This window comes from Artemia sp. Qi Xiang Cuo, chromosome 7, assembly GCF_049724085.1.
Source record: "Artemia sp. Qi Xiang Cuo chromosome 7, ASM4972408v1, whole genome shotgun sequence".
NCBI classification, from domain to species: Eukaryota; Metazoa; Arthropoda; class Branchiopoda; order Anostraca; family Artemiidae; genus Artemia; species Artemia sp. Qi Xiang Cuo.
In genome coordinates, this window is record NC_142800.1 from 79,401,137 (window position 1) to 79,473,225 (window position 72,089).

The 72,089-nt window shown below is 36.3% G+C and overlaps 1 protein-coding gene across 1 annotated transcript; it reads right to left on the reverse strand.

Moving 5' to 3' along the window:
- Window positions 1–23,754: 23,754 nt before the first annotated feature.
- On the reverse strand, window positions 23,755–54,483 carry LOC148950734 (uncharacterized). Its single transcript, XM_089091929.1, has 3 exons — window positions 54,025–54,483; window positions 43,303–43,416; window positions 23,755–24,668 (listed from the first exon to the last, which is right to left on the reverse strand). Exons 1-3 carry the CDS (start codon window positions 54,481–54,483, stop codon window positions 23,835–23,837), a joined length of 1,407 nt encoding a protein of 468 aa, XP_088948055.1. The 3' UTR covers window positions 23,755–23,834.
- Between the last annotated feature and the right edge of the window lie 17,606 nt (window positions 54,484–72,089).

A 72,089-nucleotide genomic window follows, 5' to 3' on the forward strand; every position in this document is an offset into this window, starting at 1 on the left:
ATCACTTTTCCTAGGGGCTATGGGCGGTCACGTCATGCTCAGAGACGCAATTATTGGAACGCTTAACTAAGTGGAAGAAAATGACTATCTCAGAGCTTTTACCAGATTTCTTGGGGGGGGAGGGGTGTGGGTTGGGGAAAAGTTGCCCTCCAGTCTTTTTTGTGACTTAAAAGGGCGCTGAAAATTTTAGTTTCTGTTAGGATGAGCCCTCTCCCAGTCTTCCAGGACCATTAGCTTTATACGAGTACTCCTGGGAGAGAAACAAAAAGACCTAATAAAATTTGGCAAGTTTCTCAGGATCATAGCTTTTTATGAGTAAAATTTAACTTAATATATTTTATATATTTGAAATCAGCAAAAGAAGCCAATTCTTTTGATGTATTAATTATTTTTTAATTCGTGCTTTTAGAGTTTCGGTTACTTTGGGTTGAGTTAATCTTTACTTACATTTTCTTACGAAAATTTAAGCAAGAAAAACGCGTTTTAATATCAACAAAGCATTGAACAAAAAGTAAAAACAAAACAACACTTTAATTAAAAAATATTCCCAATATTTTCGCTCCACCTCCGGGAGCCTTTCTCAACGGGAAAAAAACTAAAAGAACGGAAAAACAAAAACTGAATTGTTTCTAAGAATAACACAATAAAGCCACGACAATTAAACACATGAAGAAGAAAAAAATAATAACAACTCACATTATAAACAAACTTCTAGCAGTGATGTTACAACATAAGAACATAACTAAAGCGAATGTCTATAGTGAAACTATGGGTAATTACTTACATTTTCTTACCATGAGCTTTTTGATTTAGGAGCTTCTGCTGATTTCATGTGCATCAACATGGTGTATATTTTTAAGGTAATCACTGACATTTTTTTCAAATTGAATGCCTCTCCTAGCAGCCATATATGCTACCCTTTCCATAAAATTTTAAACTTTCCTTATGGCAATTTTGCACGTTTGCTTGGAAATATCCCCTTAAATATACAAGAAAAACGGTTTGATTGAACAAAAGGGTAAAACTAAACAGGGAGAACTCTTTGCTAAGTACTGCTACCATTCATCGAACTTGTGATTAATAAGCTGCTCTACCAGAGGATTCACATCTTTTCCCAGTTCAACACGCCATTGAGCCTTATAATGCAATTCACTCTACCCCCCCTCCATTCTGCTTTAGCAAGTATAACAAGAATTTTTCTGAATTTAAGCTTTACATTTATACCAAGTTGTGAATTTGCACAGAAAAATTCTTGCTTCATCTTATAATCATTCTTGGATATTCCTTCTCACTTCTTTTCTAGTTCTTGTTTTAAGCAAGGTCATGGCTGTGTAAAAAGCTGCAACCTAGTAAAGTGTAGCCAAGTAAGAAAAATTTATCAACGAAAACTGATTTTGACAGAATGGTTATTATTTAAATTCAATTGTTCAGTTATGTGTAACTATAAATTCAAATTTTTTAGATTTTAGAATAAGAGCCTGAAACTCCTCGACCATGACAAATTTGAATAAAAAGTACTCCATTAAAACCATCGTCATCAAAAAGCTTCCTAATATTTAGATTTATAGGACCCTATTCTGAAAAACAAAGAAACTCGCTTTTTTTTGTATCTGTAGCAGCCATGTCTCTTTTTTTACACCAGGGCTAGCAGACTACAGGCACAGAGAAATGTTTAATGTCACATTCATTAGCTTGCGCTCATATCTACCTGTTTTTTTTTTACATTAAGTAAAATAACATTTTTTTCAACCGAAAGTAAGATGCAACATTAAAAATATTAAACGAACAGAAATTGTTTTATATATGCTGCCCCTTCCTTAAGTTTTCGTCCTTTATGCTAGTTTTAAAGTTTTCTAAAAAATACTTCCCATTCAAATTCAAGAGCCCTTGTGTTTGAGCAGTTTTTTTTAAAGAATTGCGACAAAAAACCAAACTTTACAGTAAAGAGTGAGGGTTAAGAAAAGGGCCGTATACAGATTAATTTCTGTTTGCTTTAAGGTTTAATGTCTTAATGTTGCTCCTTACTTCCAGTTGACTGTTTTGAAATCCCTTTAGGAAACCGCTTTCTCTCCCCCCCCACCCGCGAAAAATTTCACCTGAAAAACTAGTCAGAAATCTTTAGCCTCAATAGAAAATATTCTCTCTGTGGAAAATCCCCTGCAGAAAATTCACCCCCCCCCCCTAATAAAAATATGTGGGTCTAAATTTCCCCATAACAGGTACTTTATGCGAATAATCGGTGAATTCCCTAACTTACAGCCCTTTCCCCGGGGAGTGCGGGGGTTAGGTTATCTCCAAAGGCATAGTTACTGGACTTTTCAACTATGGTGAATCAAGTACCTATCTCAAAATTTTGAACTGTTTGCTTCTGAAAAAAAAAACAATCGATACAATCACCCTTGGGAAAACAAAAATAATAAAAAAAAATGAACACATCTGTAATCTTTCTTTTGGCAAAAAATACACGATTCTACGTTTTGGGGGTTTTACAAAAAAAAAGTTTGAACGCGTCAGAAATTTATTTATATTCATTTTTGTTACATTTTTATGAGTCAGACAATAATTTTTGCGAGGGGAGAGGGGGGTTCAAACTTCCTAACCCCAGCCATCGGATACGGCCTTGGTTCTATGATATTGAATCTAATGGTGTGATTTTCATTGAGATTGCTCGTTTTTTTGGGGTGTTTCTCCCCTTTTTCTTAAATTTGGCAAATTTTCTCGGGCTAATAGCTTTGGATTTGGCTCTAAAGCACTTTTTAAGAAATTCAAAGTATTTTTTTTAATCTGACCCTTCTTTTTTGTCTTTTTTGTACAGAATATCTGCTGGGTAATAGAAAAGCATGTACCCTTGAACAATGGCGAACAAGTTAGTAATCTTGTTAACGTGATCTGACATTTTGAATTTTTACTCTTCAAATAACCGATTCCTTCACAATTGACGAGCAACTAGACCTTTTCTTTGGAAGAAAACGGCCAATTGTTTCGAAATTATTTATTTCTCTTTTATCATCGACTCGTCAATTTGTGACGAATCGGTCTGTCTAAACATGGCACCAGGCCTGAAAAAATTTAAATTAGCATTAAGAAGTTTTTTCTTTGCGTTTTTTTCTTTCTTCAGTATTTTGTGATTAAGACGGCACCCGAACATTAAGGGGGATGGGATCCAGTTTTAAACTGCCTCATACAATCTCGCGATTGTATGGTCGCACGTATTCTGAAATATTTAAATCTTCTTTTTGCACAAAATAAACATAAAACATAAAATAAACTGAGGAGAATGTACTCTTGTGACGATTTTACATAACATACACTTTTCCATTTGCGTTGTTGCGAGTGTTGAAAGTGAAAAAAGCTGGAAAGTTCATTGAGGACGACTACTACGCAACGTGGAGAATTAGCGCTACCTAGGCAAACTTGATACAATTCTTTAATGGCTGTTAGATAGCATGTGTGATTTTTCATTTCGTACCCCTTGAAGAATACTTTCTAATCAGAATATTCTTCTATAAAAATTCTATTCTGTCAAATAGCCGTTAAAAAATGGCTTTTTTCCCTCTCTCTGAGCCCTTAGACTTTGGCCTGTGAACGAAAATGCCTTGTAATTCAATTCAATTCAATTTATTCGAATAAAAACATAACATAAACATCAATAACAATGAGGATCCTAGTAGAGAACTTGTTAAGGACCAAAGAAAGAAAAAAAAAAAAATAACACTGAAAAAAAAAGATAGAAGAATAAAACATGGGCAATTAAAGCAAATTGGTTAAAAATTGAAAGATTAAATTATATTATCAAGTTTTGTTACATTTTTATGCAGCTTGCAGAAACTTGTGGCTAGTTCAACACTGGAGGGTATTTTCTTTCATTGAATAATGGATTTGTAAATGGAAGATTGCTGGGCAGCACTAGAAACGCATTTAGGAATTATAAAGGCTCTATTGGATGAACGGAGACAGTGGGATTCCGAATTATTAATGTTATAATAGGTTAGTAGTTGAGGTGGAAGATTATTGTGGAAAGCCGAGTAAGCAAGCGATAAGTTTAGTTTTTGTATGAATTGATCAAGTGGAGCTATGCCAAAATTTGAATACAAATCACGGGTTGGATATAGACGGGGAAGCCGAAAAACTGCTTTAATGGCACGGTTTTGGGCAAATTTGAGTTTTTTAGTGAAATACCGGTTTGTATTTCCCCAAACTGATCCACAATAAGAAAGGTAAGGAAAAATAAAGGAATAATAGAGGGTAACTAGGATGTCAGGAGGAAGAAAATAATTCACACGGTTAACCATAGCTAATTGTCTCAAAATTATTGCTGTGATGTAAAAAATTTGATTAGAGAAGGACAAGCATGAGTCGATAAATACACCAAGAAACTTGGCAATCTCCACTTGTGGGAGGATTTCAGAGGAGTCCTGGAGACCAAGAACAGACTGAATTACGTCTTTGTTGTAGGGGCTCTGAATAATACTGTTGTACTTTTTTTGCTATTAATGGTCATGTTATTCGTAAGGCACCACGCCTGGACTCTGTTCAAAAGGACTTGGGCAGAGGTTATTGCCGATGGTAAATTGGTGCCAGTGATGAAGGAGTTGCTGTCATCATCAAATAGTACAGGATACACTGAAGGGCCCAGGTCCATAACAAGATCATTGATGTATAGAAGAAATAAAATAGGGCCTAGAACGGAGCCTTGCGGGACACCCCTCCGAACAGGTAAGGGCTGAGAGGATACTCCACCGAAGCTCACACTCTGTACCCTTCCAGATAGGTAAGAATCAATCCAAGATAGGGGAACACCACGAATACCGTAACTTTTTAATTTACTTATTAGAATACTATGATCGACCGTGTCAAAGGCCTTAGAAAAATCCAAAAATAAGCACAACACAGTTTTTTTAATGTCAAGTTGTGAGTGTATGTGGCATCAATTAGAGCATGAGAAGTGCAAAATTTTGCTCTAAAGCTATATGGGTGTAGAAAAATCAAGAAAAAATAGTGCTGACTGTCAAACAGAAAGGGAGACAGACGTCTGAAGATGACTCTCTCGAGCACTTTGGATATAACAGGGAGAATTGAGATTGAACGATAATTACCTATCTCAGTTGGATCGTCCTTTTTAAGAACTGGGATAACAATGGCTGACTTTAGTAAATCAGGGAAAACTCCGAGGGTTAAAGATAGGTTGGCAATATGCATGATGGGCTCGCAAACAAAAGGAGATATGGTCTTCAGGAGCTTATTACTTAATCCAAGACAGTCATGTGTAAAACTAATAGGGAGAGAACCGATGATTGAAGTACCTCATTGCTAACAGTTAGGCAGAAAAACCTGGATCCAGAATTGAAGCAGGGAAATGCAGCCTGTAAGGAGAAGCAGGAGTCAGTATGAGGAACATCAGAAAAATAATTATTAAATGTGTCAGGTGCATGTAAAGAGTCAACGAATCTGCCATTTGTGTGTTTAAGGCGAATAGATACTGATTTTGATTTTCTATTTTTCGAGAGTATAACGTTAATGGTGGACCAAATCTTTTTCAGGTTTCCTTTGCAATTGAGAATTGTTGTATAATAATAATTTTCTTCGCTTCACGGATCAGTTTAGTGTATAAGTTTTTATAATTTTTATAATTTGATAGGTCAATATCACTACTGGTCTTACAGGCTTACTTATATAATTTTTTTTACGATATGAGGAGACAATGAGGATATGTGACATCCAGGGGCATATAGGGATAGTTTTCCGATTATGTTTACGAATAGGAAAAGTTGAATGGATAATCTCACTTAGTCTTTGCGCAAAACCATTTGGCAGAATTTACCTCTTGACAATTTAAAACATCGGACCAGTCAGTGGTTCTTAGGCAATCGATAAAATGGGTTATATTTGCAGAGCTGTAGTTTCTAGTAGGTGTTGGGATATTAATTCTAGAGCGTAGAGGTAGTGGTTGTGAAGGTAGTGACAAGTAAATAGGAAGATGGTCTGACAGATCCGAAAATTTTAAATTTGAGGACAGGTGATTTCCCAGAGAAGTGGATACAAAAATGTTATCAATTAATGTTGAAGTTGATCTCACATGATCGTCTCTACTGGGGAAAAAAATTGTAGGTAGAAGACCACTCTTGGTTACCGATTCAAAAAAAGTGTCAGATTCAATATTTTTACCAACATTGAATAGGTTACAATTAAAGTCCCCAAGAACTATTGCCTTTTTATGGGGTAGATTAATAAAAATAGAGAAAACATCCAACAGATTACAAAAACATGAGGTCGGAAATGGAGGAGGTTTATAAAACAAGGAGAGTATATAGGAATTTTGGTCGATAACTATGTTAACAATTATTGAATAAATACATCTGAGATTTATTTGTGTAGAGAAAATAGATTCGCACTCTGATAGCCTGGTAAAATTTACATTCGAACGCATGTAAAGTGAGATACCCCCAGAACACTTTGTCAATCTCCTGGGCATATGGATTATTTGGTAACCAGGGAGTAAAAAATCACTAGTGTCATCATTATCAGGAAGCCATGTCTCTGTTAATCCTATTACGTCAAAAGGGCAGACACCATTGAATGAAATTAAATCTTTAAACTTGAGCCACTTATCCCGGATGCTTCTGATGTTGAAACAAAGAACATTAAGGTAATTATTATTTACTAGTTTTGGCTTCACATTCGTAGCAAAATCGAGAATATCAAGGTAATTACAACTAGCATGAGTTAAGGTACCATCGGGGCTGCTTATAGGGTTGGCATGCTGATTACTTTCTATATCGGAATAATTAAAAGCAATGTTATTATAAAGGGATAAATTAGTTAAAAACGAAAAGCCACACATAACTTAGTCGTCAGGCATTCTTGTTGGGTATCTTCTCGCTTGGGTTTTGCTTTGAACTTCATCCTCGCCCGAAGAGACTTCGTGAGGGGTCGTCAATTTCTGTGTTACTGTGTTGGTCGGCTTTTTCTTGTTTGTTTTTTTTTGTTTTGCTATGGCTTGGTGCTTCTACCATCGTTTCAAGTGCTGGTGATTCTTTCAAATTTCTGGGGGACTTGGTAACAGTTGGGATCGTAGAAAATGTTGAGTTAGAATGGCATTCCATGCCTTCTTTGAAGGATAAAAGTTGTACCGTAGCTTTTTGCCAGATTTCCTCTCCTAGGAATGTAGTAATGGCCTTTTTTTTAAGGATATTTTTTAGTTTAACTGGTTCACTGCCAACCTCGATAAGATGGGAAACTGCGAGGTATGTGGCTAACCTTTGCCATTCTTGATTGTGATGATGAATAACTTGTGGATGTGATAAAACTGGAAGTTGGGAAGAGGAAGGCTGCGATTTGGCCTCAAGTTGAGGAAATTGAGTGGACCGTTGGGTAAATGAGAAACCTTTATCTATTGGGGGTGGGACCTTTTTCCTCTGGTTCTTTGAAACTTCAGTTTGGCTATTTAAGGGTCGACTTGGAGTTGGTTGTCTAGGGATTGTAGCGGCTACGACGGAGTAGGGCAAGTTCAATCTCACAGAGGTTCGGAGGATCTCGGCTCTCTTCTGATAGGCCGGAAAAAGTTGCTTCTCAAGTGCCGTGTGCCCCTTATTATTACAATTTTTACAGTAGGCGTCTTTCTCGGTGCAATTTTTTGTAACGTGGCTAGGTTTACCACATTTTCGACATGATTGAAGTGACTGTTTACAATTATTTTTGCTATGACCATGAGCTAGGCAAATTGTACATTGTAGGAGCTTAGGCTTATAGAACTTATGGTGAAGGGCCATACCATACAGAAGAACTTCTCTTTGCAACTCATTTTTGCATACAATGAGCACTGAGCGACTGGGTACAAGATTACCATCATTTTTCAAGCTGAGTTTTGTGGCTGTTGTTGGTTGGACCGGATGACCTGAAGAATCAATTAGTTCAGTTGTAAATTCCTCTATTGGTATACCGGTGTCAACACCATAAACCACGTATTTATAGGACTTTTCTACTTTTTTAGAAGTGGCAAAGATTTTGGAATCCTCAACGATTAATTCCTTGGACCTTGAAAGGACTGAATCTGCGGTCTTGTGAGAGGTAAAATAAAGATCTATGAGACCGTCTTTTAGGAAAACTACTGCAAAAGTTAAGTTAGCTATTAAAAATATAGGCTTTCAAATATCCATTAACCGCTCTCTAGTAAAGGGTCGACCATTGGTTTTATTGATGGTCACAATATAATAGTTTTGCTGATCTAGAGATCAAGGAAGCGATTCAGTTGGTTGGGAATCATCAGGGAGTTATATAATCTTGGGTTGGGGTTCCTCAGGGAGTGATCTAATTGCATCATTTTTTCTTTTTCTGCCAGGAGTTTCACCGGTACTTTTAGCTTGAAGGATGTTTAGGGTTTGTATTCCCTTAAGATGTGTGGTTGATTTAGACATAGGATTTGGGGGGGGGGGGGGTTCTAGTTAATTTTCTTTTGGAACGCCGGAAAGGTGAGACAAAAATGTCTCTTTAAGGTGGTTGCTTTTTTTCAAACATTATCTATTTTGAACTAAAGATCTCGCCTCTTATTTCTTTCACTGTTCAGCACTATAATTCAAATCCTATAATCCAAGTATAAAGAACTAATGTCAGTAATATCACTCAGCAAACTCCAGGGACATACACGGTTAGTAAATGTTCAAGTTTGACACGGAAAATGTTAACTGGCAAATACCAAGAGCGAGAACACCAATTAGATGTTGACACAGAGGAAGCGAGTTCATAACTGAAGTCAAATTTGTCTTAAGACCTGCAGATAAAGTCCTCATGGAGCAGCTTTAGCCTCAGCTTTGGAATTAATCTTGAGTGGACTATTTAAAAAATCTGTATGATGGCAGATTAAGAGAACAAAACTTTGTGATATGACTAATAAAAACGATGACAGTTTATCCGATGACAAGAAAAAACAATGAAAGTTTAGCCGGTGACACGGAAAATATTGACAGTTTGTTTGCCGGCAGAAAAAGCAAATGAAACGTTGTCCTATTACAGTCTCGGTAATGACACAAAAATCTTTGGCAAAAAAAACGATAACCAAAATATTTTATGGCAAATTGTCTTATAACCCATAACGAGAAGAAATAAATATGTTCGTTTTAAGTTGATTGACTTGCCAAAGACAGGCTAGGTAAAAAAGGTTGGGTCTGTTCTGGTGCTGTGAGATGATTTGAGGTTCACTACTCTGTCCCTGTACCCAACAGGAAAATCTTATTTGAGTAGCCTTATAGTGGCAGGAGGGTAGATTTTCACGAATTTTCCAAACCAAAACTGTGAATTTTTCAAGGAAGTTTCCGAATCATAGTTTTTGTTTTCTGGGGGGTTTTAATGCTTATACTGGGGCGTGTGTAGAAAATTTACTGGTTTTGAGTTCTATTCACGACGATATACCCACTGTTAATTTAGAAGATATTGTTACGAATCTCCCACAGAGGACAAGTAGGGATTATACCCGTCGTTGGAATAACTGGGGTAAAATTTGTTAGAATTTTGTGGGTATGAAAATTTAATGATATTAAATGGTTGATTTGGAAATGATCAGAATCTGGGGGAGTTTACTTGTTTGTCGGGGCATTCTCCAAGCATGATTGATTACATTTTAACTAGTCTGTCTTTGATTTTGGTGTATTAATGGTCGTAGGGTCTAATCTCTTTCCTATCAGTGCAACTTTAGAGGTCGTGGAAGCAGTCTAAGCAATTAAGGAGCATAGTAGTAAAAGTAGATCTCATCCGAGGGATAGACCTTATAAAAGACTAAGAGTGGAGGAAGATGACCAGAATGATTTTGAAGATTTAATGACGGAATTCAGTAATCAAGATTTACTGGATAGAAGTCTAGAATAAGCCCTAGAAGGGAATATTGATTCAGCGCAAGAGATTTTGGGTAGGGCAGTTTACGGCACGGGCGAGAAATTATGCAAAAATAGAGGGAACCAGGCTATTAGGACATTCTATGATGAGGAGTTTAGAAATAAAACGGAGGAGCTTTGGGAGGTACTGAAGGTATTGAAATTAAATAAAGAAGGAGATGATTTGCAACGACTGTATGAGAAGTACTAGAGGGACAGAAAGGAATATAAGAATTTTATAAAGGTAAAAAAAGGAAGTTTGAGATTGAAAAAGCTGAAAGGCTAAGATTAGTCTTTAGAAAGAATGAATCAAAAGAATTTTGGAAGCTTGTTAAAAAATCAACTGGGAATACAAACGAAGGAAAAGCTGCTATCGAGGTAACAAGATGGCCGGACTATTTAGAAAATAAAGAATTAGAAGAAATCAGGAGCTACACATCCAATGGAGATTTAACGAGCGGGGACATGTTTGAGGAAGAAATTATAGAGAGACCGATGAAGGAAGAGGACTACGAATTGTTAAAATCTGTCTCCAAAGGTGAAATAGTTAAGACCATGAAAAAAATGAAGGGTAATGGTTTAGACGGAATCCCGATGCAACTATGGAAATGGGCAAAGTATTGGTCATCCAGATCATCGCTTTAACATTTTCGTCCATTACCAGCAACCCCCGATGGCCAGAGCAGTGGAATACATCTGTCACCAAACCGTTATATAAAATAGGGGATAGAAGGGATATCAGTAATTTCTAAATGATCAGTTTTGGCGATGGTGTAAGCAAGCTTTTCGCAAAAGTGTTAGGGAATAGATTAGATAAGTGGCTAGAAAAATCACAGAAAGTTATCGAAATACAAGCAGGATTTCGCGAAAATTATAGTACTATAGGTGAAATTTTTATTTTAACCAGTCTAATTAGGAAATATACCAGGAAAAAAGAAGACAAGTTGTTTGTGGCCTCTTTGGACTTGAAAGGTGCTTTTGATAGTGCAAATACGGAAATTCTTATGCATTGTTTGATTAATTTAGGATTACCGCGTCAGTTTGTGCGAATTTTATTGCAAATTTATTTGACAGTAAAGTGTGTTGTGTGGGCTTGTAAGGAAACATCGAGGGAAATATTTAGCAGGTTAGGGGTAAAACAAGGTTGTACTTTGTCACCGAAGTTATTTTCGTTGTATATTAATGACAGTGGAAGCTATTTAAGGGAAAGGAAAGCAAGTGAATTGCAATTATTTGATAAAGAAAAAATGCCTGCACTTTTGCACGCCGATGATATAGCTTTATTGGCAAATAGTAGAGAGAATCTGCAGCATGCATTAGAGAGTGTAGAAAATTATTTTAAGGAAAAGAGATTGGTTTTAAATCTAGAGAAGTCAGCAGCAATGGTTTTTGCATTGGAAGCAAAGACATCTGAAGAAAATTTTAGTTACGGGAGGGGAGTTATAAAGTAGTGAAAGAGTATGGTTACCTAGGCTGTAGACTTGTTTTAAATGGTAAGTGGACAAGAAACATTGCTGTAATGTCAAGTAAAGGCAAAAGTTTAACTGGCATATTTTCAAAGAGTTGTATTAAGGATATGGGAGCAAAGGATATCAATCTACAAATGCGTATTTTTGCTAGTAGATCAGAACCTACTGTACATTATGGGGCAGAGATATGAGGACATCAAAGGGGGGTGGAAATGGAGAGGATACAGCTACATAATTTTAAAAGAATAATAGAGTTAGAAAAAAAGTTTAATAGCATTGTTATAAAGGGTGATCTGGGTCTTTATAGCTTAAGAAATAAACGGTTAGTACACATGGTAGGTTATTGGGAAAAAATTATTGCTATGCCACATTATCGGCTTACAAAAAATTCTTTCACTGAAATGTTGTCGGATAAAAGAAAAGATTCTTGGCCTGTGCAAATTAAGAGTAACTAGACAATTGTGGGCTATCAGGCTGGTGGAACGACGGCATCGGACCAGGAGGCGGAAACAGGATTGTTCTACTAAGACTAAGAAAATTTAAGTCAAAATTTAGGAAATGTTGAGGGAAAAGTTGAATTAAATCAGAACATACTATGTGCATATAGATTGTCAAAAAGGCGTAACAGAAACATTTCGGAACAGCTTACCGCATAAAGCTTAAAATTCCAGGACATCATGAGGGGGATGTTCAGCGGGCCAGAAGCCGAAATGTGCACACTACTATTGCTATAAGTACTGTTGCTACTGCTGTTACTGCATTTGCATGCAGATTGTTAAAAAGGGCGTATTTCAAGAATGGATTAGGGGATTAAGTTAAGTCTTTCAGATGATAGTTAACAATAAGACCAATTCACCAAAAAGCAATATATATACAGCACTAAGGCTAATACCACAGCCGGTACTACTGCTACAACTACTCCAATTACCACTAACGCTAAGAGTAGTAAGATGAAAATTTCAGGAAGTGTTGAGGGAGAAGTTCAACTAAAAAATCAAACTAAGGATATAAAGGCTATCAAAAAGGCATATCGGCTTTATCATGGAGATGGCTAATTGCATTAAATTGAAACTTCCAGGGATTGATAAGGGGGATGTTCAACTGACCAAAAGGCAACACGTTAGTACCGCTGATGCTAATAGTACATGTGCTATTACTGTTAATGCCACTACTAGTTCTGCATCTATTATTACTAGTATTAGTAATACTACTACTGTGACAACCATTACAACTATGGCTAAATTTATGAAGTTGAAATTTTCCTGTAATATTAAGGGAGGAAGTTGAATTGAATGACCATACACCATTTGCATGAAGGTTGTTCAAAGGGTGTACCAAAAATATCTTAGAAACGACTGGTGTGAATTTGACATTTTACAGGCCTTGTTGTGGGGGATGTTGGACTTACCTAAAAGCTTTATTTGCATACTACTATTACTTCTACTACTACCACTGGTACAGCTACTGCTACTACCACTACTATTGCTATTGCTGCTAGTACTAATGTTGCTAAGGCTAAGGCTACGACTAATTCGACTACTACTACTACTACTACTGCTACTACTACTACTACTTCTGCTGCAATTACTACTGCTACTACTAATTCCCTGACACTACTGCTACTACTTCTACTACTACTACTACTATAACTACTACCACTACTACTACTACTACTACTACTAAAATTGTTGCTACTATTACAACTGCTACTACTATTTATTTTATCTTTAAGTAAACCAGATACATTTTTGTGGACCCCCAGTGACGAAATATGAATCCCACTTTTTCGTACCACCATCTTAGACCTCAACTGAATCTCTTGCAGACCCCTGGATCCAATTGGATCACGTGGGGAATTAGTGGTCTAAAAATTAATGGTTATACAATTAAGGGGCAAACAAAATGAACTATTTCTCCACTCACGCATGTATTGCCACCTACTACTAAGCTGCTTATCAATTGGCTATGCTAGAATCACGGTTATCTTTTATGCCCCGGACACACTATAGTCAAATTTATTGATGAAATTAAGACTAAGCACGACATAGGTATCAATTAGGTATAGCGTTAGTCATTTATGAACTAGAATGTTGTCCAACTTTCAAGCATAGAAAGTTGAGTCAAAGCTTAGGCATAATTTTTCGAATCTAGAAAAGATGAAATCTTTACCTAGTTTTTCCAAATTTTTCCAAGTTTTTCAAAGCAGTTTTACCATCTGTAATGCGGGTTTGACAGAAGACAAAAAGACGTCGTATTATTAGCTGAGAATTGGTGGGCAAGAAATAATAGTATTACAAGCTTTTCATGGAGATTTATTTCACTATTAAATCTCCGCATCTGAAATACGCATCTGACGTTAAAACCAAGAAAAATGTTTAGGTATTATTTAAACTGTATACATGTGGTCTGTAAATATGTGGTCTATTTAAACGACTGTGACAATACAGTGATATAGGGAATGTTTAAATAATTCTAAGTGTAAAAAAGTCCCAAAATATAACCTTTAAAAAATATTAAAAGATTTTATTTATTTACCCTTTGCTTACAAGGCAACTATAAATGAACATTCGGAAATTTTCTTGTATAGATTTAGTTTTTTTTTATCTAGTCTCTTAGTGACATGTCAATATTAATTGCTGATTCAATTGGGGCCTTCGAGGATCGTAAATTACTCAAGCATTTTTTGAAGGCACTTTTAGTTTTTCTTTTGTCTCTTTTATTTTTCATTCTGCAGAAATCAAATTAAAACGAACAGATATAAAATTTAAAAAGAAACAAGTTTTTAACAAAAGTAAAGACCATAGCTATGTCTTGAACATAGCAAAAAAACTAACAGAAATTATAATTAACAATGAAATAAAAGTTAAAATAACTATATATTAGTCTTAATAAAATATGAAACCAATAATGAACTTTTAATGTACCAAAAATAAGACTGATATTAAACTCAAACTCAAAACGAACAGAAATTACTGGATACATGCACTAGGAAGTCGTTCTCCTTGTACCCCAATTATAGCACGAGTATCATCCGCGCTTCTACAGAAAGCAAAAATAAAAATAGGATGTTTTGTCAAATAAAACTCAAGACCCTATCGAAAGAAAGGGTGTTACGCGGCTTCAGCCCCCTAGCCCTATGGTTCAATGCTACTTGCAAAAAGCTACGAAAACGCATATAGACAAATTTTGACTGCGATTTGTACAGTTTTTTTTTGTACCCTTCCCCCCAACAGATCATACCCCTTGTCTGAATACTCCAATATATTGTCTTATAAAAATTAAAGTATTCAATATACATATTGTTTTTAATGAAATACAGTTTAGACAGCTAAAAATCAATGATCAAAGTTTCGATATCCCTCCAGGGCTAACCTAAAATAGCCAATTACAGCCAATTAGATCAGAATAGAGAAAGCGCACATAAAAATGCATCAAAACAACCACTGCTCATTTTCATCAAATAATTAAGACAACCTTTTCAAATCAGGAGGAGCTTTTAAGAGGTTGAATATATGTATGACAATCCGACTCAAAACAAAGTCTGAGTAACTTTGTTAATTTTACTACCAATAGCCGTAGAAATTGAAGGAAAAATAAACCAGGCCGTCAAAATGTTAATCAAACAGTTCGTGGTAACGAACTGTAAGTAAGGAGCGACCCAGCTCAATGGTAATCGAAACTCTAAAAAACGAAATTTTGATACCAAGAGATACATCAAAAGAATCAGATTTTAATGCTGCATTCAAATATATAAGTTTCATCAAGTTTAGTCTTACCCTTCAAAAGTTACGAGCCTCAGAAAATTTGGCTGATTTTCGAAAAAAGGGGGAAAGACCCCCTAAAAGTTACAGAACCTTTATTGGTTATTGGGAAGTATACAGATGTTTTCAGGGACGATTTTTTCTGGTAGGTTTGGGGGTGGGGGGTGGGGGGTTATATGGGAGGATCTTTCCATGAAGGATGTTTTCATGAGGGAAGGGACATTGCTGTAAAGGGGCGCCGGATTTCCCATCATTATTAAAGAAAAAGATCAGAAATTATATAAAAAAAGTTTTTCAACTGAAAGTAAGGAGCAACATCAAAACTTAAAACGAACAGAAAATATTATGTATATGATTGAGTTCACCCCTTGTCAATAACTCGCTCTTTAAGCCAAAGATTTTTTTAGTACTTTCATAAGATCTATTTATTCTAATTAACGGCCTTTGTGATTAAGGAGTAATTTTTAAAAAATGGGAAAAAAATTCTAACCTTAGCGTAAAGAGAAAGGTATTGACTAGGGGGCGAACCCCCTAATATACGTATTAAAAATCTATGAATATAGAAGTTCGTTACGTAAGTTAATTCGTAAATTACGTATATTTATTACTAATAAAAACGTTCGTAAATAAAATTAAACAAGTTTCGAGAAAGCCATTTAACCAAATAAAAGTAAAATTAAAAAGCAAATTTTGTTTTAATTATTCATGTACTGTAAGCCAATATCAAAACCTGTATTAATTCAAAAACCTTCAGAAATTTAATAAAAAAAACAAGTTTTTTTTATTGAAAGTAAGGAACGAAGTTAAAACTTAAAACGAATAGAAATTATTCCGTATATGAAAGGGGCTGTCCCCTCCTCAAGACCTCGCTCTTTACGCTAAAGTTTGACTTTTTCACAACTCTATTTTTTAAACAATAAAAAACTTTAGCGTAAAGAGCGAGGCGTGGAGAAGGGGATATCCCCTTTCATATACGGAATAATTTATGTTCGTTTTAAGTTTTAACGTCGTTCCTTACTTTCAGTTAAAAAAACTTGTTTTTTTTATTTAATATTTATTCAGAACCCACCCAAATTAACGACTGACAGTTAATCTGGCCAGAATGGAGAAACGAATGACATAGCAAATTGACAACAATAAATTTGAGGTTAATTTTATATTAAAATATATAATTCCTAAGAAAAGGAAAAACAGCATTGAAAAATTACGAAAAGCGAAAAAGCGATTGTAAAACAAAAGAAAACGAAAAAAGCACCATTTTTTGTAAACATTTGTATTGTCAAATCTATTCGACTGTTTTATGTATTTTAAAAGATTATGTTTAGAATGAAGAAAGTATTCATAGAAATTTAGTGTATATCTACCTAATGGCACTAGATTGATATTAAATTAAAAAATAAACAAACTAGTTTTTCATGTGAAAATAAGAAGCAACATTGAAACTCAAAATGAACAGGAATTATTCCGTATACGAAGGGGGTTGTCCCTTCCTCAGTGCCTAGCTATTCACGACAAAGCTTTTTAGCACTTTCATAAAAACTTCTTAGTCTGATTAACCGAACCTTGTTTTTCAGGAGTCGTTCTTGAAGAACTTGTTTGTAAAAAGTGTGGTATAGAGGAGGGGGCAACCCCCCCATATATACGTAATAGTAATTTAAAACTGAGTCGGCAATAATAAAGTACGACAAGTAAAAGGAAGTTCGCATAGAACTTCTGGCAAATTCCCACAGTGCAAAATTTCCCCTGAAAAGGTCCCCCTCGGAAACCTCCCTTCCCAAGAAAATCTCACAGCAAACAATTTATCCTTACCCCAAGCGAACAATATATACATACTTCCAAATAATAAATACTATACGCAAACAATGGGATAATTCTCTAACTTACAGACTTTTTCCCAGGGGCTGTGGGGGGTTGTGTTATCTGAATAAATATAGTTGTTGGACCTTTCAACTATGCTAAAGAATATGGCTATCTCAAAGTTTTGATCCAACGACTTTGGCAAAAAAGGGGCGTGGGAGGGAGGTTTTTTAGGGTTTCGGTTACTATCGAGCCTCGTCGCTCCTTTCTTACAGATCGTTAAAACATATTGTTTGATTATAATCACATTAATTTCAAAACTTTCGATAATTTATTTATTCAATGTTATAATGATAAAAGAGAAATCGCTTACAATAAATATATTGCTTTCAGTAAAGCGCGAATGATGCTTGCGCTATAATTGGAGCACAAAAGGGGGGTGATTTGACCCGAAACAAATTGCATAAGAAATGATTCTGGGACTACCCGACTTAGAAAACTGCGTTGATTCAAAATATGGAAAGTTTACTTACCTAGCTGTTTCACAAATATGTTTTTTTCTAGGTTGAGGTTGATTTTTAGGGGGTGAAAATTGTGTTTCCATATATAGGCGTACAGAAATAAAATTGATGTCTAAAATAGGGTAAGAGATTACAGTGATTATGGAAATCACTTTTGTTTGAATTTAAAGTTAAAACTAAGTTTTTTTTAGGTTAAGCCAGCTTAAATTTGTCCTTCTATGTAAGGACATACCACAACAAAAATGATGTCTAGAATAGGGTATTAGATCACTGTGATTATGAGAATCCCCTTTATATGAATGTTAAACTAAAAATTAGGTTTTTTAAGGTTAAGGTTGATTTTAAAAAGGTGAAATTAGTGTCTCCATGTAATGACGTACAACAACAAAATTGATGTCTAGAATAAGGTATTAGATTACGGTGATTATGAAAATCACATTTATTTGGACGTAAAATTAAAAGTTGTTTTTTAGGTTGAGGTTGATTTTGAGGATGTGAAATTCGTGTTTCCATAGAAAAACGTACAAGAGCAAAATTGATGTCTAGAATATAGTGAAAGATCACGGTAATCATTTAAGCATTGAATTGTCAATATGAATTGTATCATTTGCACAGAAATAATACTGGAAGAGTCATGAATGGTTGTTTTGCTAGAGAAGGGTGCAGTCACGGCGAATGAAGCTAGTCGATTAAGGAAGCGTAGTGAAAATGTGTTGCAATTAATTAATCGATGCAATCTTTTGCTAAGGTCCAATATTAGACGAGCGAACAGCACAAATAAGTTAGAAAGTCGGTGATTGAACGTGACAACCATGACACTAGAAAGCTCCTTTGCTTTCTGGCTTAGAATAACCCTCTCGCAGAACACCCGAGCTAGCTAATAATTACTTCTGGAGGTATGCCTGATGAAAAAGTCATGGTCGAGACAAGCTAGATCCGTCGGACAAGATATCATGGATAACAAGACAGGGAAAATGTCCACACGTGCACATTCAAGAAAAAGTCTTTGGCCGTAATACTCACCAAATAAGGTGCACCAGTTATTAACGGACAGTCATTTGCCGTTGACCTATTATTGATGTTTCAGCGGCTGATGACAATTGCTGGAATTAGTGATGATGATTTGGAGTCATACTTTAAGCATTAATTGTGTTCGCCACTTCTATCATTTTTCGAAGCAAATGGACTTCCACGATTAGCCCATAAGCCTGCTCCCAGCGATGCGACGTGGCGTCTGGTTGCAGAGTAGCAGCTAAAAACTAAAGATTTCTTCGGATTTCAGTGACAAGCATATAGTTCTCGATGATGGGACACTGCTTCGGCGAATCCCTTGGGAAAACAAAACTCAACTTGTTATAATATCTGCCAGAAGTACATTGACCACGGTGCATGAGAATACGGGGTACAACGGACGTTGGTGGTCTTTGACGGATGCACCAAGCACCTTCAATGAAAGACATCACTAATTTGAGACGGAAAAGGACACGATTGTACCAGCAGATAAATTTTAGCAGGATTATGGTCTGTTCTACAAAGGAAGAAGTGTTCCTAAACAACTTCAAGAATATGCAAGAAATCATAGCCATGAACAGTGAGTACCTGACCAAAGCTGGGTGTCAGGCATACCAAGAAAAAGGTGACGCTGACCTTTTCATTGTTCTAACTGTAGTTCGTTCTGCTTCTTTTATAACTACTGTCCTGGTTGGAGAAGACCCAGATCTGCTTATATTCCTGTGTTATAACGCACAGACAGGTAGTCAAGTGATCTACTTTTACCCTGAGCCTCAAGCTGGAATCTCAAATAATAGATTTAGGGAAATAAATACAACGAAACTCAAACTTGGATCTCGTATATGCAGCACAATCCTGTTTGTCCACGCCTTCCTTGGGTGCGATTCAACTTCTCGTGTCTTTGGCATTGGAAAGTAAGCGGGACCACAGCTTCTGATAAAAACCACGAGTTTTAAGAATCCGCCAAAGTTTTTATGGACCCACTATCCACCAAGCACGACATTTCAGCAGCTGGGAAGAAAGCCTTGATGTTTCTGTATAAGTGTCCAGGCTCAGTTTTAATCCTTAATCAGTTGTGTCATCTCAAATTCATCGAAAAAGTTACAGCATCTGCTTTTTATGTTCAGTCTAAAGTTCTCCCTCTCACCCGTGATGCTTGTAGCTTCAAATTATTTGGAGTTTATTTGCAAGTTGAATAATGGAAAACCCTGGGATGCAAAAGAAAAGGCGTGAAATGCATCTGAGCCTATGGACCTCGCAAAGGAACAAGTTGTGCTAACTGTGTTACAACTGAGTTTCTCGGAGCTGAGGATCAGGAAAATAAGGAAGGTCAATGAATATAGACATTTCTTCTTTATTCATATTTATATATGATATAATTGAAAAAGGCGAAAATTTTTTAATCGGTAGTTAAGCCATTGAAATGGGCGATAGTTGCCATTCAAAATTTTAAGACCGGTTTCTCTCAGATTCAGTGTGATTTAACACTGACAGAATATTTAAATAAAAGTTTTAGTTTTACGTTCAAATAAAAATGATTTTCATAATCACCGTGATCTAGTGTGCTCCAGGCATCGTAACCTTTTTTTCATTATAGTCCTAAAAAGTGGGATTGTACCACATATTTTCTATAGCCCAGTGTTTCAGACATGGTCAGTCAGTCGGGTACCCAAAACAATTTACAGGTAATTTCTCAGGAAAACATATAGCAAACCGTCATTCATTTTTTGAAGCATACAGGCTTCACTACCAGACTTGACCACTGTCATCACTGTAGCTTCCAATTTTTCTAATCCTTGCTCGCAGACTTGTCTACCTACGCTTCCAAACTTTTTCAACTGTGACAAAAAACCCTTGGTTCTTAGCTATACTACTTTTAAAATTTTTACTGCACCCACCGTCTTTACTAATAATGCTACCTAGGTGGGTGAAGCTACCCACTTGATCAATCTTTTCGATACCCAACATCACCTTTTCGATTTCCCTTATTCCTAACCTTAGCAACTTAGTCTTTGTAACATTAATTTCAATCGTTTTCTTGCACCTTGAACTCGCAAAATTTATAATAGTTCATTCATTTTACTAACACTTTCATTTAAGATTCTTGAATCATCAGCATAATCTAATTCCAGGAAATTTTTGCTTCCAAATTTAAATCCGTGTTCTCCCATTGCCTTTGCTGTGCTTCAAAAAAGTTCATCAAAATGATCCATATAAATGCGGATAAAAGGCAATCCTGCTTATATTCGGATTTTGTTTCGAAACCAACTACTAACCTCATTTCCTACCTTAACCACAACAATGTTGTTCTCGTACACAGCATTAATCACTTTAATGTATTAGTTAGGCACATAAGTGTCAGGTTTGTGCATTTTATGGTAAAAGCATGAAATTTGGCAGACATGCGCAGAAAAATATGAAGTATTTGACTGGGGTCAGAAAAAAAAAAATCTGTTTTGCGTTTTTCCGCGCGGGAAAAAATAGCTGGCTTTTAAAGTGGGAAATGTTTCCAATCAGAGGATCGTTTCTGTAAAATTTGTCTCTCTTGATTCCAAAAATGTGCTTAGTTTTTTTTCCCGAAACCTGGTTACTGAGTTATAATCACTTTGATCACTACGCTTCATGTACTTCTGAGTAATTTCTGCTTTCTGACTTTGTATTTTTCATCGTAATCACATAGAAACTGGTGAACATGTTACAAAAATGTCAAGAATCGACTAAGCCACAAATTAAAATTTGTCCCAGGGGTTCCGCACTACTTTGCGTTTTTCGCGCGAAGATAAAAACGCGATTTTTGAGAATGAGTGATGACCGAGTTTAAAATCTCCTTTCTAACCAATCGAGTCTCTTGTTTCCAAAAATGCGGTTATTTTTACAACCGGTTTCTTGGTTCAGGATATACCAGTTTCATAACCATGCCATACTCAAACAATAACTCATACCCTTGCTAAAACATTCCGAAGGAGATCATACGTGTTTGACTGCAGGTAATTAATTACCGTTTCAGATCTGCTCATTAAGCTTTCAGTAAAAAATCATTTATTCAACTCAAAAAGCTTGATTTAAGAAGCTTCGGAGGTAAGAAGCATACTATCATGAAGATACAAAAAGTAGTGCTACAAAAAGGGCACTACTGATTGTACTGATTATCACAACCTTTGCACGAACAGAGATGTTTGTATATAAGGGAAGCTTGTACACATTTGTACCTGTTTTTGCACTTTGTGTTGCAGCCATATTTGAGCATTTCTTTGTAAATTGTCGCTGCCTCAGGAAAATTAGTACAGAAAGGCTCTCAGTTTCCGTCATGCTTTACCCAGCCGTATAAACCTTGATCCAGTGGGCAAAGTTATTTTTTGTTTAATTTCTGATTATTTTTTAAGCAATGCCAGGAAATCTGGCTACACCTCCACAAATAAATTCCTCTTCTTTCAAGGATTTATTCTCTAGACAATTCAATCCTGGTGAAAATTTACCTCGGACAATTACCCTTAACATTTCCACGCGTAAAATTGAGTCGGCAATGAGAAAGAAAGATATAAGAAGAATTTCGTATAGGAATTCTGGCAAAGACCGCTATTATAAAATTTCGCCTGAAAAATTCACCCCCTCGAAACCTGCCTCCCCACGGAAAATTATCCCCTTGGAAAATCCCATCTGCAGAAATTCACCCCCCCCCCCGAAAAATGTATGTATACTTCTCAATAACAAATACTATACGTAAAAAATGGGCAAATTTTGTAACTTGAAGACCTTTTCTCATGTGCTGTGGGGCGTCCAGCACGTGAGAATTTTTGTATCTCCAAAGGCGTAGTTATTCGGCCTTTCAACTATGATAAAAAAAAATGGTTATTTGAAGTTTTGATCAGACCATTTTGAGGAAAAAAGGGGCGTGGAAGAGGGCTATGCTACCCTCCAATTTTTTTGGTCACTTAAAAAGGGCACTAGAACTTTTCATTTCCGTTCAAATGAGCCCTCACACGATTTTCTACAACACGCATCCGTGATCTTTCTTCTGGCAAAAAAATACAAAATTCCACAGTTTTTCAGAAAGGAGCTTGTAACCTCTACAGTAGGGCTCTCGGATATGCTGAATCTGATGGAATGATTTTCGTTAAGATTTTATGACTTTTAGGTTGTTTTTTTTGCCCTTTTACGAAAATTTGGCAGATTTTCTCAGGCTCTTAACCTTTGATTGGCAAGACTAAACCTAATGAAATATACATATTTGAAATCGACGTATTAATTCAATTCTTGTGATATATCTATTTGTATAAAAACTCAGTTTTTTAGAGTTTCGATTACTATTGCGCCGGGTCGTTCCTCTCTTACAGTTCATCACCACGAAGTGTTTGATTACGATATAAATATACTTAGTAACTACCTCTGTAATAAGAATACTCACTCTTGACACCTTTCTTGTAAAGAGGTATTATTTACACGTTTCTAAAATCACTTAGTACTTACTCGTTTTTAAAAATCATATTCATGATCTCCAATAATTAATCTTTAACTTTGTAGCCATCATTTTTCACAAACTCATTTGCTCCACTATCAACCCCTGAACCTTTTTTCAGTCCTTATAGCACTGCCTCTAACCCCTCCACGAAAAACAGATCTCTTGAAGCTCTCAAATTGCCAAAAGTTCTTTTATCCTATACTTTATAGGATACCCAATCCTGCCATACTTACAATGACTCAGAAATTTTCTTTACAAACCCCTTCTCTTTTCTACTAAACTTAAAGCTTTTTTCATTTATATTACCAGCTGTGTTTCTAACTATCCTTTCTAAGACAATTTCTGCTACTTTCCAAATTATTTTCCAATAATAAATCTGTCCACCGTCTATTTTATCTAATTCTATATTCTCCAGATTCACACCCAACTGTTCTTAGAAAGTTTTTTTTTTTTTTTTTTTTTTTTTTTTTTTTTAAATCTCATCATGAATTCTATAAGGTTATGACTTCCCCCGAAGGCATGTATCTATTCTAAAGTTCTATCCTTTGTAATTTAGGTACTTAAATTAACTCTAGAGATTTTTAAATGATGATCTTTTTGTTGGTTCATTTAAAAACAACAACAACAAAATAATTCGATATCAATTGGGAACTCCAGGGGAAAGGATTTTTAAACTTAAGGATTGATAGCTAAGACTGCAGATAAGAATATTAGTGAAAAAGCTTGAAAAAGAAGAATTGATAGCATGCGAGATATGGTGCTTGGAAAAAAATTGCTACTTATAGCCGCAAGACGTTCACAGTGTGTCATGCAGCATAAGCTTAGCACTTCTTGATTTTAAACTAGTTTAACAGTAAAGTTGGAAAAACAAAATAAAAATTTGATTATTTAATAATAATAAATACGTAACAAAATTTGATAATGATACTCTTTTGCAAGAAAAGTACGTTTATTTAGCTCAAATCCTTTTGCAAGGTTTCTGAAGTAGCCGCTCGAGATGGTACATCTTCTACAGGAATATCCCCTTCCCTTGGAAAAATCCCTACTTTTTGTTGATTGTTGATTGTTGCAAAAAATACCTTATGAGCTCCTGGTTGGGGAAAATAGGGCCCCTTGGGGGTCGGGGCTCTCTTCAGTTTGGCTTGCTTTCTTTGTTTGTTTTTGATTTGGGCTCTTCTTATTTGTTGTTTTCTGCTTAATTTATTGGGAGTGCACCTTTTGTTTTTGCGATTTTTATTAGCTGGTTGACCTCTTTTGTTTGCTCTTCGACCCTCTGCATCCTCAACAGCAACCGGTTTCTCATTTGTTCTTTGCTGAACTGGCTGATCCCCTTGCATTTCAGTTACATCGAACTCGTCTGGTAATTCTATATCACCTTCTCTAGGGCATCCCTTTCCCCCCTTATTTCTGTTTCTATTGGGTCGTCTTTGATTTCTTAAGGGCTGTTTTGGTCTTCGTTTCTGTTGCTGCTTTCGTCGTTGGTTCTTATTCTGTTGTGTTTTTCTATTAACAGCTCTTTTTGTTCTCCCGTCTACATCTTTCTCATCTTCAGGTTCACTTACGAAGTCGGATTCTATAAACATAGAGTCTTTTTGAGAGTCGACACCATCAACTGGATCGGTTGGATCAGCATCTTCATCCGCCATTTCTTTTAAGGTTTCTGAATCAGCGGGCATTTCACCTAATTCGTTATTATTTGTTTCAACCTTTCTGTCATCAGCGACTTCTTCCACAGCATCAATATCAGAATTTGGCTCTTCAAGGGGCACAAGCCTAAGGAAAAGAGACTTTTTAGTAAGGGGCAAAGAAAATGTGCAATGTTTTATGTAGCAGACTATGAAGCCGAAGTATTCCTAGCTATATATTTTTTTTGACGAGACTGAAGTGTGATTGAATATAAGTTGCCATAATCATAAGATTTCATCAAACTGAAGCTAGAAGTAATGATCAGGTCCATATATTATAGCAATATGTTCGTGAAGCTCAAATTTGTGACTAAATTAAACTCATAGCCAGACTTTATTGAGTTGTAATACAAGCATAATATATGAACTTAGAATTATTTTTATTTATTCGCGGTTGTTCCACATCCTATTAAGCAGACCCAATTTGGGAGACTGGTTTTCTTATAATTCCAAGGTAAAAAGTATGTTTTAATTTAATCAGTTTTCAACGGTGATATATATTCGTAAGCTAATCATGTTACTTTTAATTTCATTTCTAGAGAGAATTAAGCTCTTTAAAACCTGCCGTTGAAATTTTAAGCCAACAAAAAGAATGAAAGGGCAAATTTTGTCTGATTAGTTCTCTTGCGCGGAAAACTTTGGCCAATAAAACTATGAAAACTTTTGAATGACAATATTTTTTACAAGTAGTTTCTCTTTTCATCTGTGATTAAGCTTAAACCAGAAATAATAATCTGGTCTAGGTTTGAAATTGACTATATACTCGGCTTGTGAATGAGCACCATAGCACAGTATTTGCAGGGTCCAAAATTTTGGAGCTATAACACTTTCAAGAATTAGAAGAAAGTTAAAATATGTGGAGAATGCATTATACTACTACTACTAACAACTCACAGCATCACCAAGCCACCCGAGGCAAACACAGCTACGCACGCTCCTCCTCCATCTCAATCTATTCGAAGCCTCCCTTTTTACACCCTCCCACGAAGTTTCCATTTCCCTTAAATCTTTCATTATGACGTCCTCCCACCTTAGACTAGGACGACCTGCTTTCCTTTTAGCCCTAGACAGTTGACAAAAAAAAAACAATCCTCGGCAGTCTGTCATCCTTGATCTACACAACGTGCCCTATCCATCTCAACATTTCTTTCATAATAGCCCTAGAGAGCGGTATTGAACCACATTTTTTGTACAGCCTATTGTTTAAAATACGGTCAGTCAGCCGGGTACCCAGAGCAATCCTTAAGCAATTTCTCTCGAAAAAATCTAGCAAATCTTCATCCGCTTTTCCAAGCGCCCATGCTTCAGAGCCATATTTGACTGCTGTCCCACTGTAGCTTCTAATATTCTAGTCTTGGTTTGCAGACTTATCTTCCTGTTCTTCCAAACTTATTTTAATAGTGAAAATACACTCTGAGCTTTGACTATTCTACTTTTAACATCTTCACTGCTCCCACCATCTTTACTAATAATACTACCAAGATAAGCCATGCTGCCCACTTGATCAATCTTTCCATTACCCAAAGTCACCTTTTCGTCATCAATTATTTCTAACCTTAGTGACTTAGTCTTCTTAACATTAATTTCCAAACCTATTCTAGCACCCTGAACTCGCAAAACCTCTAAAAGTTCATTCATTTTGCTCACACTTTCCTCTAGGATGCTAAAATCATTAGCGTAATCTAAGTCCAGGGGACTTTTTCCTCCCCATTTGATTCCATGGTCTCCCATTGTCTTTCCTCTGCTCCTTAATACAAAGTCCATCAAAATAATCCATATAAAGAGGGAGAGGACCCTGCTTAACTCCTTATTTAATACAAAACCAGCTGCTAAGCTCATTTCCTACCTTACCCGCAGCAGTGTTATTCTCGTACATAGTACTAATCACTTTAATGTATTTGTCTGGTATACCATACAAGGATAAAACCTTTTCTAAAGCTTTTCAATCAACAGAATCGAACGCTTGCTCATAATATATAAAACTAAGGACCGGAGGTGTTTGACAACTGAGGCACTTCTCAATTATTAACCTAAGAGTGAAAATGTGGCTGACGCATCCTCTACCTTTTCTAAAACCCTCACTGTTCTTCTCATAAAACTTTGTCTACGGCATCTCTCAGTCTAAAAAGTATCATATTACTAAGTAATTTGCTACCTAGTGCCTTGATAATTACCACACTCACTTTTTATCACCTTTCTTATAAAGTGGCTTAAATAAGGTTTTCCTAAAATTACTTGGTACTTCCCCTTTTTCAAAAATCATATTCATAATCTTCAGTAACTTATTTCTAACCTCAGAGCCACCATATTTAAAAAACTCATTTACTACCCTATCAGCACCTGAAGCCATACTATTTTTTAATAATTTTAGTACTGTCGTTAATTCCTCCTCGTAAAACAAATTTTCCTTCCCATCCAAGGTATCACGAACTTTTTTATTTTCCTCTATATCTTTTCCTGCAACTCTATCTGGGTTTAGCAAATTCTCAAAATGTTCTGCCCATCTCTCTTTAATTCTTTCCTTATCGGTAATTGTGGCCCCATTCTTATCTTTAACTGGGCCAAGTCCGGATTGACTCCTCCCTCTCAATTTATTGACATGCCAGTACAATATTTACCATTATGCCGTCTAGCTGCCTCTGCCAGATCCTCGGCAATTTTATCTATGGTCTCCATTTCACACCTCCTTAGTTCATATTTTAATGCTTTCTCCACTTTCTTTACATTCCTTTTGTTTTCATATGATCTATCACTCAGATAATTCTTTTACAAGTCCTTTCTCCTTTCTATTAAACATAAAGCCTTTTCACTAATATTCTTATCTGCAGTCCTAGCTTTCTTCCCTACGACACCTTCAGCAACTTCACAAATTATTTTTCTAAAATTATTCCAACCATCTTCCACATTATCAAATTTTAAACTCTCAAATTTAGTATTCAACTGTTCCTGGAAAGTTTCTCTCAAATTCTCATCCTGGAGTCTACCTGCATCACAACTTCTCGGGATGTAGTTACCTTTCCGAAATTTGAGCTTTAAATTAACCCTTGACTCTAGACCCCGTCACCAGGCTGAAAGATTGACCGAAAGCCGCCAACGAGAGGCCGGGTCGAACACTGCAGAAGGTTCGTACCGCCACCAGCGTGCCGCAGGCACGCCGCCTTCGGCAGAGGCGAAGGGGCGTTCGGTCAACTTCAAATTAATTTTGAGGCAGTTCTTTATTGCGTCAACCTTAAAGTCGGAGCTTTTTTTTCTCGTGTGGTTTAGTATTTCGATTTGCCTGATTAGAAATCAAGCAGAGCTTGCACTATCCCCGAATTTTCGGGTATTTTCACAAAAATCTATGCGTCACCCCAAAAAAAATTTGGTTCCCCGAAAATCACGCAATCACGGTGCCACCCCTAGTGATTTATCACCAGTGACTTTCCCCGCGAAATATTACTTTGCATACCATAATTCTTCACTACTCTCTTGTTCATTAGTTTTCTTCTCTTTTGTTACTTTGTATAAAAACCAGACAGATGCAATATGCAATTGCAAATATTGTAATATACACAGTTCATATTTTGACACAAAAAGAATCGTCTTTAAGAAATGAGTTTAAGTCATTTCGAATGCAGTTTCTTAATCGCTATTTCTTACATCATTCGTAGTCAAGAATTTTATTTTCAAGTTGAATAGAATTATAGAACGTATTCACTACTATACAGCTTCAGTCTTCAGTTGGATTTAGAAACTGACAGCGGACAGATTGTTTCTACAGCTGCATTGTAAATTTGCAGATTTTTTTTTTAGTGTTTTTAGATAAGATTTTCTTAATATTTAATACTCAATAGTTGAACCCTGATAGAAAATACAATCTTCCTTCTGAAACATTTTTACCATCCCCCCCCCCTAAAAAAAACCTTCTATTGAGACAAAATTTAGCTATAGACTAAGCTTTGTACAAGGTTGGGGAATAAAATATTGAACCGGAAGTTACCCCAAAAACATGCTTCATAAATAAATTGTATATTATTGCCTATAGGGGGAGATAGGGGGCTATCATTTTTAAATGATAATACCTCATTTTTTTATTGAAAGAAAGGATGCCAAAAAGATAATTATTTTTTTCATTTAAAGCGGAGACAGAAGAAAATGATATCAAATTCACTGGGAAACCATTGAAATATTTGGTAAACCCAGGGCCCCCCATTAGGACTTGTTCATTGCCTTTGGTATTTTGCGATTTCTCATAGGCTACTGGCCTAATTTGGCTTTTGTGTGTGCCCCAATTTAATTAGATTCTTTGGATCTTATTGAATGCCACGGCGAATCTATGACTCAGTTTTTCAGTAATTTGAGGTATATCTGAATAACTTCGACATTTTTGTTTTTGTCTTTGTACCCCTTTACTCATGCCCTAGATTTTTTTTTCAAGAACACTAAGCTGTTTAACGTTATTTTGCGTGTTTGTTTGAACCAAACAGTGACCTAGTTAATTATTAAGTAAATTATGTTTCTAATGAAAGCTGAGACGGTATCCTATCAAGGTGGTATCCAGAGGGGGGTAGGGAGGAGGTATTACATTTAAATGATAATATCTTGAATTTTTTTTATTGATAGCAGGGATCCCAAAAAGTAAATTTTTTTAATATAAAGCAGAAAAGGCATCATATCAAGGTGGTATTCCGGGGGGGGGGGGTAGTGAGCTATCACATTTAAATGATAATACCTCGATTTTTTTAAAGCAGGGGTGCCAATAAGTTAATTATTTTTTGTTATTTGAAGCAGAGACGGTATCCTATCAAGATGGTATCCAGAGGGGGGGGGGGCGCATAGGGATTTATTATATTTAAGTGATAGTACCTTGATTTTATTGAAAGTAGGGATGCCAAAAAATTGAAAGTTATAATATTCCAAATGTTACATTTGTTATATTTGTGTATATTTTTGGTAATCATTTGTGGGGTGATCAAATTTTTTAAACCACTGTAGCAAAAGCTTTGAGCCTGGGCAGGGAGCGAAGAGGAGTCTTTGAGTATTTTGACCTAATGTGACTTATTGTTACGACTTTCTTAAATTTGGTAATTTTTGTGAGCATTTAGAAATCAAAGCTTAAACTCAATAACTGATACTAAGTGTCAACATTTTGCTTGGATTAAAAGTGACGAACTAGGATGAAAATCCCAACATCTTCCAGGAGCTACTTCATTCTGCATATTATTTCATTTAGTTGCATTTAAAACGGATGAGCTTTTCATCTTTTACCTAAGAAAATAGCTGGCACTTCATTTTTCTTACTACCGAATAAACCATTAAGTGTTTTTGTTTCATTGTAATTGAAATTTTCTCATGTGAAGTGTTCATAATGCATTTTTCAATTTGATAAATTTACTCCTTTTAGATGCAGTTTATGATTTGACTGATATTAGGTATTTATCTGTTTAAAATTTGGAATGAATTCCCAAAAGAAAAAATGAATAACATTCAAAAGAGCAGCCAAAATCAATAAAAAAGCAGCACTTCAGCCTTAGCCTACATAACATATATTCTATAAAGAAGCCAAAAAAACTTTAAAATACATTTTTTTAAATTGTTATTAGAAAACAGTTTTTAATACAAGAAGGCTTTTTAGGAATCCAAAAGAGCAAAAAAAAAAACGATCAATATCAAAGTCGCCCATTTCAACTGTTTTAAAGGTGACAACAGATATAGGCAAAGGGCATTATGAAAAAATTAAGCTGCATTTTTCAAAAAATTAACGTCAAAAGTTATATTCAAAGTTTTTACCCAGATAACTGACGAATTTTGTGATACGGTATTTGAAGTTTTGTATGCAGTAATACACGATGAAAAAAACTACTAATTTTGATAATTATTAACAGCACTCCTATATACCCTAGTATCCTGTATTGATCCTACCAGTCTTCGGTTTACTATAACATAATCAATAAGGTATACTGTCTTACCATCACGTGAATACCATGTTAACTTATGAGCTAATTTATGACCAAACACCGTGTTGGTTCTAACTAGATTGTTGTACCTACAAAATTGCAAAAGTCTGTATCCATTACTGTTTTCTTTTCCAACACCAAATTTACCTAGACTAGGATACCCTCTATCCCTATTTCTACTGACCTGGGCGCTAAAATCTCCTAGTAAAAACATCATATTTCTGCCTGGGACCCTGTCTATTTGCTCCTGTAACTGTAAACAAAATTCATCTGAGTCACTAGTATCTCCGCCAGTCGGTTCTACAGGGGCACATACTACTATAACTGATACCCTGAACTTTTTAGTCATAAAATGAGCAACTAGTATTCTATTCTCAGCCTAAACAAGGCTTAGCAGCTTCCTTATTCATCATGAGCCATATTCCCTGTCTATGTTCCCCCTTGTACGTTCTCTCTTTGAAGAAAGTTCTCACTCCCTTAGGATGTGGTGAGTTGATATCATACCTGGTCTAATTGCTTTAGATTGAGTGTAGTCTTAGTATGAAAAGAATTGGCGTCACCCGATATGTCGTCACTTTGTACATTCTCTCTTTGAAGAAGGTCCTCGCTAATTTATGATGAGGATAGTTTATATCATTTCTGGTCTAAATGCTTTATATTCAGCGTAGTCTTTGTACAATGAGTATTGGCGTCACCCGGTATACAGTCACCGTGTACCTCTTTTAAGGAGAGATCATTCTTATTATAAAGACGTACAGGGGGAAGACATACGGTCGATAAAGCCTTTAATTTAGATGAGATTGGAGGGAAGGGAGGGGGTCAGCTTTTTAAGAGGGGTAAACATAATAAGAAGTGCTATTTTTTTATCTTGAAAATTTTTCCAACTTTTAGTCATCATAGGCAGCACAATAACGACGCCTAAGTAAAAATTGGCGGGGCCACAATGTATCTTGTTTTTTTTTTTTTTTTTTTTTTTTTTTTTTAGACCAGGGCACTTCGTATAGAACACAGTTCATATAATTATCCAGTAAGCTTATCGCAGATCATTTCTGGTCTTCGTTCTCGGTGCGAACAAAAAGCTCCTCCCACTTCTTTCTGCATTAGCGGGTTAGTCTGTTTCCGATTGTTTTCAACAAAGTGCATTATTTGTAATAGCGGGTTTCCACTTGTTTCCGATTAGATCACAGTCTGACTTGTCTACCCGTGAAAAGATCTGATGCCGCCTATGTTTCTATCTGCAAAAACGTTCTCTGGAGCACTCGCACCTTGGTCCGGGTTTTTATAATGGGTGAGATAGGGAAAGATCATACTGGATAGTTATATAAACTGTGGTATAGAAGCAGTTGTCCTAGAAGCATCGAAAGGAGCTCATAGAATTGGAAGGTGAAAGGGCTAGTGGTTTAACTGTCATCTATTGAGATAGGCAATACTCTGACTCATGGGCACCCATATGGGGGGCAGGGGGGGGCGGCTGAATGATGCCGCCTTATTTTTATATTTTTGTTCTGAGATTTCTATTATATAGCATTAAAAGTAGCAATTAGACGAAATTTGCCCCCCCTGGAATTCAGCTTATGGGCGCCCATGCTCTGACTGTCCTTTTCGGGCTGTGTTTTAATTATATTTCGTGTGCTGCTAGCCCACCCTCTATTGCAATAAAAGTTTTATTATAACTTATCTATATGAAATATACCAAGTTAAATATTACCTACCAAAAACTGTGACCTGAGAAAATTTGCCTGATCTTTGAAACAGGGGTAACACCCCCAAAAATTCAAGCAATTTTACTGAAAAATACACCATCAGAATCAGCAAATCAGAGAACCCTGCTTTAGAGATTTCAAGCTTCTATAGAAAATGTGGATTTTTTTTTCCCAGGGCGTCATCGTATCGAACCAATGGTTCTTGAAGACCAGACGATGGCTCATTTAAAGAAAATTTCAAGTTCTAGTTCCCTGAATCAGTGACCAGTAATTTTGAAGTGCCACTGGCCTCCCTCTCACGTGCCTTTTTTCAAAGAAATCTGATCAAAATTCTGCAATAGCCATTTTGTTCAACTTACCCAAATAATCCAATCTGGAAAATAATCCCTCAATGGGTTGTTAGCTATGAAGTTTGCCCCTTGATTACATACAGTCTTTGTTACTGGGAAATATACAATTTTTGGAAGAGAGACATTTCCTTTAGGGGAGATTTTTCACATGGAGCATATTTTGTACGGGGGAGATTTCTTTAATGAAATTCCCACGCAGGGATATTTCCCTGTATTATTTGAAGAACAATCAGAAATTTAATGAAAAAAAGAAATGTCTACTAGAAATAAGGAGCAATATTAAAACTTAATACATACACAAATTGATCAGTGCATATGGGGGTAGCCTCTCATGAACCCCTCACTCTTTTCAATAAAGTCAAATTTTTTCCCAATTCCTTAAGAAGACTACTGAAACACAAGGGCTGTTGAACAGGAATAAGAACGTTTTTCTTGAGCACTAAAAAACTTCAGCGAGTGAGATGTCGAGGAGGGAGAAACGTCCCTCATATACAAAATGATTTCTGTTCATTTTCAGTTTTAATCTTGCTCCTTACTTTTAGTTGATTTTTGGTTTATTTGATCCTGAAAAACGAAAAGATATAAGAAATGAAATCTTTCAATCCAGTCAGTAAGAAAAAGTCCCCTAGATATAGCGAAAAGTACCGTTACTTTGTTTTGATGAACTATAGTCAGGTTTTTAAGTAACCCGGTTCAGACACTGATAAACTCTGAATTTCTGTAATTCAGTCTCAGTTTAAAAATGAAGCTGTTAATACTCCTTTATATTGTGGCAGTTAGCCTACCTCTTGTCCGGTAAGAAAATATTTTGAAGAGGGAGCGAAATAAAATCTAAAACCATATACATTTTATCCTTCAGTAATTTAAGCCACAATCTACAGAGGGTAAAATGGTAGCTTTCGTGAATAAGTTTATCTTTAAGCAAAAGATTTAAATTTTCTTAAAATTTAGCTATAGCGGCTAATAATAATAATAATTAATTATTTATTGCCTAATAAGCAAAATTATGGAAAAATAGTGAAGTAGGAAAAATGCTAAAGATACAAAAGACAAACAAATGAATTAAAAAATCAGGCACAATTGCAAAAATAACGGAATAAAAAAAGACACTAACGAAAATAGAAAAATAAAAGGTACTGCCCTTTTTTATGTCCTCCTCACGTCGAAATGCTACATGAATAAAATTATTACTTCTTTGCATTCAGGAAATTTATATTTACTTGATTACCAGATCAATTTCTAGCTTAAATAGCATACGTCCTAAAATCCCTCCACCCTAATGTCTGGATGTAGCCATAAGCTATCTATAAAAGCTGATTCATTTTGTTGTTCTGTTTTTTTTGTTTTTTTTTGTTTGTTTTTTTGTGTGTTTGTACTTACTCATCATCATCTGTTGACTCATAATGCCAAATAATACCCATTAAAAGATAAGCCGTCCTAGCCGAGTGGTTGGTGCGTTAGATTTAGAATCATTCTGAAGGGCGGGGTTCGATTCCTAGTGTGGCCAGTTATTTGGTATGGGACGGGGGTCAGTGGCATGTACTCTGTAAGTTCATCCAGGGTCGACTCAGCTCTAAATGGGTACCTTTAAAATTTTGGTAAGATAAGCAAGAAGGGTGTGCAAAAGCACAGAATGTCTGGCCACCCACCTCCCCCCTGCCCCCTTATTTCACTTTTTGACAGAGTGGTGTTAAAAAAAAGATCTCAAGGGTCTAGTGCCGTATCCTTTACCTCTTTTTTTCACAATAAAAAGAGGAAATTTTAATATATACAGTGTAGGGCTATAACAAAGCAATAGGAAGGGGGCTTTTAGGCAGGTAAAATGAAAGTAAGTGTAATAGAGGATATTTCTGAAATTTAATGAAGAAAGTATTACATTATAAGGTTTTATAAGGATAAAGTAGACTTGTACACTTACAAAAGATAATAAATTCCGTTTGTTTCAAGTTTTATTGCTGCTCCGTAATTTCAGTTAAAAATAAACTGTTTTTTTTTTTAGTTTAAATAATGACAGGGAATCTGGCTCTACCTTCTAGAACAAAATCTTTCCTATCCCGAGAAAGATTCTCTAGACAATTTCATCTCGGGGAAAATTTACCCATGGCAATAGCCCTAATCACCTCCAAACATAAAATCAGGTCGACAAAAAGGAACTAAGACAAATAAAAAGATTTTCATATAGTAATTCTATCAAATATCCCTATCTTAAAATTTCTCCAGAAACTTGACTCCCCCCCACCTCCAAAAAAACTTACCTAACTAAACGAGTTGAAATAGCTATATGAAACATGAGCAGGGATGACCAACCAAATGCCTTCTCGACACCAGACCATATTTTGCACTATACTGAAAACAAATACATTTTAAACGTTTTTAATTTTTGACCTATATAAATAAAAAACTGTCAAAACTCGAAGGAATAACTATGAGTATGTGTATGTTAAACTGACAATCTATGGTTATATATCTTTTTTTTTTTAGTTAGTGCAAATTATGTTCTGGCTTTGAAAAGGCATGAGGGTGGTTCACCTGTATTATACTATTATCTGCTAGTTTTGAGTTTCACTCGGTTATTTATTATAATTTCTGTTTGTTTTGAGCTTCATTTATTTATTGATGGTGATTTGTGGTAGTTTTACGTTTGTAAGATACTTTGACTTTATTTCTGCTCATTTTGATTTAATGGAGCTCTTTACTTTTCTTTTGAAAACATATTTTGTGAAAAGTTTTTTTAAATTAATTTCTGTTAATTTTTCCTTAGAACAGTAATTTTTATGGAAAAAAATATTTTATATCATCTCAGCTTTTCTATAAGAATCCAGAGTTTAGCTTGCTGTTTGTATGTTGAAGAAACTTTTTCAAAATTTCTTAATCCTGGTAAAAATAGTATTGTTTAATTTAATTCTATATCTCCTCAAGTTGAAATGAAATATAAAACTTGACTTTATTCCCAAAAAAAATTTCCATGCCCTTTTACAACCTGGATACACTTACACTCTTTTGATATATTTAAATTGTAAGAGCAGAAGTAGTAATAATAGCAGCCACGAAAGTTTCAACTTAATACCCCCGGTCGTGCTCAATATATTTCTGAGGTGTGTAATTGGCAACCAGACATACCGAGGTTTTTTATTCATTTTAAAGCAAAATATATTTTTAAATAATAATTGACAAATTGCTTAAATTTGGGGCGCTAACATACCCAGTATCCCTAGAGACATAGCTACTGAACCGTTCTACTTTTCTGAACAAAATGGCTGTGATTGGAAAATGAATGGGCTTGGGAGGAGGGCTGTGAAAATAAATGGAAAAATGAGTGAGACATGAATTGGCAAGGGTTGTTCTTGAGAGTGCTGCGTTTTTTCCTAGGCATCGTCAAAGTGTAGCCTTCTGTCGTCCGCATCGTTGAAGCTTCCTCATGCTCGGAGCATCCATCGGTGCTCACTAGACTCCCAAGATATATACACATCTCTACCTCTAATTGAAACCTCTAAATGGAAAAACGAATGGGAAATGAATGGAAAAGGGTTGTTCTTGAGAGCGCTGCGTCTTTTCTAGGCATCGTTCAAGTGCAGCCTTCTGTCTGCACCGTCGGGGCAGTTTCATGCTCAGGGCTTTCATTGGTGCTCACTAGACTCCCAAGATATCTAAACATCTCTACCTCTTCAATTTACTTTACTTTAACTGTCAGTGACGCATACCCTTAGCGTCATTAGTTACTGCGACTGTAGTGGTAGTATTAATATAATACACATAGCCTTCTGTCTAGTTCAAAATCCACCAAAACTTATGCTTAAAGGTCTAATTTAATAATGTAAGCCGTTCTTGTGATCTTCCTTTGTCACCTTTTTGAAAATTTACAAATTCAAAGGTCGTTTTGATTTAGTTCAACATCCGCCTAAACATTTCTGGACGAGTTCACCTTAATACTGCTAGCTTGCGTAGTAGCAATAGTTATAGAAGCAGCAGCAACATGCAAATAGCACCTTTGGTTTCTTCAGTATCCTCTTCAACACATACTGAAAGTTTAAACTTAATACCATCAACAGTTTCTGAAACAAGTTCTATCGACAACTTGTGTGGGCATAGTGTTTTTCAATTTAGTTTCATACTGTTTCAATATTTCTCAAATTTTTCACCTTAATGCCCTTAGTTTTAGTAGCGGCAGTAGAAATAGTAGCAGTAGAAATAATAGTAGTAGACTTAGCTTTAGTGGCAGTAGCGGTAGTAGTAGAAGTAGTAATAATAGTATCAGTTGTAGTAGTATGAGTAAAAGCAGTGGCATTAGGATTTAAATATTTTCAATTTTTTAGTTCGACATCCTCCACAACAAGTCCTGTTAGTTTCAACTTCACACACCAAACTGTTCACAAGATATTGCTCTTACGCCCTATTTGCCAAATTGTATAGAGATGACGTGTTTTGATTCAGTTCAACCTCCCCCCTCAAAATTCCCTTAGGTGTAGTTTTAATAGTAGTCACAGTCGTAGTATAGGCATTATTAGTAGATTTACTAATAGTAATAGCGGTAGCACTAATAGCAGTAGTAGTATTAACGTATTTTCTTTTGGTCAATTAGACATCCCTCTTGTCAAATCCTGAAAGTTCCAACTTAAATAAGCCATTGCTATGACATTGCTGATGGGTCCTTTTGATAACCTGTATACTTTTTAATGTTTTGAAAATTTGAAAATTTTGAATTTTTGAATACTTCTTGAAACTTTCTTCTCAATGGTTCTAGCCTTACAAGTAGTTGCAATAGAAGTAGCAATTGGAGTAGTAACACTTGTAGTAAATGAAGTATTGATAGTAGTATTAATAGTAGCGTGAAAACATTACCTTTTGGTAAGATGATCTTCCACTTAAAGCATTCTCTTATAGCTCCAACTTAAGAGCCAAATCAATTCTTGAGATACGTTCTCTTGACATTTTACATGCACATTGCGGCCTTTTGCATGTACATGTACATGCAAATACATGCATTTGCAAATACATTTGCATGTACATGCATGTACATGCACATTGCAGGCCTTTTTGAAAAGGCCGCACATTGCTGCCTTTTCGAATGTTCTTCAATATTGTAAACGGAGTTGTGTGTTAGTAATAGTAGTCGTGGTAGCAGTAGTAGTGGTGGTAGTTGCAGTAGTAGTGGTGGAATGTAAATATTGCCATTTTGATCATCTCACTTACCATTTTCTGAAAGTTCCTAATTAATATATTCAGTCATTCCTGAGGTAAGACCTTTTGACAATCCAAATACAGATAACATGTTTTGATTTAGTTCAACACTCCCCTCAGCATTCTGTAAAAAGCTCACTTGAACGCTCTTCGTCTTTTTTGAAAGTAAAAATTCAAACATGCATACTTTTCTCAAAAACATATAGTATATGGAAACAATGAACGAATTGCTTAACTTACAGCCCTTGCCCTGAGGGCTGTGGAAAGATGACATCCCCAAAGACGTACTTGCTGGACTTTTCAACAATGCTGAACAAAATAGTTCTCTTAAAATTTTGATCGGATGTGTTATGGGGAATGATATGCTTGGGAAGGGGCTGGTTGCCCTCTTTTCACTTTTGACTCTTAGAAATAGTGGTAGAACTTACGATACGATACGATATGAATTTATTCTGTCAAATAACAAGAATAAAATGAGACACAATATAATTTAAATAATCACTCTTCCTTGTCACTTACTTATTAAAATGAGACACAAAATACTAACAAAAAGACAATATGCATCGGTCGGTAGCCATTGGCTTACAAGGCTCCAGTTTATTCTGGTGCCTTGTATTACACCCTGTTCTTGCCGGTTCAGGGAGCAAATCTCGATGCCTGCTGTACTCCAAAAGCTTCTGTCCAAAGGCCTTGTAAGCTTGTGTCGCCTGACATCAAGTCCATCTAGGCCTAGGATTTTAAGGCTATCATCATAATTCGTGAATTCTGGACCTAATATAACATGGGTAGCTCGTTCTTGCACATTCTCAAGGTCATATCTTTGCTCTTTACTTAGCCCCGGCTGCCACACAGGACAAGCATACTCTAAAATACAATTTTCCTGTCTACCCTGAAGGCTTTGTTGTATGCTCTTTAGACTATTATGAAAAGAATGGCTATCTCACTATTTTGATCGGTTGCTGTTGGGGAAAAAAGGGTGTCAGTAAGGGGGGGGAGTTGTTCTTCTCCATCAATTTTGAATCTTATAAGTGAACTAGAACTTTACATTTCCAATCAAATTTGCCTCTTTTAAAGTTCACACGACCACCCCTTCCGTAAGAGCCTTGTACACTCCCGGAGCATAGCATACAATCCTTGCCCCAAGACTCCTGGGAGGTTGTGTCCACCCTGAAAATCTTGTTAAATGACTTTTCGACTATTTTTGAACAAATGGCTATCTCAAAAGGGCATTAGAACTATTGATTTCCAAACCAGCGAATCCCCTCCGAAGTATATATGACCACACTTTCCATAAAAACCTTATATGCCCACGGGGCATAAGTTACAACCCTTGCCCTGAGGACTTTTGGGAGGTTGTTATCCTCGAAGACACTACTACAAGACCTTTCAACTATGCTGAACATAATTGCTATCTTAAAATTTTCATTGGATAGGCGTGGGGGGCTGTGTGCCCTCTAGTCACTGTCATCTATTAAAAAGGGTACTAGAACTCGTAATTTTCCATCGAATGAGCCCCTTTCTAAGTTCCCACGACAGCTCCGTCTTTACGGAGTGCTTGGTCTGCAAAAAATATGTATATATATAAGAATACATTGTGCCCACGTTGCTCTTTACACATCCAGCGCTGTTGCTTTGTGCAGCACATATTGCCTATGATAAAATGCGTATGGTAAAAGTTATCAGTATCATAGGCAGCGGGAGACTATTTAGGGCCTTGTAAATTACTTTTGTATTTTGTGCTGGTTATTTAAGGACCTTTCTCGTTCAAAGAGATCATCCTCTCGGGTTGGGTATATGCTTTAAGTATAAGCAGGGGCATCCCGAGGGGGGGGGGCAACTTTTTTTGCTTTCGGTAAAATTTTGGCCGAAGGCGAAAATCTCGGCACAAATTTTGCAAAATCGGCTGAAATTTAGCAAAATTCTTGATTTCTGCAGAAAATTCGGCATAAATCAGGTAGCGATTCGGTAAAATTTACAAAAATATCCTCCCCCCCCCAATAAAATGAGCCTCGGGACACCCCTGAGTATATGAGAAGTTTTTTAAAATTCTACAAAAACAACCTTAAGGATATATCATGGTTTTATTATTTTGTCGATAACCTACATGCTGCATAAACTACGAAGCAATAAATATGGTCCGATTTTAAGTTTTAGCCTCGTTCATTATTTCCAAAAACTTATCCTTTTTAAAAAGTAGTTTATCTTACAGAATCTTAAATTTGAGGATGAAATTCTCATAAACATAGCTTTCCTGTTTGGGATTTTTTGTTTCACTTTTGCAAAAGCTATACAGCTTTCTTAAAAACAAATTATAAATTAAAATATTTTTTCGCTGATAACCTTTTGGGGTATGTTACAAATTGATCAGATTGAATATACTTAAAATCAACATAAAAATCACATTATTTTGATGGGTATTAGTGTGTTTTTAGAGTTTTAGTGTCAACTGACAAGGGTTGCTCATAGAGGCTGTAAAATTTACCAGGAGTTAAAAGGATGGGGCTATTGGTCTCTAAAAATATTATTGGCTTACGAATATACGTCACAGATATAAACCATGACATTAAAGCACGGTTTTTTACATTACATTCCAAGAAAATAATCCGTATTTGGAACTGCTCTTTGCTTACAATTTTTATCCATGAGGAATTTGACTCAATAGTGCGTTGATTGTTCATTCCTAAACTAAAATGTTCGACACTATCCCACGTATTTTACTTTTTTCTTGCAAATCCATGATGATCAGTATTTCCATAAAAGCTGTATGGCTTCCAAATTTGACCTCTGGAAATGTGGTGCTGCAGTCTTCATTGAAAAGCCAGCTACAAAGTAAAGTTTAGATATGTACCTGGCCATGATTTCTAGCTTTATTTTTATCACAGAGAAAAGGAGAGACTACTTTTTGAAAAGTCTTACGACTCAAAAATTTTCCGTTCTTTATACTGGCTGAAGCACTGAAGCTTTCCAAACTAAATAATTTTTGAACAGGTCATCCCTCTCTTCAGAAAGGAGGATAACAGGATTGGCTCATGAAGATAAGTCATTGATGAGGACACTGGATATACGTCAGCAACACCACTGATCTTGAATAGATTATCAGTTTTTGAGAAACGAGAAAAATAAATCGCAATGTTATAACATGGATTGTAAGAAAATACTTCACCTTTTTCACTTTGGAACTGCTCTTTACTGGTCGCTTACTACAGTGAGCAATATTTTTCGATAGGATGTGAAGCATTGATATATAAATGAAAATATCTCGGTATAATGCATTCGAGGAAGACGGCCCCTCGAATTTACAATCAATAAGACCCACTGGTGTATCCACAAGTCCCTTGAGTCACAAACCTTCTCCTAGTAATGGGTTAAATTGCATGGTGATGCAGAACACCATCGCAGGAGGACCCTCTATAAGAGGACAACTGCAGCAGGGCGTAATATCCAGATATTTGGACAAAGGCCTCTGCAAAGGGCTGCCTTGACCCTTTCGGGGTACTTGCAAGACGGGGGACCTTGTGGTTAATTCTAATCCCACTTGAGGCGTGGTGCCTCTTAAGGAAATTATAGTCTAGTAAACGACACAGCATTCGCACGGGATTCTGATCAATGGATAATTCTTCTGGGCTGGGTATGTTTTGAAGGGCGTCTTCGGGCTGAAGAACCTCGTCCTAGCTAATTTATCTATTACGGGCTGCCTCCCGGTAGTAGCACAATATTTTTAGGCATAAATATATAATGAGTCGGAGGTAATAGGCTGAGACAGGTTAAGCTTAAAGATGTTTAATATTTAAAGTTCGGCATTACAAATCAACAAACGGGTGGAGTTGCTATAATCAGACAGTTCGTGGTAACGAACTGTAAGTAAGGAGCGACCCGGCTCAATGGTAACCGAAACTGTAGAAAACGGAATATTGATACCAATAGATACATCCAAAGAATCAAATTTTAATGCTCATTTCAAATATATAAGTTTCATTAAGTTTAGTCCTAGCTATCAAAAGTTACGCGCCTGAGAAAATTTGGCTGATTTTCGAAAAAAGGGGGAAAGACCCCCTACAAGTTATAGAATCTTAATGAAAATCACACCATCATATCTAGCGTATCAAAAAACCCTACTGCGGAGGTTTCAAGCTCCTATCTACAAAAATGTGGAATTTTGCAATTTTTTGCCAGAAGAAAGATCACGGATGCTTTTTTATTTTTTTATTTTTTTCCCCAGGGGTGATCGTATCTATCTAGAGGTCCTAGAATATCGCGAGAGGGCTCATTCGAACGGAAATCAAAAGTTCTAGTGCCCTTTTTAAGTGACCAAAAAATTGGAGGGTAACTAGGCCCCCTTCCACGCTCATTTTTTCCCAAAGTCACCCGATCAAAGTTTTGAGATAGCCATTTTCTTCAGCATGGTAAAAAAAATATGATAACTATATCTTTTAGGATGACTTAATCCAACCAAGTCCCCGAGATGAGGGCTGAAAGTTATGAACTTTACCCAATGTCAACATATAGTATTGGTTGGTTGGGGGTTATGTGGGAGGATCTTACCATGAAGGAAGTTTTCATGGGAGAAGGGACATTGCTATGAAGGGGGCGCCGGATTTCCCATTATTATTTAAATAAAGGTCATAAATTATATATAAAAAAAGAGATTTTTAACTGAAAGTAAGGAGCAACATCAAAACTTAAAACGACAGAAAACATTACGTATATGATTGGGTTCATCCCCTAGTCAATACCTCGCTCTTTAAGCCGAAGATTATTTAGTACTTTCATAAGAGCTATTTATTCTAATTAACCTCATTTGTGATTGAGGGGTTATTTTTAAAGAATTGGAACAAATTTTGAACTTTAGCTTAAAGAGCAAGATATTGACTAGGGAGTGAACCCTCTAATATACGTATTAAAAATATAAGAATATAGATGTTCGTTACGTAAGTTAATTCGTAGGTTATTTATATTTATTACTAATAAAAACGTTCGTAAATAAAATTAGAAAGTTTTTGGGAAAGCCATTTTACCAAATAAAAGTAAAATTAATATTCAATTTTTTTTTAATTATTCATGCACGGTGAGTCAAAATCAAAACCTGCATTAATTCAAAAACGTTCAAAAATTAAATAAAAAAACAAGTTTTTTTTAACTGAAAGTAAGGAACGACGTTAAAACTTAAAACGAACAGAAATTATTCCGTATATGGAAAGGGCTGTCCCCTCCTCAACGCCTCGCTCTTTACGCTAAAGTTTTACTTTCTCACAACTCTATTTTTTTTTTAAACAATGAAAAACTTTAGCGCAAAGAGCGAGGCGCTGAGGAGGGGACAGCCCCTTTCATATACGGAATAATTTCTGTTCGTTTTAAGTTTTAACGTCGTTCCTTACTTTCAGTTAAAAAAATTTGTTTTTTTTTATTTAAAATATAATAGAAAGACAAAAAAGTAATTGAGAGGGACAATTTCATTGAAACATTGAATTCGCATGGCGGAGCTGGGATATATGACGTCTACCCGAAATCCGCAAATTACTTGCTTCATGTCTCGAAGTTGCTCCTGTCTCCATGTTTCTTTCCCTTATACCCTGCTGGGCTTCATTATAAGTGAAAAAGCCAATTCATTAACCAATACATTGGATCTTTCATCTTTCCACTTGAGTTCAAGCTCTTTCTTTGGTTCTGTCGAATCTGCATTGGCCTAGAATTAAAAAAAAGTTGGTATAAGTATATTTAATGTTGTTTAAAAGAAATTGAAAAAAATTTCTAAGTTAAAATAGTTAATTCCAAGTTAAAAAAAATCAGACTTAAAAAAATGTTCAAGGGCTAAGCTTGTAAACCCCCCGAAGACAGTGTTTATGCTCTATTTAGTTTAGATATGGCTCTTTACCAGCCCCTGAAGGTCCAAGTTCAAAGAGAATCCCTGGATTGAATTAAAAGTTCAAGAATGGTAAGTAGGGAAAGGTGTATTCAAATCAAAGATGATTTTTGATATACAAACATATACAATTCGATAAATGTTTTTTTTAGTTTTGATATCGCTCTTTACCATCCCCTGAAAGTCCTGAAAAATAATGCCTGGGTTAAATTCAAAATATCCAGAAAAGCTAGCAGGGAGGAGTGTTCTTTAAAGATATATGGTATATGATATAAAAACACATACAACTTTTTAACTAAAAGGATTGTAAATATGCCTAAATAAACAAAAACTGTATGAAAAACAATTCCATTCACTAAGAATATCACAAAAAAAACTCATAGTTTACAAACATTTTTCAAATGTATAATAAAATCCATATAAAAACTTCTTTTATCAGTTCAAGCTCACTTCAACTATTGTTGGGTCATTTTTCTTTTTTCTTTTTTTATACCAACATCAAAGTATAATCACCTACGGAACGAGTACTGACAAGACCTATCCTCTCCACACAAAAAAGTTACCCTTTGTATACCCATGCGAACCTGGCAACTAAAAACCGTAGTAACCCAATTCATCTCAGTCATTCATCGCCTAAATCACGCTCTAGCATAATTATTGACCGCAGGAAAGTACTTTGGCTCGGAGTGATTTAGCAGTAGCCTACAAGATTTCGCGTCTAGAGGCGCTGAGGTACGCGGGGTCACTTTTGGAGAGTTTTGTCAGTACTTGTTCCGTAGGTGATTATACTTTTACCAACATTGAAGGCCAAAATGATCATGTGATGCTCTCCAGATGGTCACATCCACTCCTTTGGAGCATTTCTATATGGCTTTTACGATGTTAGGCTTTTTTAGTACAACGACAATATATTTGGGAATCAAATCCTTCTTCCCAGAAACTCTTATCTCAACGGCAAGACCAGATGGTCAACATACCATATGTGAGGAGTTAGTACACTTTTTTAGCTTCTAGCATACCCCCTATGTATGTTGCAGTATCCATTATCCAGTATACGTTGGGTTGGCAACTCCTTTTGGCTCCAGGTACACTCCTTATGGCGGTGCTAGTATTCGTTGACCAATAATCGAGTGGTTGCCAACTCCCTTTTGATCTAGTATATTCCCTAAAGGCGTGCTAGTACCACTTGACCAATATTCGAGGGGTTGGTATATAATTATGGCTCTAGAATGCCCTATGGGCGTGCTAGTACCAATCTATAGGATGTTACATTTCTGTACTAAAAATAATACTGATATTCAACTTAAACTCAAAATAAACAGAAATCACTGGATCGATTAACTGGGAAGCCGTTCACCTTGTATGCCAATGTTAGCACGAGTATTCTTCGATTTTCTACACGAATAAAAAAAAAGAAAAACAAGTGTTTCGTCAAATAAAAACTCAAAGCCTCAATGAGCAATATTAATACAATTTATATTTTTTTCTGTAAAAACCTCCTCTTCCCCCAAAACAGATAATACCCCCTTCCCTGAAAAAATCTAAGGTATGGTTTAAAAAAATTAAACTGTTTCGAATTTGTAATGCATTCAATGAAGTACAGTTTAGAGAGCAAAAAAATTAATCATTGAAATTTCGATATTCCCTTAGGGCTCATTCGAAAGAGCAAATTACAACTAATTAGATGAAAATAGAGAAAACGTATATAACAGTGCATTAAAACAACGACGGTTCATTTTTATAAAAGAATTAAACAACCTGTTAAATCTGAAGAGGTTCTTCAGGTGGTGAATACACATAAGAGAATCAGAGGCAATAGGAAAATCTATAGCGTTTCCTACTGAAAGGCTATAATCCTTCAGTTTTTCATTAATACTTTTTATTACCATTTTCCCAGAGGTACTTAATATGAAAGGGGTGTTCTTAAGAACTTCGGAGGGGCACATTTGATTTGAAATCGGCCACTAGCCTCCCCTCCACTCTCATTTCCCCCAAATTCATCCAAACAAGATTATAAGATAGCCACTTTTTTCAAAATAGTTCAAAGATCAGATAACAAAAATCCAGGGTCGTTGACACCCCCCAAAGCCCGATGGCAAGTACTGAAACTTAGGCTCGTGGGGAATATATGATTTTTATAGAAAAAGTGGCCGTATAAACTTAGAATGTTGCTCACTCGATTGCAAATTGAATGGTCTTATTTCCCTTTTTAAGAATAGAAAGTAATCGGAGTCCCACTAGATCCCCCTGCCCACGCCCTCTTTTCCTCAAATGTATCGGATCAAGATTTTGAGATAGCCATTTTGATCAAAATAGCTCACAGATAAGATACCAAAAATTCCAGAGTCGAAACAAACATCCCAGGGCCCGGGGACACGAGTTGAAAGTTGTATCCTTTGTGGATGCAACATTGTTGTGGAAGGATTGGTCTCATAAGTTTCAAAGGAGTCTCATTTTATTGGAAATTAAAATTTCTAGTGACCTTTTTAAGAGCGAAAAGTGTTCGGAGATTAACAAGCCCCGCCCCTCACCCTATTTTCCCCAAATGCATAGAATCAAAATTTTGAGATAGTAATTTGGTTCCAAATAGTTCAAAGATCAGATAACACAAACTTCAGGGTCAATGACACCCCCAGAGCCTGAGGACACGTACTGAAGTTTATATTCTTGGGGAAAATACGATTTGAAGGAAAAATTGGTCGTATAATCTTCGGATGTGGCTCATTCGATTGTAAAGTGAAAGTCCTATTTCCCTTTTAAAGGCTAGAAGACTTGTTCGGGGTGTAAGGTACGGGTGTCACCACTTATTGGAGGGGAAAGCCCCGGCCCAAAATTATAATATGATGCCTGCGTCTACCACACCGGCTCTGTAAATATCGGGTTTGGTACTACCCTATTTAATGTATACCCTGTCCCAGAGTATGATAACGCGATCAGGTGGACAAATAGCCACTTTCTAAAGCCAAATGTACCCGCCTTGGGTTACCACTAGAAAATCTCTAACTTTCTCCTTGGAGGTAACAAACCCCCCTGTCAATATAATAATGACTGTATCTCGTAACTCTATTCCTACCCTACCTGGGTTCCGGGAAAGCCAATACACAGTTTGTAGAAAATACCTTACTTGTATTCTTCCAAACGGTCAGATATAACAACCAAAAAATATGCTTCCCCGAACGGGGTGTAAATGCAGACTAATTCAAAATTAATATTCTATACACAACTTTGCATAGGGGTGGACCTTTGCTTGGCCCAGCCAATCCTCTCAATCCCCATTCAAAACCAATTCTACCTTCCTAGGTTTATTATTCAATGACTCAAACCAGGAAGTCCAAAATAGAATTTAGTTCAAAGCTTACTTATTGCAAACCAACTGTAGCTTAGCAACGAGACTTTTAAATTGTCATTGAAAAATATACTATAGGCAAATCTAGGCAAATGTAATTACGGGACGAAAAGATTTTGAGACAACCATTTTGATCAAAATAGCTCATAGATCAGGTAAAGAAAACTCCAGAGTTGACAGAAACCCCCTAGAGCCCAGAGCCACGTATTGAAAGTTGTGTCCTGGGTGGATATAACGTTTCTATAGAAGAGGCGGTCCCATAAATTTCAGAGGGGTCAAATTTGATTGGAAATTTAAAGTTTTAGTGACCTTTTTAAGATTGAAAAGTGATTGGAAGATAACTATCTCCCCCCCTTCTAGTCCTATTTTGCCCAAATGCACCCGATCAAAATTTTAAGATAGTCATTTTGTTCAAAATAGTACAAAGACCAGATAAAAAAAAATACAGGGTTGACACAACCCCCAGAGCCCGGGAGCACGCGTTGAAATTTATGTCCGTGGGGCATATAAGGTTTTTGTGGAAGAACTGACTGTACAAACTTCGGAAAGGGGCTCATATTATTTGAGCTAAAAATTCATAGTTCGATTTATAAGAGTAAAAACTGATCTGAGGGCAACCTGACCTCCCCCATGCCCTCTTTTCCTGAAATGTATCCGATAAAAATTTTGATATAGCCATTTTCTTCAAATTATATCAAAAATCAGATAACCAAACCCCAGGGTTCGACACAATCCCTATAACCCAGGGACTTACAAGGTTTTTATGGAAATGGTGGTCTTAATGCTTCGGAGGGGGCCCATTAGATTGATTATTATTAGTTCTAGTTTCCTTTTTAAGAGTCAAAGAGACCAGAGGGTGACCAGCCCCCAAGCCCTCTTTTCATCAAATGCATCCGATCAAAATTTAGGGATAATCATTTAGGTCAAAATGGTCAAAACATCAGATGAAAAAAACGTTGGGGGGTAAAAAAAATCCCCAGAGCTCAGGAACAACTGTTATAAGCTTTGCTCCGGAGGTAAATAAGGTTTTAGTGTAAGTTGTAAATATAACCTTTGGAGGGTGCTTATTTCTTTAAAAATCGACATTTCTAGTTCCATTTTAAGAGTCAAAAGTGGTCGCAGGGCATCTAGCCCCCCCAACGCTCTTTTTTCTACAAATACGTCCGATTTAAGTTTTGATAGAGGCATTTTGTTCAGAATAGTCTAAAGAACATATAACAATATCTTCAGGGTAGACAAAGCCACCCTTAGCCCGTGAGTATGTGTGGAAAATTATGCCGCGGGGGCATATTAGGTTTTATGGAAGTGATGGTTGTATAAACTTTGAAGGGGGCTAATTTATTTGGAAATCGGAATTTCTGTTTCCCTTTTTAAGAGCCAAATGCGACTAGAAGGCAACTAACCCCCCCCCCCACCCAAATTCTGTTTTCCTGAAATGAATCGGATCAAAATTTTGAGATAGCCATGTTGTCCAAAATAGTTCAAATATTAGAATAAAAAAAACTCCGGAGTCAGTAGAGAGAGGGTAACCATTTCTAACGAGAGTCCATATATGGGCATTGACCTACTTTAGAGAGAGGACTAGAATCCGTGTACGAACAAGATCAACGACCGGGCAATGTGACAACATCAAATAAGGAAATTTCACATCGTGAACATTCTTATCAGGGACTTAAAAATACTGACGGGACAAGATATCTGTTGACACAATTTCTCCATGAGACATGCTTATAAAATTGGAAGACTTCATAGGCATTTAAAATGTATCTGTGCACAGTTCCCAGAACATAGGAAACGTCATAGATTAATTGACATTTCAGGGGATTTGAAAGTAGAAACGAAAAAGGTAAGGCATCTCAGGCAATGCTAACTCTATTAAGAGATACACATCATTAGTTTTTTATTTGGAGCTATGTATTGAGAATAATTATTTTAATGAGATATAAATCTCAGGGAATCCTAACTCTATTAAGAGTTATTTATTATTTTTTTTATTTTCGGCTGTGGTCGCTATAATAGACATGTACACAATATGGGATGGGGGAGAAATAAAATATTGTTTTTGGCAATGGAGTATGCTAAAAAGTTGAAAGTAATAGAGCCATTGGTTTTAAGATGGCATTCTGAATTAACCTAGCTTTATTTCCCGACTGTGTTCAGTATATTACACAAGTAGCATTTAAACAGTGTTGTCAATATAAAAAGTTGATACTAATAAAGATGTAGATGCCAAGAAAGGAATTTTAATGAAGAAATTCAGAACGATCCTTAGAAATTCATAGAAATCAAATAGTGAGACGATTATGAGTATGAATCATCGAGGACGTCAACCACCAAGGACCTCAACCACCAAGGTCCTCTATTAACACCTCCAAGGTCCCCCCACTCCAACTTTTTGGGCCCATCACCCCATTTTTTTGTAAAACTATCGTATAATTCTAAAAGGTACAATTTTCTAGATATAAAAAAGTGCCTTATTGAAATAATGCATTTACACATAAATCTATACACTCTATAGTTTTTATGATTATCACTACATCATCTTCAACCGATGGTGATGTCTCGATGGTGATGTCATCTTCATCATAGATAAACGTCTTCTCCTTTATTACTTCTTTCCATCTTTTAGTGGGTGGGGGAGAAACTCCCTAGTATTATTATCTTTTCCCAGCTGCAGTGTTTTTGGAGTTTCATCTTTCTCCCCCCGGGTTAGTGACTTTTCAATATTGGATATTGTAACCTCATCCTCTAGATCCATGACTATCGTCAAAAACGGATTGTGTCACCTGAAACTTAAAAATAAAATATGAGGATCATAATAGTGAAGTTAAACGAATCTAAGTTGGGTACATTTTTGCATTTAAAAAAAATAAAGTTAGGTTTTAGTTTTCAGAAATATATACATACCAGTTTAAAATACATCTGTTTTTATTAACAACATTTGATTTTTTTAATAAAGCTGTATTTTAATTTTCAGAAATAGAGAACATCACAGTTTAAAAAAACATCTGATCTTATTAATAACATTGATTTTTTGCAATAAAGTTGGATTTCATTGAGTATATTTTTTGCATTGAGTGCATATTTTTATTAATAAAATTGATTTTTTAATATAGTTGGGTTTGATCCAAACCCTCATTGGGTACATTTTTGCATATTTTTTTAATAAAGCTGAATTTTAATTTTCAGGAATAACATCACAGTTTAAAAAACATCTGAAATTATTAATAACATTGATTTTTATTTATAAAGTTGGGTTTGATCCAAGCCCTCATTGGGTACATTTTTACATATTTTTGATATTCCTCTAGGATATGGATTGTCTGAGATTTCAGACGGTCAAGAAGGATTTTTGTAAGAATCTTTGCCGGTTTACTAGTTGAACTAATACGTCTGTAGTTATTACAGTCGCCCGTTTTTCCCTTTTTAAATTGGGGGACAATGGTGGCTTTCACCCATAATCCGGGGAAGTGGCCCGTTTCCCAGAAACTTGTTATGAATTTCTGACAGTTGTCGACCAATTCTTCTGGGTCTGCTTTTAACAGCTCAGACTGAGTACAATCCGGGCCTGGAGATTTATTTTTTCTTAGAGATTTTATTGCTGGGAGTACTTCCTCTCTTAGTGGTGGAGGGTTTAGGTCAATTGGGTACCGCGGTTTTAGGAAGGATAGTAAAATAATCGGGTTGGGTGTTATTGTGGAGTTCCGTTTTTTTTGCAGAAGTGCTTATCTAACAGTGTTGTATCTGCCGACTTCTTTATTGACAGTTCACAGACTTTCTTGTACATGATGTGACTGTTACCTTTTTGAAAGACTTCTTCACACACGCGACATTTTCTTTTGCATAGTTTCGTAGAGCTTGCTGGATTTTCTTTTCTACTAGACATTTAAGTAACTTGTATTCGTCCTTACTTTGTCTGTCTACCTTGTTAGCATGGGCGTGCCTCTGTTCACACAGATCAATTGTTTCGGGGGTGATCCAGGGTTTATCTGAATGGTTACATGGTTAATCCGAATGGTACATGGTTTATTCGTCGACCAATTGGTCAATTTCTTCTGCTGATGGAGCTTCTATGGGTTGGATTCTTGACAACTTGTTTGAGAGTACGTTCTATACCAGCTTCTTGTTTCTATGTTTTTCAGCAGATCAAATAATATATTGGTAAGCTTTTCTTAGACTGTTGGGCATTCCGAATACGCAAACGGAGCTCATATATGAGTAGAAAGTGATCCGAATCGAAATCACCACCAGCTGTGGAAACTGTATTCAGTACTGGTGATTTCCATTTATTTTCGACAAGTATGTAATCGATCATGTTTTCAGTAAGGCCATCAGGTGATTTCCAAGCGACTTTCCTTTGTTCGTTTTGGTGGAACACGGGGTTCTTTATGAAAAGTTCATTATCCCGACAAAAGTCGATGAGTATTTCACCCCTGTGGATTTCCCCCCCATGCCCGACCTTGCCCATGACAGTAGTATCCCCACTCTACTTTCTGGAAGCCTAATAAGAGATTACCATTGGATTCCACTGGTCACTACCTCTGGAATACAACCGGTCCTTTTTTCTACTGGCCGGCTGGCAAGATTCCAACGACATACCCCTGCTTCCCGGTGTTATGGAAAATTTTGTTCCAGTAGTATGAAAGAGTTCAGGGTGTAAACATCAAAGATATTGTAATGGATGCTTTTACACAATTGGATATAAAAAGCGCCAGCAATAGCGAGTAGAAGTAGAAATTACAAGGGGTTGCCGACTAACCCTAGAATGGGACAAGAAATATGCAGGATATGTTATAACATTATGCAAAATCAAGACGGAAGAACAGTTATACTTTGCGGTTAAAGTGAACATAGTGTATATGCAGAAACTACAAGACGGATTAAATGCGTTAGTGAAGTCTATTGAAGAGAACAACCTAGGAAAAAGAGTTTGTTACTAGCAGAATTTTTAGTCTGTGATTGGTAGTGAGAGTGTAGTGAAGCCTTCTAATTTAGTCAATTTGAAATTTAGTACAAATATATTAAGACGCAAATACAAAGTTTTGAAATACCACTTTTTATTAAGATAAGGAACATATCCTGCCAAGTTTCTGCTTAACGGGAAATTGAGAAATTACTACTTCCTAGCTATTGCGTCGGTTGGGTACAGGAAGGTGTGGTTGATTAAAATGTATAGAAGATACATTTTATGGGAAGGGGTAGACGGATACTAATTTTATGTCGGAGTGACCTCTGGTCCATTTATTTAGAAATGCCTTGGAATATTTTCGGACCATTGTAAGTGTCTAAGTATCTTATTATATATTATTGTAGTTTCTGAGACTTGTGCTCTACTTGGGACAGTCAGTCCCAGTAGAACATATATATATCTGGTATTATTATATGTTAACTGAATTAAAGTATTGTATTATAGCCAACCTCTCTACAATCTACCTTTAGTCCCTTGAATATACCCAGCTGGTACGCCTCATTAGTTCGGTCATAACCTAAGGCACGCTACTAAAGTTTAAATACCTTAGGGCCAGAGTTTACCTCCCCTATAAAGGGAGAAAAAAAATATCTACAACAACATCACTTAAATACCATAAAACCACGTTACCACAAGAGTGTTAAAAATGGCTGGATTTGAGAATCAAAAAATCTTAGGGAATCTAGTAAAATTGAAAAAGTGGGCAATTTTAGATTATGATTTTCTAGAATTATCTCTTCAAAGAAAAATATTTTCTTAACAAATGCTTAACGATATAATGGGGAGTGATTCTCCATCTGTGGATTATTTCTTGAAACTTTTATCTCCTGACGCAGCTGCATCTACTAAATTTATTGATATATTAATTGAGATAAGACAAAATGATATTGTGATTTTGCTTTTAACCACTACTTAGACGACCATTTGTAAAGACATTGTGTCTAAACAAGTTTTTGACGTCCCTCCTAGAAGACCTTCATGTTATTGACCGATAGTCAGTTTCTTTTTGGTAGTAAGACAGTGAAAATAGAACATTTTTTTTACACATGTACATTATGGTTGTGTATGGTTGTGTACATTGGGTAGCGGGTTATCCTGTCAGAATTGTACCTTTGCTGATTACTATAACAAAAAGTGTAGATCATGCGATCCATGTAAATTGCATAGGGGATATGCAGTGCAAATCAAAGACTGTAATTCTTGTCTTGAAGAGATGTGTGACTCTCACAGTAAAGCTTTCCTATTCTCCAATTGTCACTATGATAAATGCGATCAATGGGAAAACACTTACCCTGGCATGATTGCAAAAAAACCTAAACGTGAGTTTAGTTTTATTTTTAAGAGACTGGTATCGTCGTGGTTTTAAATTGTTTTGGGAAGAAGATCCTGGTCTATGCTTTAATTGCTGGAATAATAAAAGAGTCTGGTTTTTACGTCATCGCTGTGAAGATACTGGCAATTTATTTAGCTGTTACAGAAAGTGATTCTTCATTTGAGAGTTTTGTGTCTGACATTGGTTCAAATAAGTAAATCGAAACATGTGAATTTTAAAATATGAATGGGAATAGTATTATTGACTTTACAAAGATATTCAATAAAATGACGTAATAATATATCGTAGAAAACGTGACTCCGACTTAGCATGCTAAGATGAATGCAAGTTAAATCCTGACGAGCTGCTACCACTTTGCGTTTCTGATAGTTACCTATACGTAGAAGAAGAAATCTAAAAGGGCACAGTGTTTTTTGTACCTACAAATTTTATTAATAAACAAATTTACATACATTTTTCAAGCATTTGACTCTTAGGGCACCGAAATTTGTATTATAGAAATAGGAAAGAGTATTTTCAACTAGAAAATCGTTTAATCGAGGATTCTCACCATAAATGTTGAGGAATTGACTGTGAGTATGTCTGCGACATCGGAAAGTGAGATTTAATAGTGCATGGAAACCACACCTTTTGGTTGGTAATTTTGGACTCGCTTTTTAGATTTACCATTTTGTTTAAGAAAATTTTTAATGTGCAGCGTATAGAACGTATACGGTAAGCCAAGGGGATCAAAGAATTCAATCTTTCTTTTTTGAATATGCATAGCCAATGCCCCGTCTATACGCTTGATTGGCCACTGTTAACGATGATAATGGTATTGCTAACGCGTAATATATCCTCGCGGAAATACGAAGGTATGCAATAGGATCTGTATTTGGACCTATAAGGATCCAAATTGAATACTTGCTTAAAAGCTTCACTAGCGTCCTCCATACTATCGCAAGGCAAATTACTAACAATAATGTTACTGTCAGATACCTGGCATTCACACATCTTTGAGCGATTTGCCAGATCAATATTGTTTTTCTTCAGTGCCATCGCTTCACTGGTAATAACGCTTATCTGCTTTTTTAGGCTATCAGTTTTGCTTTCAACTGATACTACACGGGCTTGAACTTCCGTAACCAATGCGTGGAACTCAAGCTGCGCTTTTTCCACCGATATAACCCTTTGTTCCAGAGATCTCATACGTCCATCAATAGAGTCTAACTTAGATCCGTTTTCTTTCACGATTGCCAGCATCGTAACAAAATCTTCGGACAACTTTAACAATGGTGACTGGGACTTCTCGCTAGAAGTGGCCAAACATCTAAAACTGCTCCAGTTCCATCAGCTCCAGCACGCTGGACGTTACGCCGACGTCCCATCTTAGAAGTAATTAAACAAGAAACGGCTTACCTCACTAGGCAATAAATATTTATCCACGGAGCTGCCAACGTGCATTAAGTGTTAGCCGTTACAAGGGAACGGCAAACGCCAACCCCGAACTCAGCTCCAAGAACGACTCCTAACGCCAATCTCGAACTCAGCTCCAAAAACAACTTGAAATTTAGACCAATAGGTCAGCAACAATTCCTCTTCGGGTTAAATGTACCAAATTAATACGAATAAATATAATTTGAACACTCGATCAAAAATCAAAATCACAGTTCAGAATGGTTTATATTCTGAATAAACTTGTAACCGCCACTGGATAAACAAATAAGCGGCTCTCGCGTAACAGGTCTTACTCAGTCATAAGACAAAACATTACAAATGTTAATTTGGTCCAAATTAACCAACTTGGGAATTCAAAAACTAGTCTGTAATAGATCGTAAATCATAATCCATTGTTACAATTTGAGTTAAAATGTTCACTCATTCACTTCTATCGAACAAACCCACCTTATTCCATTTAAGATTATTAACTCAGATAATAATCTTTTTTTAAATACACAAGTATCCAAACAATTCGATATTCCAATATAAGGGTTATAAAACCCTTATACGCCCCCAGGGCATAACTTACAACCCCTGCCCTGAGGATTGTGGGGGGGGTGTCATCCTTATACCCCTAATTTCCAAAACTTTCAACTACTTTGAATAAAATGGCTATCTAAAAACTTTGATTGGATGTGTTCGGAGAAAAGATGGGCGTGAGAGGGGGGGTTAGTTGCCCTCAAATCACTTTAGAATATTAAAAAGGGCACTAACCATATGAATTTCAAATTAATAGAGCCCTTTTTCAAGTTTCTACGACAAAGATTTCAGTAAGAACCTTATATACCCCCTGGGAAAGACTTATAACCCTTGCCCTAGAGACTGTGGGAGAGTCTCCTGCTCAAAGGTATAATTTCCAGAACTTCCAACTGCGTTGAACAAAATGGCCCTCTCAAAATTTTGATTGGATGTGTTTTTGGAAAAGGTGGGCGTGAGAGGAGGGTTAGTTGCCTTCCAATCACTTTCGACTATTAAAAAGGGATATCATATTTTATTAAAAATCTGATAACAAATCAATTAAATTGTAGCTCTTGCCCTGGATTATAGCTTCATTCTTTTTCTCGTCAATGTGTTCATTTTCAGCGAGATAAGTCAAGAGTCTTTTACTTTGCCTACAACAGGATGGGAATAAACATGTCTACAACACTTGTTAATAAATCTCCTTCTTCATTTTTTGCTGTTTTCAAACCTTAGAAACTTTCAGTACTTTCAGAAGGTTGATAAACGACATTTACTTTGAGCTGTTTTTCACGGTAAGGTTTGCGTTTGCTGACACGCCGAGGGGCATTTTGAAGTTATATTAATTTTTCGTCATCGGCAAATGTTTCATTGTTAATAAATTTATCAAGATTATTGTCAAAGTGCTCTTTTAGTGAAAGAGCAAGTTCAATTGGTGGCAATTTATAGGGTTTAGCCATTTCTAGAAAATAGTGTTTGCAAGTCTGGTGATTATCGACATTAACAATGAAAAGAAACTACGATCTGCTTGAACAAGTCGTTTTCCTTTGCAATTTCCTTTCTTTTTGCAAGCTAATGTGCGTTTTTTTCTGGCTTTTAGAAAGCATAGGGTTTAGAACCTTACTCAGATTAATTTCTGCTCGTTTTGGGTTTGACTTATTTTAACATCTATTTCTTTTGTGTTTCATTTATTTATTGATACTGATTTTTGGTAGTTGTATGCTTGGTAGTTTATTTGATTATATTTTTGTTCATTTTTGGTTTAATGGAGTTCCTTAGTTGTTTTTTAAAAACTTATTTTGTGTAAAAAGTTTTTCTGATTGATTTCTGTTCGTTTCATATTGACATAGTCTTTTTCAAGGAGAAAGACTGAGCCTCATCTGGAGTTAAACAACTATCCCTTCCATTAAAACCTTATATACCCCTTAGGCATAACTTACAACCCTATCCCCTAATGTTGGGGGTTTTCTCAACCCCAAAAGCCTTGTTATATGATGTTTAGATTAATCGGATTAGAATGGCTATATCAAGCTTTCTGTTCGACGCATTTCTGGACAAAGCGACGTGTGTGTAGAGGGGAGAGGGTAGCTGCCATCTGATCACTTTGACTCTTAAGAAGACCACTAGGGTGTCTGATTATCAATTCAATGAGCCCCCTTCGAAGTTTATATGAACAAATTTTCAATAAAAACCCTATATGTTCCCGGGCATAACTTACAATCCTTGCCCTGAGGGCTGGGGGGATTTATTATCCTCACAAACATAATTTCCAGACCTTTATGATAGGCATAACCAAATGGCTATATCGCAATTTTGATTGGAATTTTTTGCAGAAATAATAGACGTAGAGGGGGACATTTACCCTCTGATATTTTTTTACTAATAAGAAAGGCACGAGTCCTCTCAATTTCCAATCGAATGAGCACTTTTTGAAGCTTCACCGACAAAACTTTCTATAAATACGTTATATGCCCCAAGGGCATAACTTACGACCCCTGTCCTGAGGGCTTTGGGGGGAGGGTTGTCATCCTCAAAGACATAATTTCCAGAACTTTCGACTACGTTGAACAAAATGGCCATATCAAAATGTTCATAAGAAATGTTTGGGAAAATGATGGGTGTGGGGGGAGGTGATTCTCCCTCTGATTACTTTCGACTATTTAAAAGGACAATAGCCCTCTCAATTTCCAATCGAATGAGCCCTCATATGCCTTCAAGGCATAACTAACAACCTTAACCCTGAGAGCTGTGGGGGTATGTCTTACTCAAAAACATAACATCTGGGCCCTTCAACTACGTTCAACAAAATGGCTATATCAAAGTGTTGATTGGAAGTATTTGGGTAAATGATGGGCATTAGGGGGAGGGCATTCGCCCTCCAATTGCTTTTGACTATTAGTACGGGTACTAGTCCTCTCAATTCCTAATTGAATGTGTTCTTTTAGAAGTTTCTACGACAACTCTGGCAGAGACCTAATTTCCAGAACTTTCAACTACGTTGAACAAAGTGTCTAACTCAAAATTTTGATTGGATATATTTGGGGAAATGGTGGGTGCGAGAGGGGCGTTAGTTGCCCTCCAATCACTTTCAACTATTAAATAGGGCAATATCCCTTTCAATTTCAAATCGAATGAGCCTTTCTTGAAGTTTTTACGGCAACACTTTCTATAAAACCTTATATGCCCCCAGGGCATAACTTACAACCCTTGTGCTGAGGGTTGTGGGAGGAGTGTCATCCTCAAAGATGATTCAATTACGTTAAACAAAATGGCTATCTCAGGATTTTTATTGAATATTTTGGGGAAATGGTGGTTCTGGGAGGGGTGTTAGTTCTCCTCCAATCACTTTCGAATATTAAAAAGGGCACTAGCCCTTTGAGTTTCAAATCGAATTAGCCTTTTTTCAATCTTCGACGATGAAGATTTCAATAAGAACCTTACATAACCCCAGGGCATAACTTATAACCCTTGCCCTGAAGATTGTAGGGGGAGTGTCCTGCTCAAAGGTATAATTTCCAGAACTATCAACTGGGATGAACAAAACGGCTCTCTCAAAATTTTGATTGGATGTGTTTGGCGAAAAGGTGGGCGTGAGAGGGGGGTTTGTTGTCACTCCAATCACTTTCGACTATTAGAATAGGCACTAGCCCTTTGAATTTCCAATCGAATGAGCCCTTTTTTAAATTTCTACGACAAAGCTTTCTATAAAAACCTTATATGCCCCCAGTCATTACTTACAACCCTTATCCTGTGGGCTGTAGGGGATTGTCCTCGTCAAAAACATAATATTTCTATCTGGAAATCAAATGCGCTGAACAAAATGGCTATCTCCTTCGATACCAAGTGCCCTAGTCTAAAGGAAAAAAATGATAACAATACATTGTGCCAACATCGTTCTTTACTTAGGCTGCGCGATTGCGCTGCCTATGAACGGAATCCTTTTTGATTTAACAATTTTTACTTTCTTGTTTGATGCTTTACGCTTCCAGGCTGACTTGAGACTGACGGCTGATGAGGTTTTTCTCACCCTATTTTCTCACCTTATTTTCTATTTTTTCGTGTTTTCAATCGCTCGCCGAGGGTTCGGGCACTGGACCTGAAATTTTGTGAAACACTTTCTTGAAAATCCTTCCCAGAGCCCCAATCATGTAGTTTAGAGGACGCGGAATTCGTGGTAACCGGTGCAATATATTACAAGGGTAGTTGAGACCGAAACAGCTTAGCAAACCAATTGTCGACACCCTAACCGGACATTGATAAACAAACCTTGTAATAGTACATTCCATGACAAAATTGTCGTGGTACAAGAGCAGAAACATAGTAATCAATATCAAGACATACAAGAAGAGTTCTATTTGCCATCTCACTGAATGGGTCGAAAAAGACAAGTAATCACGGCCAAACCCTTTGTTATTGCTAGAGGATTGCCCAATTCACTTCTTAAGGTTAGCTGACAGAGCTCCAATATATTGAAAGTGCTTATTTTGTAGTTATGAGTGTGTTCAGTAGAGGTTTTCCGTTCAAGAATACGTAGGAGGGGAACATTGCTATTACCAACTCTCGACCTCTCGACAGAGGATGCATACAGAGATATACAATAGCCAGATGAGAAGGCGGGGCATAGTCTACATAAATAACATGCTGCTTACTACTGAAAATTTTTAACTTTTATAATACGATCGTTAAAACCGAGAACCTCACGTAAATCCTCCTTGAAGAATATGTTTTCATTCTCAAATGGATTGGTAATGTAAATTCTCCTCTGTTCGGCTGAATAGTTGAATGTGAAGCCACCTTTTTTCCGACATGCAATGTTTTTGTTGATAACTCGACACAAATCACTCATAGTGCTGTATTACCCATAGGGTACAATAACAAAGGGGTAATCATCAGAGTCAAAAATTTGCCACTGCACCGTCGAAAAAGCCAAAAGGTCTTACTTTAATTTGATATATATGATCCTTTCTTAGTATTAATCAAAAAACTTTTTGCACATAATAAGTTATTCAAAAAAAGGTAAAGAATATAACTTATACTTTAATGACAAAATTCAAATGAAAAATAGATGAACAATGTAAGTTTAATATACATATGCTAATATTTATTCCTTAAAATCTTAATTTATTTCTTAAAATTATAAAAATGAAAACATTTAAAAGAATTTTTTTCAGTAAAGTACAAATTATATTTTAGCTTTTATACAGCAAAGGGTTTAGAACCCCATACAGATTAATTTCTGCTCGTTTTGAGTTTGACTTATTTTAATTTCTGTTTGGTTTGGGTTTGATTTATTTATTGATACTGATTTGTGGTAGTTGTATCTTTGGTAGATTATTTTATTCTATTTTTGATCATTTTTGGTTTAATGGAGTTCTTTACTTTTTTCTGAAAAACTTATTTTGTGCAAAAAATTGTTTGATTAATTTCTGTTCGCTTTATATTGACATAGTCTTTTTCAGGGAGAAAGACTGAGCCACTTCTGAAGTTAAACAACCATCCCTTCCATAAAAACCTTTAATACCCCCTGGGCATAATTCACAACCCTTGCTAATCTTTGGGGTTTGTTTCAATCCCAAAAACCTTGTTATATGATATTTAGACTATTTTGAATAGAATGGGTATCTCAAAATTTCTATTAGACACATTTTCAGATTATATGACGTGTGTGTACAGGGTAGAGGGTAGCTGCCCTCTGATCACTTGGCTCTTAAGAAGAGCACTAAGGCGTCTGATTACCAATCCAAGGAGCCCCCTTTGAAGTTTATATGACCACACTATATATAAAAACCCTATATGTCCCCTGGGCATAACTTACAACCCTTGCCCTGAGGGCTGGGGGGATTTGTTATCCTCAAAGACATAATTTACAGACCTTTCTGATAGGCTCAACAAAATGACTATATCAAAATTTTGATTGGAAGTATTTTTGGAAATGATAGGCGTGGAGGGAGACATTTGCCCTCTGATCACTTGCGACAAATACAAAAGGCACTAGTCCTCTCAATATCCAATCGAATGAGCCTTTTTGAAGCTTCTACGACAAGAATTTCTATAAAAACGTAATAAGTCCCAAGGTCATAACTTACGACCCTTGTCGTGAGGGCTATTAAGGACGGTTTTCATCCTCAAAGACATGATTCCCAGACTTTTCAACTACGTTGAACAAAACGGCTATATCAAAATGTTAATCGGAAATGTTTGGGAAAATAAATAGGGTGATGCGATACTCCTTCTGATTACTTTCGACAATAAAAAGGGCAATAGATCTCTCAGTTTCAGATTGGGAGAGCCCTTTTTGAAGTTTTTACAAAGACTTTGTATATGAAATTATATGCCCCCAGGGTATAAATTAAAACCGTAACCCTTTGGGCTCTGGGGGGTTGTCATACTCAAAAACATAATTTCTGGACACTTCAACTACGTTCAACAAAATTGCTGTACCAAATATTCGTCGGAAGTGGTCGGGGGAATGATGGGTATGGGGGGGGCATTCGCCCTCCGATCACTTTTGACTATTAATAAGGACACTAGCCCTCGCAATCCCCAATTGAATGAGTCCTTTTTGAAGTTTCTACGACAACACTTTTTATAAAATCTTATATGCCCCCCGGGCATAGCTTAAAGCCCATACCCTGATGGCTGTAGGGAGGGGGTATCATCCTTCAAGGCCTGATTTCCAAAACTTTCAACTACGTTGACCAAATGGATATCTCAAAATTTTGATTGGATGTGTTTGGGGAAATGGTGGGCGTGAGAAGGGGCGTTTGTTGCCCTCCAATTACTTTCGACTATTAAATAGGGCACTAGACCTTGCAATATCCTATCGAATGAGCCCTTTTTGAAGTTTTTACAACATCACTATCTATAAAAACCTTATATCCCCAGGGCATAACTTACACCCCTGGCCCTGAGGGCTCTGAGAGGGTTATCATCCTCAAAGACCTAATTTCAAAAACTTTCAACACCGTTGTAAGAAATAGCTATCTCAAAATTTTGATTTGATGTGTTTGGGGAAAATTCGGCCGTGAAAGGGGGTTTAGTTGTCCTCCAATCACTTTTGACTGTTAAAAAGGGCACTAGCCCTTTAAATTTCCAATCGAATGAGCCTTTTTTGAACTTTACACGATCACCCTTTCTATATAAACCTTATATGCCCTCAGGGTATAACTTACAACCCTTGCCCTGAGGGCTCTAAGCGGATTATCATCCTCGAGGACCTAATTTCCAAAATTTTTAACTATGTTGAACAAAATAACTATCTAAAAATTTTTACTGGATGTGTTTGGGGAAAAGAATGGCGTAAGAGGGGGGTTAGTTGTCCTCCGATCACCTTTGCATTAACAAAGTGCACTAGCCCTTTAATTTCCAATCAAATGAGCCCTTTTTGAAGTTTCTACGACAAAGTTGTCAATAAAACCTTATATGCCCCTAGGGCATAACTTACAACCCTTACCCCGAGGGCTGTGAAGGAGTGTCATACTGAAAGACATAATTTCTTTTCAACTACTTTGAACAAAATGGCTATCGCAAAATTTTGATTGGATGTGTTTGGATAAATGGTGGGCGTGGAAGGGGTGTTAGTTGCCTTCTAAACACTTTTGCCTATTAAAAAGGGCACTAGCCATTTCAATTTCAAATCAAATGTGCCCTTTTTGAAGTTTCTACGACAAAACTTTCTATAAAAACATTACATTCCCCCAGGGCATAACTTACAACCCTTGCCCTGAGGGCTGTGGGTGGGGGGGGGGGGTGGGGTTCATCCTCAAAGACCTAATTTCCAGAACTTTCAACTACTTTGAACAAAATGGCTATCTCAAAATTTTCATTGCATATGTTTGGGGAAAAGGTGGGCATGAGAGGGGGGTTAGTTGGCCTCTAATCCCTTCCGACCATTAAAAAGGGGACTAGCTCTTTGAATTTCCAATTGGCTAAGCCCTTTTTGTAGTTTCTACGACAAAGCTTTCTATAAAAATCATATATGCCCCCAGGGCCTAACTTACAACCCTTGTCTTGAGGGCTGTGGGGGAGTGTCTTCCTCAAAAACATAATTTCCATCTGGAAATCAACTGCGCTGAACCAAATAGCTATCTCAAAATTTTGATTGGATGTGTTTTGGAAATGTTCGATGTAGGCCTTCCAATCACTTTCGACTATTAAACAGGGCACAAGCCAGTCCAATTTCCAATTGAAAGAGCCCTTTTCGAAGTTTCTACGACAAGTCCTTCGATACGAAGTGCCCTGATCTAGAACAAAAAAAATACATTGTGCCAACATCGTTCTTTACTTAGGCAGCGCGATTGTGCTGCTGTTGATATCATTGGTATTTCCAAAAATACAATCACTAAGAGCAACTTCATACTTTCCCTCAAATTTAATGGCAGGAGAGATATTTATTAAAAAACAACTCGTTTTATTCAAATCGTCGTAGAGGGGGTCTGACAAATCGAACATAAATGCCACATAAAAATCGCTAGACAATATGAAAATTTTCAGCGGCAATTTAGGAATCAAAATCAGAGTTGTTTCCTATCCAGCGAACAAGAAACTATATCTGAACCTTGAGAGTTCGAGTCTTTAATACCTTTTCATTTTGATAAATCCCACAGTTTCCAAATTTTTGCAATTCATAATCGTAAAAACCGCACAAGAATCTCGTCATTTTCACCTTTGACACTTTAAAAAGTTCAATAGACCAAAAGTAATTCCTTTTTTCACAAATATTTCTTGTTCGATTGACTCTAACAGTATCACCGACACTAAATGTTTTCTTCCTAGCCTTTTCATTAGAATATTGTTTACGAAAAAAGTCAAGTGTGTTCTCACTACGATGATATTCAAAAGAACTAACATTGGACAAGGATTGATATGGACGTTGATTATAAATCATCATGATGTTATCTAAATCTTGAATAAAAGCAATAGCATTCTTCAATGTACAAAACATTGAAATTAAAAGTGAATATTTCATATCAATCGTTCAGCGAATGCTGACTTTATTGGATTATGACTATGATAGAGTACTATATTATATTGAATAAAACCTTTAATACATATGGATTAACAAATTCACTTCCACGATCGGTTTGATTTTTTGTATATGAATCTTGTTCAAGAATGATTTCAAGGGCTTTAGCAACTTCATCATCTCTCTGTGACTGTAATGGAACTGCATATGGATAGAGACAAATAACACTTATTGCAAGTAAACTGTACTTGTATGGCCTATTATAACGTCTATGAATCTCGTCTAGATGTCAAAAGATCTGATAATAATATATTTAGGGGAAAAAGGCTTTAGTGTTTCGATAGTCATGACCTCTGGTCCCATGATTTCAATGAAGCGTGTAGCTGTTTTTTTTATAAATACTACTTTGCTAGCTTCTTTTCAACCTGGGCGAGTTGAGCAAGTGTAGTGGTAGAACTTAAACTTGTCGCTTCTCCAATATTTTCATAAACCCGTTTTAAAATTGATGCTTTTTGAACGTAATTGTGGTGTGAAGCGCCAACTACCCTTTTGCATACTAAATGAGCCGAAAAGAAGCGTTTGTTTAATACCCTTACCAGGGTCACATCGCAAGCTATCTAATTATATATCTCGTTATATTTCTTCAAGTTCCCTTAACCGTTTCAAATATATTTATTTCCAATAAGACTTTCTGGAAAATTTGATGACTTTAAAAAATTATATACATGAATATCAAAGTATTCAAGTCTTTTACGATTTGCAATCAAATCTGATAATAAATTAATTAAATTGTAAGTCATTTCCTGGATTATAACTCCACTCTTTTTCTCGCCAATGTGTTCATTTTCAACCAAGATAAGCCAAGACTCTTTTACTTTGCCCACGGTAGGATTGGGGTAACATGTCTAAACACTTGTTAATAAATCTTCTTTTTCTTTTATTGGTGTTTTCAAACTTTCAAAACTTTCAGCACTTTCAAAAGGTTGATCAACGACATTTACTTTGAGCTGTTTTTCACGGTAAGGTTTATATTTGCTGACACGTCGAAGGGTATTCTGAAGTAACATTAACTTTTCATCATCGCTAATTGTTTCATTGTTAATAAATTTATCAAGATTATGTTTAAAGTGCTTTTTTGGTGAGAGAGCAAGTTCAATTTACGTCAATTTATAGGGTTTATCCATTTCTAGAAAATTGTGTTTGCAAGTCTGGTGATTATCGACTGTAACAATGAAAAGAAACTACCACCTGCTAGAAAAAGTCGTTTTCTTTCACTATTTCCTTTCTCTTTGCTAGTGATTGTGCGTACAAGTGACGGATGTTGCTTTGTCTGTTATGTAACACCTTTGACAGTTGAACTTTGCCTTCCATTAAATCTAAACTAAGTTCAGATAAGAGATTAATTAATTCATTGCCAATGCCATGTTCGAGTATAATTTTCCTAATGTGTACTTTTGAATTAGCTAGGACGGAAAATAAATGTTTTTTTTTTCATATAGCTTCTTAAGAGTCATAATGGCAACTAATTACTTTTTTTTACTGTTAGCGGGTAGATATACTGTAATTTCATTATCAAAATATCAGTGACTACACGCATTTCTTTGGGCGTGTTTTGATTAAGATCCAATGAAATATATCCATAAGGTTTCTTAGTAGCTTGATTGTACGCCGAGAGTAAAATTTTCGTTCGCCAGGGTAGATTTGTTTGTTTAGAGTTATAACAGAACTTGAATCGCGAACAACCCTAAAGATAATATGTTAAATACAAATCAAACCAAGTGTTCTCATACATTTAATCTGATGAAAAAGATTGTGGAGGACAAAAGTTAAGGAAATTTTTTCACGATATGACCGGACTCTGAATAATTGTAGCATATTCTGTGACCAATCATCATTGATGATTCATCAATAGAGTCAGCTAAATTATCAATAATCAACAACGAGTTTGGTGCAATGCTATTAAACACGTCACGTCCTCGTATGAATTTTATGCTTGGTGCAATACTGTTTAGTTTGTCATAGGAATCTCACCATACGCTATATCAATAATATATATTTTTCGGATTCTCTAAAAACATTTAATCATGATTTTTAATTATTTTTGTTAATAGTTTTGTTTTGCCAGACATTAATCGTCCACAAAGAAAGAATCTGAATGGTCTTTTAAATTGATACATACTCCTCCAATGTCAAAATACAGCCAGCCATACATAGCCTCAATCTGTTGAATAAATACTCAAAAATTGAATATATATGGTTTCTTTAATTTATAATTCAATACACTACATATTTTTAATATATAATTAAATGCACTACAAATGTTTTTAAAATAGGTATACATAAGTAATCATACATTAAAACACTTGAACATTAAATGGCACTGAAATTTTTTTTTAAATAAACACATGGGGTTGCCACTGCGGTGGCCAGTGGCTGAAAGGTACTCGCGGTAGGGCGAAGGCCAACGGTATGGCTGGGTGGTAACAAAAAACTATAAAATTACCCCTTTACGCAAGAAAATATAAAATAAAAACACTTTAAAATCACAGCTTTTCGCAACGAAAAAATAAATAAATATAAAAGTGTATAAATCTATCAATATAAATATAAGCATGTAAAATACACACTGCTCAGTTGGAGATTGATCGGCGCCCCTCCTCCAACTGACAGAAAAAAGCCCCCCCAACTATAGGGCTTTCTCCAGACAGAGTTGTTTTCAGTTATCTACAAAATCAAGTCTATTTGATTTACGATAGTGACTGTGTTTTAGTACCCTCATATCACCCGCGCGGACATAGACCTTGTCCAATATGGTGGACTTGACTTTTTTTCTACTCGAACTGTATAGTTTTTAAATAGCGAATGGTCATGGTACTCGCTCTTTGAACTAAATTATTCTCTACAAAATTCCTATAAATACTCATGTCGAAATTTTCCTTCAGATAGTGTGATAGTATCCCCTTGCAGACTTGTTTGGTAACATAATTGTGTGTTTGCATACAGTAAACCGTCGGACCGGGAAACACACCTTTGAATACCAAATCATTTTCCGTCTCGGATTTTAACCTTAATAATTGATTTGGGGCCTAGCGGTTCACTAGCTCCTGATAAACAGACTCGTCCCAGTTGGCGTAATTCATTCGGGAGCTAATGTATGTTCTATTTTCCGAATCGTCAACTAAATTGTAAGTTTTAACTTTTAGCAATAATATGACTGTATCCCCATAATAAACCTGAACTTTCCTCTCCCCTGGCCTTTAGAGCTCACACACATTGTAATAAAATTCCAACATGAGTTCTTTTGATGTTTCTAATATGGTACTGTCAGCAGCAATGATTTTACTTATGACAACATTTATTTATTTTTTCCATTGCAAGAGGACCAAATTGCAATCTATGATCGAGAATGATGTGAAGTTTGGATCTGAAATGATTCGGGCACATTCTTTTGGGTCGAATTTAAAATGAGTTTAAAGATCTCTTTTTTTACCTTTGATGTACAGCAATATTCCGTTTCGGTTCAAGGTCCGGCAATAAGGTTTTGTTTTGAAGGCGTCCAGTGTATACCCCTATCCTCTACCAAAGACAAATTATTTGGACTCAAAGATTTCCTTTAAAAGGCACCTTTCTATTTATGCACGGGGAAACAAGGCCCTTTACTGCGTAATGACCTTCAAAAGGTATTTCACCATCATTTTTGAAAAACGATCCTTGAAATTAATTCTCCACAACAATATGAATGTTGCAGAAACTTGGAACAAAAGGATTGTCAAGCCATAAGCAATTTCCGAACGGCAAACAAAAGTGAGACATTGCCGACTGATAAAGGGAATTCATATCCAAAAGCACCGAATTCCCTTTTTTCACAGGTGCGTTGTCGGGTCAGTTTCAAGGATTCAATCCCCATGGAAACCATACCCTCCCCTCGTGGATCTCTCTACAAACAAGTGCTGATCCATGTCGGAGGTCAGACCTATTTTTGCATCAATAACTTTTAGGATTAAATCAATCACCAGATGAGGAGTTGAAAATAATATCCTATATCCAACCCAAATTTTATGTATATTTTATTCGTGTTCTTACAGACAATATCCAACAACATAAATACATCAGTTGCCAGGTACATTTGAAAATATAATCTCACCCATTTTCTCACCCTCCCTTATCCCAAACCCTCTTGTCCAATTTATAATCCACAGTGGTGCATTGACGATCGCGTAGTGAATCATAAAACTCTTCGATGGGTGGTAATTTTTATCACATAGCCTCAAGTCGGAGTTGTAGTGCTCGTTCGGGATTATGCCCTTACATGCTAACAAATCATACGTTTCATCATCTACAAAGTGCTGTTTGAGGAGGGGAAAGTATTAACATCGTCACTTTTTTGTACTTGAATCAATTGACTTAAGGATTTGGGGAAGAAGCTACAGGAATCTAAGGAACGGATTTTGCCCAAGCGCGTATTTTTATCTTCAATTGTTTCCAGTTAAATTCTAAGACAAGAAACTTTTCAAATGATTTGGGTAAGATGTTATATGAACCAGAAACATCTACCCATGCACCATCTAGAATTTCACTTTTCAGCAAATTTGCCAACGCTGGTAATATAAATTTCAAGTCGTAGTTGGAATTGCGAAGGTGAACCCGTAGAAAGTCTTGCTGCTTAACATTTACAATATACGACTTATGCGCAATCACCCAAAAGTTACTCCGTCCCAATTTAACAGGATCTCCCAAATGGTAATGCTCGTGGACCTTCACATCCCTACTATCCTTTTTTTTCTTAAAAACCCAATAAATATCTCTATTTTAATAACCATTTAGTCTTCTGGTGATAGAGTAATTAGATAATATGTGTTGCACATATGTGAAATTGCCTTATAAGCTGTTTTAATAGGTGCAATCATAGCTTTGCCTACACAATCTTGACCACCCATTGTCTCAACTACATCTATTAATTGCAGAGTATCCTTAGAGTCTCTACGCGCATGGGCGAAATTGACTGCAATGACCTTGATGGTTTCAAATTTGATGAATCGTTCACATCCGTGAGTGCCGCTTAAATTTCTAATGCTACCTTATCGCTCTGTGGGAGCGTGTTCTGGAAATTTTGAACCGCAATATTGCATTTTCTCCCGAAACCGTCTTCATTGACTGGTACCCATGACGCTCGCAGTTTTTCAAATGATTTCAGTGTTAATTCACTACAAAATCTAGATAAACATATTGGACAGTAATGACGTAAATATTGCTTACATATGAGTGTGTTATGTCAATTGGATCCGTATGGATACTACCACTTGTAAGTCTATTAAAAGGATCCTCAAACTCAGCCCTAAAACCATGAATATTACGCAAAGCGGTAGCAGCTAAATAAAAATCAGGTAAAACAGGGGAGGAACCGGCACAGTTTTGTTCCCCTATATCACTCTGCGGTACGGGCAGTGTGTCGACCTCAATAGGTGATAATTGTTCTAGCAAGCAATCATAGAATACATTGCTGAGACCGAGGTCCTGCACAAACGCATCTAAGTCAACGTACAGGGACTCTATACTAATTGGGCTTTACCCACACTCAAAATCCCCCCTCATGTTCACTTTCATGTGGTGACAACAATACATTCTCGTGAGATGTTAATGACGGTGTGGGAACATAGAAAAACATTTAGAGCATATTAGCTCCTTGGAACACTTTACCCTACGAAAAGATAATAGTTAAGAGTGACCATATACGGTCCAGAGGCATATTACTTACTATAAATGTATATGCTATAAATTTGTATGCTGTATAAATGCTAGAAATATGTAAATGTATATTATGAGCATAGAAGGGAGCCGTGAACCCTCGAAGTCATAGACCACCCAATACTGACCATATATGCAATGGGTCTCCAAAGCCTCCTTTGGGCCACACTACTGGTATAAATGATACAAGTCTCTCCTTCGGATTTACTGAGAGTCCATAGATAGATCCCCTCACTAGCAGTTAATAATTTTAAAGCTTTATTTCAGCTATTATAGTGTTTAAAAAAAAGTCTTGGAAAACTCACCGAGGGGGAATTGTCTCTAGGCATGCTTCGAGTACATCTTCGATCGATGCCGGTATTTCATAAGCATTGTCCTCTTTTACTGTTTCTCCCTCGAATAACCTGACTAGCAGATCGTCAATATCAAATTTGACATAAAAAAGAAACTGGTCCTTCGAGCAGTGAAAGGAATATTATAGTTACTCTGAAAAAAATATCAACACTAGGTCCTTCAAATAACTTTCTTAGAGGGCAAAAGTACTAGTTTTAGCTATTTCTTTTGAAGTGTAATAACATTTAACCTGGACCTTCAATATTCTTTAGAATAAGGGCCTTCAAAGCCCTTATAAGGCTAAAAAACCTTTTTTGACGAGAATAGCATCAATATTCTTAATAGTTCCCAGAAAAAATTTAGTGAAATAGCCCTGCAACATTTTTAATGTCTTAGGAGGGGAGTTTTCCGATATTAAATTAAAAATAGAAAAATGCGAAAAAATGTTTTTCTTAGGTTGAAAAAAATTAGCGAAAAATGTCTTTAATAGGTTTTAATCACATGAAAAGCTGGCAAAAAATGCCTTTAATGGTTGTAATCACATGAAAAATTAGCGAAATAACCCTTCAAAGCTTGAAAAGAATGGATTATTGTCAGGATGCCAATAGTAGTAAACCCCCCTATCTGAGGTAGCAAAAAAACCTACATCCTAGTTATTTTCGCACCAATAAATATAAATAAATTAACTTATATCTTCAAATTGCGCCGACGCTTGACAGGAAGCCGATGGCTCAGGCATTACATGACAGGAGACAGCTTGTGTGTGGGCCATGGATGACCCAGGCATCGCATCAGGCCTGAGGGCATCATGGCATTCGACAGATGGGCCAGTGACTCCACGGCCTTGTGCAGGCAGCGCAGGTGGGGCTGTGACTTGACTGAGGGTTGCATCATGGCATTGGGGAGAATGACCAGCGGTGTCGAAATGAGCTGCATGAGTCTTGGAAGGGTCAGCATGTTTAATAACTGATGACCTCACAGGAGTTTCCTCAGTGCGTCTTACCCTCTCTACAGTTGATGGAAGGTTGGGAAAATCCTGGAAACGAAAAAAAAAATTTAGTATAGAAACGTTATTTATTCGAAATAGCCCCTCTTGATATAATAGCCTCTGGCTCCCTTCTAGAAACCATAGTTTTTTTGTTATAAATATTTAAACATACCTGCCATTGTCCGAAACCCTAAAAGCTTTATACACCGGTATCTTATTCTATTATTCGTCTAAAATTTTTTACTGCTTTCAATTCCAAGAATTTTAAATTAAGACCATTTTGTTTATCTAGATGGTTATAAAATAGGCCTGGTACGCACCTTGGAAATACACGCCCAGGACCGATGTTTTTCTCATTGCCACAAACTTCTTCAGGTTTTAAAAATCTATTAATCGTCTAAGAGGAGATAAAATGGACCTGGTACGCGCCTCAGAAAATATCCACTCAGGACCACTATTTTTCTCATTGTCAGAAACCCTCTCCAGCTTTTAAAAATATACTATTATTCGTCTAAAGAGGCGATAAAATCCAAGCCATGAAATTAAATTTCAGGCCACAATTGAGATTGAGGAACTTATTTAAATAGCTATAAAATAGGCTTGGTATTCGCCATAGTTTCAAAATGAAAGTAATAGAGAAAGAAATTTACTTCTTGGTAACGAGAATTATCCATTTTCCGAGAGAGTTGTTGAACATTCACAGTCCGAAATAGGACTGATGTAGAATTGGTATCTATTTCCCGGTATCTATTTACAGTGCCCTGAGCACGAAGGCTATGTATGTGGGCTTCTATTTATAATACCCTTGAGACACAAGGGCATGGTAAGAGGGCTTCTATTTATATTGGAACAAAGGGAGGATAACACATGGAGTCTGGATTTACCGAAAATAACAGATGGCTAGACTATATAACAAAAATAGCTACGAATAGTGACAAAACAAAATGGCGTCTGATATACTAGCCTAACAGAGTTTTTAATGGAAAAGGGAGTTTTTTAATGGAAATCACATTTTTAGCGGTAATCAAAGGTTTTTAAATAGAAATATTGTGTCACCTCCTAAAAGAAACTGGGCATACGCTTGTATTTCACCTAAATATAGGGGTGTGTCGTGGGAATCTTGCGGGCCAGCCGGTAGAAACAAGGACCGGTTATATTTCAGGGGTGGTCACCGGTGGAATCATATGGGAATATCCTAAGAGGCTTCTAGAAAGTAGAGTGGGGATACTCATGACGTCTTTAAGTTCATCATTAGAGTGTCCAACAGTAGTAGAGATGCATTATTGAGTCGTGTCACCCACCCCTGCTGCCACCTACAACTTTTTCGCACCCCAAATAAGGGCATAGCCTCCCTAGGGAGAAAGATTACGTAATGGGTCA

Excerpts from the sequence above, each read along its gene's own strand:
- LOC148950734 (XM_089091929.1), bottom strand. The coding sequence starts at position 54,483 with ATGCTGGCAATCGTGAAAGAAAACGGATCTAAGTTAGACTCTATTGAT. Across the intron at positions 43,417-54,024 it reads TTAACAGTGGCCAATCAAGC|GCCAATGCAGATTCGACAGA; the intron begins GTATAGACGGGG and ends TTTTAATTCTAG. Across the intron at positions 24,669-43,302 it reads TTATAATGAAGCCCAGCAGG|TCTCTTTTCCTTAGGCTTGT; the intron begins GTATAAGGGAAA and ends CTTACTAAAAAG.